General features: G+C 50.4%; 3 protein-coding genes and 2 non-coding genes across 6 annotated transcripts; 3 read left to right on the plus strand and 2 right to left on the minus strand.

The window, feature by feature from the left end:
• The first annotated feature begins 764 nt into the window (after positions 1 to 764).
• On the plus strand, positions 765 to 13,761 carry Spint1 (serine peptidase inhibitor, Kunitz type 1). Of its 2 annotated transcripts, none has more exons than XM_075961807.1 (11): positions 765 to 974; positions 1,131 to 1,679; positions 9,473 to 9,600; positions 9,804 to 9,942; positions 10,030 to 10,200; positions 10,331 to 10,357; positions 10,625 to 10,750; positions 10,869 to 10,919; positions 12,251 to 12,421; positions 12,594 to 12,641; positions 13,007 to 13,761. In XM_075961807.1, the coding sequence occupies exons 2-11, from the start codon at positions 1,217 to 1,219 to the stop codon at positions 13,216 to 13,218; spliced, it is 1,536 nt and encodes a 511-aa protein (XP_075817922.1). In that variant the 5' UTR covers positions 765 to 974; positions 1,131 to 1,216; the 3' UTR covers positions 13,219 to 13,761. The 2 variants fall into 2 exon arrangements, with proteins under 2 accessions (XP_075817922.1, XP_075817923.1); XM_075961808.1 differs by having other exon boundaries at positions 786 to 900.
• A 12,294-nt stretch (positions 13,762 to 26,055) lies between these two features.
• Positions 26,056 to 26,163, plus strand: LOC142845273 (U6 spliceosomal RNA). Its single transcript, XR_012909840.1, has one exon. It is a non-coding gene; the product is annotated as a U6 spliceosomal RNA (small nuclear RNA).
• A 3,584-nt stretch (positions 26,164 to 29,747) lies between these two features.
• On the minus strand, positions 29,748 to 31,779 carry Rhov (ras homolog family member V). The gene is made up of 3 exons (XM_075961809.1): positions 31,470 to 31,779; positions 31,225 to 31,283; positions 29,748 to 31,027 (listed from the first exon to the last, which is right to left on the minus strand). The coding sequence occupies exons 1-3, from the start codon at positions 31,675 to 31,677 to the stop codon at positions 30,584 to 30,586; spliced, it is 711 nt and encodes a 236-aa protein (XP_075817924.1). The 5' UTR covers positions 31,678 to 31,779; the 3' UTR covers positions 29,748 to 30,583.
• Positions 31,780 to 48,715: 16,936 nt separating this feature from the next.
• LOC142845268 (U6 spliceosomal RNA) lies at positions 48,716 to 48,817 on the minus strand. Its single transcript, XR_012909837.1, has one exon. It is a non-coding gene; the product is annotated as a U6 spliceosomal RNA (small nuclear RNA).
• Positions 48,818 to 50,981: 2,164 nt separating this feature from the next.
• Positions 50,982 to 61,159, plus strand: Vps18 (VPS18 core subunit of CORVET and HOPS complexes). Its single transcript, XM_075961816.1, has 5 exons — positions 50,982 to 51,396; positions 52,600 to 52,741; positions 55,377 to 55,468; positions 55,585 to 57,455; positions 59,683 to 61,159. Exons 1-5 carry the CDS (start codon positions 51,306 to 51,308, stop codon positions 60,406 to 60,408), a joined length of 2,922 nt encoding a protein of 973 aa, XP_075817931.1. The 5' UTR covers positions 50,982 to 51,305; the 3' UTR covers positions 60,409 to 61,159.
• The last annotated feature ends 8,040 nt before the right edge of the window (positions 61,160 to 69,199 follow it).

A 69,199-nucleotide genomic window follows, 5' to 3' on the forward strand; every position in this document is an offset into this window, starting at 1 on the left:
TTATGGGGAAGAGAGTGGTCAACTACTCACTGGGAGTTCCCCTTCTCGGGATAGGAGAATAAACCTGAAATTCAGGGAATGGGGCCGCGTACCAACAAAAGGTGAAGAGTTCAAAAGGAAATGCCAACACAAAACGAAGGAGAGGCTCAAACAAAAGGGAACGAACTCCTGTGGATGAAAACGGGAAAGCCAGGATACCAGGAACCACCTGTTCCTCAACTACGCCAGAAGGGAGGGCTGTCTGGAGCTGCACCTCCGCAGCACGCATCCCTGAGGCTGATTTTCACGAACGCAACCTACCCAGCTTCGGGGTTCTCTTTCTAGTGGGTAACTGGAAATGATGTCCTGAGGGCAGGCCACAGGCAGCGAAATCGTTTGCATCGGTTTCCCCAACTTTTCTCTTCCAACCCCTTCCCAAACGCCTCCAGCAAAGGGCAGGGAATGCAAGCTCTAACCGGAAAGGGAGGCCGGAGGCTGCCGCACCCTCGCCACCTCGCAGTGGCGTCGCGGCCCAGTTTGGGCTTTCGGGATGCACCTCTGATCTTCTGGGACCCTACGAGTGGCTGGACTCCGTGGAGCCAGTGTAGAGCCGCCTCCAGGGCATGTGGGCCTCACCCACGCCATCGGGCGTCCGGACACCATCGGTGCAGCGGCTGGGTCTGGGGTGGTGGAGTCGCCAGGCGGGTCCAGCCGGAAGTTCTGCTGGGCAGGGCGGTGGGGGAGCGCAACCGATGTAGGCGGGGCCGGCGGCACAAGGGTTAATGTCCGTCCCGCCCCGGCCACTCTGACTCAGTTTCACCAGAAACTAGAGGGGGAGGAGGCTGCAGATCTTCCGCACACCCTGAGCGGGACGGAAGCCGGGCGGGATCTTCGGCGGCCCCACCCCGTTCACCTGCGCAGGTAGCCCGGGCGGACTGTAGGCGGAGGCCCAGCAGGCTCGGAGCATGTTTGGTGGCCGTCCGTGCTGTGTCTGGGTACGCGAGCTCCCGAGCAGTACCCATCTGGACGTCGGCGATCGGGTCCACGGATTGTGCGTGGGCGGATCGGCCAGCGTGCGCCTTCTCGCTCCCAGTGCTCCGCGCCCCTACCCGAGCTGATCAGGTGTGTCTCCTCTGTCTCCTCCCCTTCAGGTCACAAGCACCCTCGGAACCCGGAGGCCCGCACTGTGAAGGTGACCCCCGCCCTGGGGAGGAGGGCGACGGCCCCTAGGAGCACGATGGCGGGCCGCCACCTGACCCTGGCGCAGGCCAGCATCTCTACGGTCGGCGTGTGGCTCCTTTGCTCGCTTGGGCTCCAGGGCACTGAAAGTGCGCTGCCGTCCGCGCCCCCTGAACTTCCCGGGGGACCCGCCTGCTTGACCCGCTTTACCAGCGGGGTGCCGGCTTTCGTGCTCGACACCGAAGCTTCGGTCAGCAACGGGGCCACCTTCCTGGGCTCCCCGACGGTGCGCCGGGGCTGGGACTGCGTGCGTGCCTGCTGCGCCACCCAGACCTGCAATCTGGCGCTGGTGGAGCTGCAGCCAGACGGCGGCGAGGACGCCATCTCTGCCTGCTTCCTCATGAACTGCCTGTACGAGCAGAACTTCGTGTGCAAGTTCGCCCCGAAGGAGGGCTTCATCAACTACCTTACGCAGGAGCTTTACCACTCCTACCGCGAGCTGCGGACCCGGGGCTTTGGAGGTGAGGAAGGTTGCCGGCCTGAAGGGATGGGCAGGTAATGGAGTCTTGGCTAAGAGAGCAATAAACAGGAGTGAAGGAAGAGAGGCCTTCAGCAACTACCTTTGAATAGCCGGTATTTAGTAAACAAAGGGGAGGGTGAGTGGAGCGGGGCCGCGTCTCCGAGCCCAGGTTCTGGCTCCTGAACTCAGGATGTTGATTATAGATGGGCTGAAGGCCTGGCCCGGGCTGAGCCGACGGGAGAAATGAGATGACTCTCTAGGTTTCCCTGCTTCTGTCCCTGATAGGCTTAGTCAAGGAATGCTGATGAGGCCCAATGACTAGGAAGGCACCCTGGGCAAGCATTGCCCTAAGCACTTTGCGGCCTTGACAACTGAGCCTGACCAGAGAGTCTCCTCCAGTGGCTGGACAAGGGACAGTTTAGTGTCTCTGCCCTGTCGCAGGTGGACCAATGACGCGGCCAGGCCCCAGACAGTACAGAACAAACTCAGGCAAGGTTGTCCTGAGGGAGAGAGACAGTGTTGTGGGTACAGTGCCCTTGAAGCTCCCCGTGAGGGGTGAGAAGGATTGCTGGATGAGTCAACCTGCCGGTATGTGTATCTGGTAGGTGAGGGATGTCAGCTGCCCTGGCAGGTGTGTGTGCCTGTCCACGTGAGCCAAGCAGGGCTGGCCTTGCTTAGGATGGGTAGCCTGGCTGTCTGTTCGCCTTGTTTACTTCCAAGGATGAAGGCTAAGTGGGGAACAAGGATCCTCTTCTTTTGTCTTAGGATGCACTGAACAGTCTGCTGTGTACAGGGCTGTAGCAGCCTGCTTCACCCTTCTCTCCTCCTCTTCTTAGTGCCAAGTGGGGGTTTTGGACAGGAGGGGGGTCACAAGGCATTACTTCTGCTACTCTACACATTTTCCTCATTGTGCAAATTCTCATCTCTATGTCCAGTCTCTGGAAGAGGTGCTCTTAGTATCTGCTTTTTAGAGTACGAAACTGAGCCTCCTGTGTTCTTTACCCATAGCTGGCGTAGTGGTGCACACCTTTAATCCCAGCACTCTGGAGACAGAAGCAGGTGGATCCCTTACTCTGAAGCCAGTCTGGTCTGCAGAGTGAGTTTTAGGACAACCAAGGCTACACAGAGAAACCCTGTCTTGAGAAACAAAGAAAGGAAGGAAGGAAAGAAAAAAGTCATTTGCTCAAGTTAACATCCCTAAATAGTAAGCCTAGGCCTCAGCTCAGGCGTCTACTCCAGAAGTCCTGTTGTGCTTTGCATGGGACTTTGTAGTAGGACCTAGCCCTCAGGTCTTTCCACCCTGCAGCTAAGAACCCAAGTGAGAACTACAGGGGACAGGGCCAGTACAGCAGGACCCTTCCCCCTCTGGCCTTTTTTCTGAGCTAGTCCTATTGCAGACTCAGGGTCTGCTCTTCTCTCTAACCTTCCAGCAGCCCTTCTTGGTCTCTTGGGACAACTGAGGTGGGGTTCTGGAAAGCAGGGGATGCTATCCATGGGCTAGGCTGGCCCGTGGAGTCTCGCTAGGTCAGGGCTGAAGCCTGTTCTACAAGGAAGTGCATTAGTGTGGGTGGTGATGGCTCCTATTGGTTGTGGTGCCTTTTCTGTTCTGACAGAGGCTTGCAGGAACCCTGGATCCTAGGATCTTTCGGAAACCCCCAGTAATAGGATAGGATAGGATGGGGCTTCCCTAAGACATGTAAGGAACTGGGTTAGGCCATTCTAGGTCATCTCGGTGCTACAGTACTCTGGGACGCAGGGGAAGCAAGTGTGTTGGTGGCTCCACTGTCTGCCAAGTCTACCTGGTAAAGAGAGAGAGAGAGAGAGAGAGAGAGAGAGAGAGAGAGAGAGAGAGGATGTGTCAGGACACCTGGGTCACTGATACCTGTGTGGGTTGAAGGAATCCTTCCGAGGTTCCGAGGAGGGATGGCTTTGATCTTTTTTTCTCAGGCTATGGCCAAGCCAGGCCAGATTCCATCCAGTTCAGTAACTTGTCTACCCTTTGTACATGCACTGACACCCCCGCCCCACACCCCCCTTCACTCAGGAGGCGGAGTCTGCATTTCCTGAATCCATCCTGAGAGGCCTGGTTTTATGGCCACTCCAGCCCTTTGCTCTCTGGAGGAAGAAGGGAGTGGCAGGCAGGGGAGAGCGTTTGCCCCTTGGTCTTGGGGCTCGGAGAGAGCTGATAGGCAGGGGTGGAGGGGGCAGCTCCTCATTCAGCCTAGGGTCTGATGCATCACTAAGTGGGGCTAGGGGAGTGGATGGGTGTATTTTGTCTGTCTGTTCCCCGTTACTACAGCTGCTAGTTCTTCTCAGTGAGAACAGTTCCTCCTGGCCTGGGTTTATCCCTCAGGGTCTGGTGATGACAACCAAGCCCTTAGCCAGGGTTGTTTCCAGGTAACCACTTTCTGTTTCTCTTTGGCCTTGTTGCTCCCCTAGCTTTTTGTGTCCCTCATGTCCCCCACTTTCTAATTGCCCTATTTTCCTTTACCCTAAATCCATCCTTGAGCCTCATGCATGTTAAGCAAGGCTTCCACCACCAAGCTTCAACCTTGGCCCTTTTTGTAAAACTTTGAGATGAGTCTCATCAGGCCAGCATTGAACTGGCTCTGTAGCCCAGGCATTTCTTGAACTTACATCCTTCTGCCCCTGTCTTCCCAGTAGCTGCAACTACAGACCCGTGACACTAGGCCCAGCCAACGCTGCCTTCTTTTCCTTACATCCCTGGAACCCAGTTCCCATTTTCTCAGATTGTAGGTCTCGGTACTGTTTGGCATGGGTCCCTGTAAAACCTTGTCTCTCCCATTCATTACCCTGTCATGAAGTTTTCTCATCTCTGTGACTCAGCCCTCTACAGCTGTCCTTATCACTTTGCTCTTTGAACACTTTTATACTCTACGTAACCCTCTGAAGTGCCACCCTTGACACACTTCTATTTAACTTATACGTGTGTGCAAAAGCTTGCCAGATCACGTTGACAGTCGTGAAGAGTTGGAAACAACTTTGGTGTATGTCAGCATATCTTTTAACTGGATACTGTGATGCTGTTTTAATAATCATAAAACCAGGTCTCGAACTCACAGAGATCCGCCTGCCTCTGCCTCCCAAGGACTGAACTGAAGGCATGCGCCACCACCGCCCAACTGTAATAATAAAACCAGGCTGGCAAGATGGCCCAGTGGGTAAAGGTGCTTGCCACCAAGCCTGGCAACTTGAGTTTGATTGCCAGGGCCCACTCAGTAGAGGGAGGGAATTGACCCCCATAGGTTGTCCTCCGACCTCCACACACGTGCCTTGGCATGGCCACGCCCACACACATACGTGTTCTAAACAAACAGACAAATAAGTGTAAGATAATAATAAGCCCTGAGGCAGTGTGGTTTAGGAAGGAAGTGAATTTAAATACTTTCCCTCAGTCTGACAGGCTGTGACTTTCACGCATGAGAGCCAGCCTGGGCTACACAGTAACTTTCAGGCCAGCCAGGTTACATTTCGAGACCCTGTCTAAATCAAAGAAAAAAAAAATACTATCTTTTGATAGACTCTCTTTCCCCCACCCCTTCTCCACGCTAATGGAAACATATGCCTTTAAGGAACCCTGGGTTTTGTTTTGGGGCTTTTTGTGTTTGTTTTTTGATATTTATTTCTGTTTGTTGGGGTGATGTCTACTCGTGGGGGTCAGAGGGTAATGTCCAGGATTCTGTTCTTGCCACTGTGTCGGTCCTGGAATCAAACCTAGGTCAGGCTTGGTGGCAGATACCTTCCTCTGCTTGAGCCATCTTAATGGTTCAGAAGTGGCATTTTAGATAGAATGTGAGCAACGGAGGAAGATGGACCTGGGTTCAAACCCCACGTCTAACATTTAAAGCTGAGTCATGGGGCTAGAGTTCAGTTCCCGACACCCATGTTGGATGAAAACTGAGCCGTGTCCCTCGGTGCCAACTTTCTCATCCAATCGGAGCGACAGTACAGGCATAGCCGGGTGCTTACGAGGGTGAGTAGCCTAAATGTTAAATATTTTAGGCTTTCTGTGCCATACTCACATAGTGGGTGAGTGACCGCTCTAACGTGGCAGTGGGAAAGCACCCATTGGCAACATAGAACACAGGGGCAAGGCGGTGTTCCACCTACAGAACAGATCTCAGCCCCCTCTGCCGGGGAGCATGCCCAGCCTTTGCGACCACTCAGCTATACTCCTGCCCCACAGACGCTAGTCTGTGTAATTTCCACATCTCACAAAAGATGGTTTTCTTCTTCCTCCCCCTGTTTGTTCATTTAAACCTAGGACAGAGGGGTGGCCTGAATTCCCTGCTCACCCATGCTAACCCCTGACAGAGCCTGCTGTGGTGTCCGGCACACACTTACCGCATCCCCCAGATTAGCAGCTTTGTTAGGTAGTGTATCTCCAAGTCCGTCTCTAGCCCTTGCCTCTCTGGAACATCACTCATCTCCCACTGCCTGTTCATTCTGGGCACACGCATGTGCGTGTGTGTAACTTGCCTCAAATCCAGTTTTTCTGTGAATGAACCACAAGTTCTTTCTTTAATCCAGTTTCTTTTCTGCTTAGACTGGGTCTTCCTTCCCCTTTTCCAGAGCCTTTCCTGAGAAGGCGGAAGTGTCTGCCCACAGGTGTTTCTCTAATTGTTCTTTACTTTCCTTGGCTGCCCCTGTGGCTTAGACCCCTGTTGTTACATCTTTTCTGAACCTCTTGCCCTGGTCCCTTGCCAGCTCCATCGAAACTCTTCCAAACAGATAAAAGCTGATGCCCAGAGTAAGATTACCCTAGCCCCTCCCACAGGACTCTTGGACCTCTTCCTTGCATACAGAAGTCAAGGGCTAGGGTAGCCGGGCTTCCATAGCTCCACGCCACTGCTTACAGCCACTGTCTGCTTTCTTCCCATGCCAGTATTTGTTTATGTTTGAATGTCCTGGTGTCGCCAAGCACCTGGCATCCAGCAAACTCTGAGGTTAGTCTCAGGCTGGCCACTTCCTTACTGTCCACAGAAGTAGACTTGGGATGTCCTGATTTCTTCTCAGTTTATTCCTGTCTTTACTTCATAGTGTATGTGTGTGTATGTGTGCATGTGTGTGTGCATGCGTGCACATGCACAAGTGTACGTGCATGCGGAGGCAGAGATGGACATCAGGTACCTTTCTCAATTAGTCTACTTTCTTGTGTTGTTTGCTTTGCTTTTTGAGACGACAGGGTCTCACTTTGTAGTCCAGGCTGGCCTGTATAAACTGTCAGAGATTCACCTGTCTCTGCCTCAGGAGTGCTGGGATTTAGGGCAATCCCAGTGCCTGCCCAGCTCCATCTCATCTTTTGAGACAGGGTCTTTTTAGGGACTGCAGTGCACTGATTCTGCCGTGGCCATCGACTCCAGCGATCCCGTTGTCTCTGCCTCTAGTGCTGGGATTACACTGGTGGAAAAGCCACTGGGCCTCGCTTTTCCCATGGGTGTTATGGATTCGAACTTAGAACCTCCTGCTCGCATGGCAGACGCTTTACTAACTGAGCCATCTGTCCAGCACAGTTTGTGTTTTCTGTCCTAACTCCAAACACCCCAAATAAAGGCCTCACTGTGCTCTGAGCAATTTCCTAAATTGGGGATTTGTGACTTTCTCATGTGGATTCTTTCACAAACATCCCCAGTTCTTCCCCATGATCAAGTTTAAAAAACAAAACAGAGGCTAAAAAACCTGTCTTCCCTTGTGTTGCAAGCTTCCCTTTGTCTGGTGGCCGGCCCTCTGCTGCCTGCTCCTCCTTCACAATACTTCATGATTGCTTATTTAAGACGTGTGATTGGCTTTTTTTTTTTTAATTTTGCATAGCCAGGTGTGGTGATGGCACACACCCTTAATCCCAGCACACAGGAAATAGAGTCAGTCTTTTTCTGTGAACTCAAGGCTGGGCTACGTAGTGAGTTCTAGGCTTGTCAGGGATACGCGGTGAGACAAACAAAAATCCGTGTGTCTCCAAGGCCAGTGGTTCGGTTTTTTGGGTTTTGGTGTGTGCCTAGCTTGTGTGTGAAGTGTGTAGTGGATGTGTGTGTGGACGCTGGGGACAACCTCAGGTGTCATTCCTCCGGGACCATCCATCTTTTATTCTTTGTCTGAGAACGGATCTCTTGCTGGTCTGGAACTCACTGAGTAGGCTGGGCTGGCCGGACAGTGAGCCCCAAAGAGCCTTCTGTCTCTGTCTCCCTAGCACTGAGATTGTAAGTCCATGCCATTTCACCTGGCTTTCTGGGGACTGAATTCAAGTCCACGTGCCTGAAAAGAGACATTTTAGTAATAGAGTATGCTCCCCAGTTCTTTTTATTGTTGTTTTTTTGTTTTGTTTTGCTTTTTTTGTTGTGGTTGTTTTTTGGTTTTTTTTATTTGTTTGTTTGTTTTTCAAGACAGGGTTTCTCTGTATAGCTTTGGAGACTGCCCTGGAACTCTGTAGACCAGGCTGGTCTCAAACTCACAGAGATCTGCCTCCTCTTCCTCCCAAGTGCTGGGATTAAAGGCGTGCGCCACCATCTCCCAGCCTCTGTTGTTTTTGTTTGTTTGTTTGTTTGTTTTTGGCAGCGCCCTAACTCTAATCTTGTCGGGTGAAACCCAGGGCCTTTCTCACGCTAGTCAAGAGCTCAGCACTTTTCCACTTCTGTTTCTTACAATGACAGTCATCCTGGATAATCTCCCAGAAATCCTTTACATCATTACCTATGCCAAGACCCTTTCTAAATAAGGCCATATTCATGGCTTCTGGAGGTTTCTGTAGGTGCAAGGACCCATTTTTGACAGGAATCCAGCTCTGTGCTTATCTCTCTGATATGACCCCTGACACTCAGGTGAAGGAAACTACCAGCCCAAGCTATCAGGTCTAGGAAGGGTGTGGCCCCTGGAAGTCCCTTATAGCTGATGGCAGAAACTCCCTATCCCATGATCCCTCGCCCTGGAGCACCCAGGCAGTCTGTTTCCCCTCGCACTCTGCTGATGTCTCTGTCCACACTGGCTCCCCATACTGAGGAGTGGCGAGGAGTGAGCTTTTTTCCTGTGCTTGTCATGTGTGAGTGAGTGTATGTCGGTGTGCCCATGGCGCCCATGGAGGGCATCAGAAAACCTGCAACTGGAGTTCTTGGTGGTTTTAACCACCATTCTGGTTATCCCCACTTCCCAAGCACCCGTTTGTTTATTTGTTTGTTTGTTTGTTTTTCAAAACGTGATCTTATGCATCCTAGGCTGGGTTCAGACTTGCTGTGTATTCTAGACAACCTTCTCGTCCTCCTGCCTCCACCTCCTGAGTGCTGGGATTACAGGCATGCACCACCACTCCTGGTTGGATTAGCACTAGGAAATCTAACCCAGGTGTTTGTCAGTGCTAGGCAAGCATAGGTAGCAGTCTACCAATGGGAGCTGTATTTGCAGCCCTAGAGGAATGGTTGGTGACTTCGTCATCACACCTTTTCATATTTGGCTTTTAAAGAAACTGTTACTTTTTAAAGCAGTCAACAGAGTTACCTGCTTATTGTAGAAACTAAGAACAGACTGATCCCCCCACCACCCAATACATACACACACGGGCTTTTTTCCTGAATGAGAGCAGACGGTATATAGTACTCAATTATTTTCTTCAGTCAATGTACTACTCATACTGTGACTCCATGGAGAGCGAGGTACTGGCTTTGTTGCACACTCTCCTCCCTGTGCCCTGTGCAGGCTACCGAGTCCTAGGTTAGCCAATACCGCTATTTGCCAAGAAAGCCTTAGTCTGCCCACTGACAGTTGATTTTCTTCCTTTTCTCTCAGGGTCCCAGATCCCTCGAACCTGGGTGGGCATAGACTTGAAGGTACAGCTGCAGAAACCCCTGGTGCTGAGAGATCCAGACACAACAAACTGGCGCCTGCTACAGGGTGACAGCGATGTCAGAGTAGAGGTGAGACACTGGGCTGAATCCCTGGCCCTCCCCACAGCCTCCTGGGACGCCTTCCTGGGCGGTAGGCCAACTGCTGGCTCATTTTGTGTTGGCTAGAGAAAAGATCAGGGTGCATTTGACACCAAGTCTGTGCTCTTGGGGGGCAGGTATATGGCTGGGAGGACCTGGGCTTGTCCAAGCTTGATGACCAGTCTTGTGTATAGAGAAACAGTCCGGATGAAGTGGAGCTGTGGGGGCTAAAGGAAGGAACCTACCTCTTCCAACTGACACAAACTGGCTCAGACCAGCCAGAGGACACCGCCAACCTCACCATCACCGTGCTAACCGCCAAGCAGACAGAAGGTGACTGGGAGGGGGCACGAGGTTCCTGGAGAGCCCCTCGGCCCCAATAACCCTTCAGCCCTGATTCATGAGCTCTCCTGCATCTAGATTACTGCCTCGCCTCCTACAAGGTGGGCCGCTGCCGGGGCTCCTTCCCGCGCTGGTACTATGACCCCACAGAGCAAATCTGCAAGAGTTTCACATATGGAGGTTGCCTGGGCAACAAGAACAATTACCTTCGGGAAGAAGAGTGCATGCTAGCCTGCAAGGATGTGCAAGGTGGGTGTGTCGCTGAGAGGCAGCTTTGGAGCTCAGGTGATGCTGCCCAGGGTGGGAAAGTGGGCTGGGGGTGTCCCCATCATCGTTAGTGTCTGACTGCGCCTCCTGTTATTTCTGTTTTCTCCCCCAGGAATCTCCCCCAAAAGGCACCATCCAGGTGGGTTTTACTTCCTTTTCTTTCTCTGTTTCCTCCCTGTGTCTTGGTCCTCAGCCCATACGACGACCATACCCCTAACTCCCACTACCCCAGTCACATACAAACACCTGACCCTCCCAGCCCAGCTGCTCCCCTTCAGGATCTGCCCAGTTTACGTATAGGAGGAGCTGGGCTTGATGAAGAATGGGCTTGTGACAGAGAGGGCCAGGTAGATGAGGGCCCCTTGGCACCTGCTCTGTGCCTGAGCATCATCTCACCCCCATCCAGTGTGCTCTGGCAGCTGCCACCCCTCCCAATTCCGCTGCAGCAATGGTTGCTGCATCGATGGTTTCCTGGAGTGTGACGACACCCCTGATTGTCCTGATGGCTCTGACGAGGCCACCTGTGAAAAATGTGAGCAGGGGAGCAGCAGGGGTGGGGCGCCGGAATGGTGATCCTAACAGCTCTCCCTTGTGCTGAGGGATGCCCAACCTCTGACCTTTCATCCCCCCCCCCCCCCCCCCCCCCGCAGACACCCGTGGCTTTGATGAGCTTCAGAGAATCGACTTCCGCAGTGACAGAGGTGAGCGCCTCCTGTTCCTCTGTGTCCCAGGGGTCTGCTGTGTGTGTCAGCTGCAGGCACACGGAGCCTCCCCAGCTCTCCCGTTGAGTCTCGCGTGGCTGTGGCTCGCTTTCCCGATACCGCTAGGCAATCCCTCTCTGATTACTTCCATTGCCGTAGCCTCGCTGAACACATCGCTAAGTCGTATGTGTTCGGGAAATTTCATAGCGCTGTCGTACGTGGGAAGCCACCATTGACAACGTGAAAACAATATTCAAAATGAGGGCCCTGGGGACTGAGGTTGGAGTCGGTAGCAGAGCCCCCACCTAGCTTCGCAAGGAACTGTTTGTGTCCCACCACCACTGGGGGAAGGGCGGAAACGAAGAAACCCCGTCTTGGCTTATGGGGGGGGGGGATCGGAAGTTCAAGGTCAACGTCTGCTAAATTCACGCAAAACTATTTTTGTTGCTACTTTATAACTGCAATCCTGTTACTTGTTACATCACTGAATCGTAATGTAAATATCTGTGTTTTCTGATGGTCTTAGTCGACCCCTGTGGAAGAGTAGCTCACCACTGCCCCCAACAGGCGTCGGGACCCGCAGGTTGAGAATCACAGATTAAGCTAGCTGTTCTTTCTTGCTTAATCCCTTTGGTGGTCGGAATCAGAGACCTTGACACAGAAGAGTTACACTGAAAAAGAAAATTTGGCGGAGGTGGGGGGGCTCGCATGGAGAGACAGTGCAGTGATTAGGAGCACTGGTTCATGCAGAAGACCTTGTTCCATTCCCGGCACCCTGATGGTGGCTCACAGCTGTCCATAACTCCAGTTCCGGGGCATCCAGCATCTTCTGGCATCCAGAGCACTGCATGCGTGAGGTGCACAGCCATTCATGCACACAAAACACCCACACGCATGGAATAAAAAGCAAAACAAAGCCATGGGGCCAACAGGATGGTTCACTGGGATAAAGGCACTTGCTACTAAACTTGATGACCTGAGTTTGACCCCTGGGACTCAGCGTATTGGAAGGGGAAAGCCAACCCCAGGAGTTGTCCTCTGATGTCCCCATGCACATGTGTGCCACGGCGCATGCACAAAAATAAATAAATAATGTGCCTGAGTATGCCTTTAAAATGTGGGTCCAAGTAGTAGTTCCCTTGGTGCCTAGGATTGTTGTCCAGAGTCATCTTCCTTGCTTGTGATGGTACTACAGATGGGCCTTTGGTGAAGCCACACTGCCTTCAGCCTGGGGGAGGGGAGGGCGAGTCGTCATCACGTGGGCCCTGCAAGGTGGCGGCATGGGTAGCTCCTTGGACTCACTTGTCCCTTTGCGTGCTCCTTTCCTGCAGGGTTCTGTGCAGAACTGCCAGACACTGGGCCCTGCCAAGAGAACATCCCTCGCTGGTATTACAACCCATTCAGCGAACACTGTGCCCGCTTCACCTATGGTGGTTGCTATGGCAACAAGAACAGCTTTGAGGAGGAGCAGCAGTGTCTTGAGTCCTGTCGTGGCATCTCCAGTGAGCGGAGTGGCAGTGGCAGGGTGAAGGGGACGATTTAGCTGGGCTGGGTGGATCGCTTCTCTACTAAGTGACTTCAGTGGCAGTGGGAGAGGGTGACGCAGGGCTGTGGCACTCCAACAGCTGAGTCTGAGGACTGGGCGCTGACCCGCTTCTCCATGTCCCTTTGCAGAGAAGGATGTGTTTGGTCTGCGGAGGGAAAGCTCCGTTCCCAGCGTAGGTAAGTAAGCCTTGCTGTCTTGTGTCACCAGCCTGGGATACTTGGGTGTGCCAGTTCAGGAACTGCCACACGCACCTGCTCTTGAATGTCTAAGCGTGTTGAGAGGGATCCTGAGGTTACCCAGAGTGCCCCGTTGAGTAGTGAGGTCTGGCATAGGTAAAGGAAGGAGAAACAGCAAATTGCCTGCTAATTGTCTTCCGTCAGAGCCGCTCTGGGCTTCTGGAAACAGCTTTCCTGAAGGTCTGCGTTGGGTGTTCTGCTTCTACACGTGACATCCAGGATCTTTGTCCGTCCGATAAACTGAGGGTGGGGGGTCAGAACCAGACAGACCTTTGGCGCGCCTCATTCTGCCCGTTCTCTCCCAGGTTCTGTGGAGGTGGCCATTGCTGTTCTCCTGGTCATCTCCATCATAGTGGTCGTAGCCATCCTGGGATATTTCTTCTTCAAGAGTAAGAGAAAGGGCTTCCGCAGTCACCGCCGCCGCCACCACCCGCCTCCCACACCAGCCAGCTCCACTGTTTCCACCACAGAGGACACAGAGCACCTGGTCTATAATCACACAACCCGGCCCCTCTGAGCCTGGGAGTCTTGCCAGTCTCACCAGGTCCTGCCTGCCAAGACAGAGGCTAGAACCTGGGAAAACTTGGGGACCAGACATTTCCTGCCTGCTTCCTGGGCTCACTAGCTCTGTCTCAGAAGCCAGGTCTCTGGGCGTCTCAGAGGATGCTCAGCTACACTCACTCGGGCCAGTTCTGGAGAAGGCCCAAGAGACTGGGAGGAGCAGAGCAGCCTTGAGCCAGGAGTACTGTACATAGAAGGACCTGTTTGCCCTGGAGCCAGAGGAAGTTGGTGTTTTTTGTGTCCTGTTCAGAGATGCCCGTCCCCATCCAATGATGCCAGGACCTGGAGTGGCATCAGAAGCTGGAGGCTGCAAATCTGCCTTCCACGGCTGGCCTTGCGCTCGTCACAGTCCAGCACTGAAGGATGATGTCCCTGTGTAGTTCGTGCTTTGGGGGGGACCAGGGTCATAGTTCAGTGGTAGAACGTGTACCCTGAGTTCTCTCCACGGCACCACAAAATGACATTAAATTAAAAAATAAAGGGTTGTGTTTTTGTTGAGTTCCTCCCTCCCATTGCCCACATCCCCACCCCTTAGTTGCTTCCAGTGCAGAGATATAAAGCCCATGAGCTGTCTCCTCAGCCTGGCTTTGTGGGGTTGCTGGGGGGTGGGGGATTGAACTGTCCTGTCCAACCAGTTCAGCCTTTGGCCACCCTGTTCCGCAGGTTTTCCCACCTCTCCAGAAACTACTCTGGCCCCTCAGGGTGGAGCAGTGTCACCTTTGACCACCAGCGTGGAGGACCGTGGGAGAAGGGTGGTGCCCCTCACTCAGGTGTCCTTACTCAGGTGGGGTGAGGCTCAACTGGTTGGGGCCTTGAACCCCGGCCATCACTTCATGTTACCAGACACATACCATCAGTTACCTCCCTGCTCACCTGAGAGCCCTTGGCTCCTTCACAGGAATGCAGTCCCTCCCCCAGGCTCCAAGCTCCTGCCTAGTACCCACTAGATGAGGTACACCACTCCAGCTCACCCCCATCCAGGGCACAAACAGTATCTGGCTTCGTCCAACAGATTGCAGTGAGCTGTATGCCAGGCCCTGCCAGTCCTACACAGCTGATATTGTCAGGGTCGGCCCCGCTGCAATGCTACGCGCCGGCTCTGTACACAGCCCTCTGGTGAGTGCTAAGGGCGTTCACAAGCCAGGGGGTTGACAGCAATGCCTTGAGTTACCCAGAGGCTGGTGTGTTAGGACTGGACCGGAACCCTGGCAGGACGCCCGAAGTTCTTATGTTCCTGGAGAGGTTGGGGACTAGTTAGAAAGCTCAGCCTACACAGACATAGATGCGAGGGGCGTCCCGCAGTTCCCATGTTCCTGGAGAGGTTGGGGACTAGAGTAAGCAAGCTCAGCCTACACAGACATAGATGCGAGGGTCTCCCCAGCTGATATAGCGCCACCAGGAGAGCCCACCCTTTGGCGTCTCTCATTGTACCCGCTGTGCCGTCCTGGACTACCTCCCCGTTTTCATCGCTCAGCTAAACACAGAACCTTCGAGCAGTGGCCCAGGTGGCTGGCACTCCCTGCTCCACACCCTGGGTTTGCCAACAGGACCCCAAGCACACGGCATCCCTTTGTTTATCTGTCTGTCTCCTCGCTAGGTGGTGAGCTCCCAGGGTCACAGGTGGCGTCTGAGTCATCACTGTCTCCAGCATGTCATGTTCCCTCTGTGACCTCAGCTAATGGTAGTCACTCAGGGAAGGTTGAGTACATGCCAGGGGTGGGGTTCACTCCTTGTTTCGTTGGCACAGAGTTTCCCCACCTAACCCCCTATTCTGCCAGCCTTTGAGGTTCAAGATAGACATGTTCCCTCTTTGATTCTTTGTAAAGCAATTACAGGGCTGATAATTAATGACCCAAAGGTTACCCCAATTGCTAGGAGACTGATCAACACAGTGAGTGCCTAGCAAGTGTTGGTCTGTCACGGTGTGGGTGGTGAGGATGGTAGGCAAAACACCTTCACTATTACACAGGCTGCCGCAGCTAGGTGTAATCTCACAGGGGCCGCTAGGGGGCGTGCTTACCATTTGCTCCTCAAACCTGCTCCTTATCTCGGGAACTCTGCTCTCGGTTTCATCCTCCCCTGAATAGTGCTTTGTCATGTCTTCCTGACTCTGCGCTTGGCACGGGCAGTTGCCCGTAAGCAGTTAGTTGTCCGTGCCTCAGGTGCTGCTCTCCCTCCAAAAAGCACCTTTCACCCATGCAGCGTTTAGTTCAAAAATCTTCCATAAACTATCCAGCTAAGCTCACTGCAGCCCTCACTCAAGCTCCAGGTAGCTCTGTTGTACATGCAGGTGAACCATGCCTGTCCTATGTTTGCTCTAATATGTTTGGAAATCCTCAGGGCAGTGCCCCATGCTAGGTTCAGTTCTGTATACTAAGTATCCAGTTGTGAAGGCTCAAAAGACAGAGATTGACTGAGACAGCTCCGGTGTGGCGTGTGGCATGCTTGCCCAGCATGCGGAGCCCTTGATTTGATTCCCAGCCTGGGGAAAAAAGGAGAAGACGGTGAGATGGTTCGGCGGGCAAAAGTGACATTCCCACCAGACTGTGACTGTATTTGATCCCGAGACCCCAAAGTGGGAGAAGAGCCAGGCATGGTGGCATACCTTCCAGACAGGTGGTCTACGTGTGTGTTCCAGTCTAACCAGGGTGACATACATTTAATTAAAAAAAAAAGTGGAGGAAGAGAATCATCTCCTGCAGGCAATCCTCTGATCGCCACAGACTCCCTGACACTCTCATGCCCACGCGCACACCACACACACAGTAATAAGGCAGCTCTCATGCCCACGCTCATATCACACATACAATAATTAATAAGAAGATAATGCTGAGATTTATTTTTTAATTAAGAGTAAGTGTATATGTCCAAAGATTGGAGGCATTTCAGGACAGCCAGAACTACACAGAATATCCCCCTCAAAAGAGAAAAAAGAAAAGAAAGAAAGAAAAATAAAAATATTTTTAAATAAATAAATAAAGATGAGCCTGGACAAAATAACAAAAGTCTGTCTCCAAAAAGGGAAATTCAGTCAAGGAGGTTTTATGGAATAGGCATTAAGTAGAAGAGAAAAGATCCTAAAGAGATGTTTGGGTTTAGCTTGGTTTGGTTTTAATTCTCGTTGTGCTTGTGCACAAACGTGTGTCTGTAGAGGGCCAGAGAACAGCCGTGGGTTTCACTCTTCAGGCGCTGTGCACTCATTTGAAACTGGCTCTCTCTCTGGTCAGGAGCTCACCAATGAGGTGATGCTGGCAGGTCAGTGAGCCCTAGGATTCCACTTGTCTCCCCAGTGCTAGGCATATAAGCTATGCACCTCTATGCCGGTTGTTCTTACACGGGTCCTGGGGGGCAAGTTCAGTTCCTCCAGCCTGTATGGCAAGCACTTTATAGACTGAGCTATTTCTCTGGCCCTGTTTTGGCTTTTCTTAAGGCAGCGTTCTCATTCTGAAGCACCATCTGCGGCAGGATGTGGTGGCGCACACCTTTGAATTCAGTGCTAGGGAGGCAGAGACAGGTTGATCTCTGTGAGTTTGAGACCAGCCTGCTTTACAGAGTGAGTTCCAGGACAGCCTGGGCTATGTAACAGAGAAAGCCTGACCATTAAAAAAAAGAATAAATAAAATAAAATTTAAAAAGGAAGGAAGAAGAAACAGTTTGGGCTACAGAGGGAGTTCAAGTCTGCCTGAATAGCTAGGTGAGACCCCCATCTCAAAGCAAAAGGTAAAAAGGGTCTGAGAACAGATGTAGGCCAGTGGGAAGCACTTGCCTAGCGGGTTAAAGACCCTAGAGTCAGTCCCCAGCTCCCCCATAAATAAATAATAATATTAAATAATGCGCTGTTTTGTTTTTGTTAGCTATCACAAATCAGAGTCCCCCAGAAACAGGGAACCTCGTTTGAGGTTGTCTCCTATCTCCATCAGCATGGTCCCTAGACATGTCTGTGGGGGCATTTTCTTGTTTAATGATTGATGGGGGAGGAAGGCTTAACCCACTGTGGGCAGAGCCATCCCAGGGCAGGTGCCTGGGGCATGTAGGGAAAGTAGCGGAGCGAGCCAGCCAGTGACTTCCTCCATGGTTCCTGCCTCTGTTCCTGCTTGCATTCCTGCCCTCAGTGACAGACTGTGACCGGGTGTGTAAGTTGGTCCTGTGTTAGATCACAGCAACAGAGAGCAAAATAGGACAAATGGCAACTGTCATGTGTTACAACACAGATGAACTTTGAGATTAGGTTAAGTGGGGGAAAAAACAGAATTTTTTTATAGGCATATTGTGTGACTCCAATCGTATGTGGCATCTTAGAATATTTGAAATCACAGAGCTGCAGAGCACAGGTGTGGTTGTCAGGAAGGTGGGGAGAGATTTGATGGGTATACTGTTTCAGTTTTGTGAGGTGGAAAGAATTCTAGGAATGGACAATGTAGCTGCAGAACTGTATGATTCCACTTAATACCCCTGAACTAGACCCCTAGGGAAAATTAAAGCCAGGTAGGAAGGTGTATCCCTAAATCCCAGCATTCAGGAGGTAAAAGCAGAAAGACTGTGAATTTGAGGGCATCCTGGGCTGCACATAAAGACCCTGCCTCAAAAAAACAAAGTTTTATGCCCTTTGAATTTTATCATAATAAAAATAATTGGAAAGGTGAGCAGGTGCATTTGAATGTGTGTGTGTGTGTATGTATGTATGTGTGTGTGTGCATGTGTGTGTTTGTGTATGTGTGTGTGTGTTGGTCTGGGGAGTTCCAACCATAACAAAATCACAGGAGTTTGTGGACGGGGACCCCACTACTAAGCACTTGAGGATTGAGCAGGGAAAGGAGCAGGCCAGACTTTAAGGAGTGGATAGAGGCCACGTCTCAGGAGGACACACAAGGAGAGGGAAGAGGCAAAACCAAGTCAGTCGGTCAAGATAGCCTATGTGAAGGGCAATGCTGTGAAGGCTAGCTGAAGTAGCATGTTGGCAGCCTGCTAGTGCTGTCCCCAAGCAGTTAAGTTTGTTAAATACTTGTCAATGTTACAGACTCAGGAAATTTCATTAAACACTTAAACACATTCGTTCTAGCTTCTTGGGGGGATCTAGTAACCGGAGCCTAAGCTTTCAGCTTTAACCTTCATAATTTCCTCTTCTCACCCACCCTGCCTCCTCCACACTGAGGACTGAGCTCCAGAAGTCGCTGGTCCTAGAAGTCTGAAGTCCGGTATTGCTGTCTGGTGTGGCAGTGCCTGCTACGCCAGCACATCAGCACCCGAGAGGTGGAGGCAGAGGAACCAGGAGTTCAAGGTCAGCTTCAGCTACACTTCAAGTTTGAGGTCAACCTGGGTTACGTGAGATCCTATCTGAAAACAAAACAAAACAACTAAATAAATCAATTAAAATTTAAAACCTTGTCATCCCCCCCCCCCCAAGCCAGTCATACCACTAAAACAAACAGCCCTGAATGAGGACTGGTTTTGCCTTGTTGCACAAGACCACTCCTGTCCCCAACCAAGCACTTCCCTGAGGAGGGGCTGTCAGTAACCACAAGGAAGTCTTGACCCCAGAAGGAGTGACTCGAGCCAGGGGGTAGGGGTGGAAGGCAGTGAGGGGGGTGTCTAATCCTCCACAAGTTCTGAGAGCTGCAGCCTCCCAACCTGCAGCAGCCCTGGGGGGTTGTATCGGTGGAGGCCACCGAGAGAAAGACCAGGAAAGAAAGTAGCTCCTTGTTTTAAAAGACAAACAGAAAACCTGAAAACCAGGTACTCGAATGTCCACAAAGTACCTCTCCCCGATGCGATGATAGAAAGTGTCTGTTCCACTTGCTTCTCTGACACTCTCATTTTACTGGTTTTCTTCCTTTTCTTTCATGTGTGTGTGTGCTGTGCCTGCATATATGTCTTTGCGCCATGTGCATGCCCGCTGATCTCTAAGGCCAGACGAGTGCATTGAATTCCCTGGGACTGGAGTTACAGGCAGATGTGAGCTACCAAGTGGGTGCAGGAATCAAATCCAGGTCCTCTAGAAGAGAATCCAGTGCTTTTACCTATTGAGCCATCTCTTCAGTCTCTGTCGTTTGAGACAGGGTCTGAGCCTTGGGTGTGTGTAGGTAGGTAGCCCAGGATGGCCTGGAGCTAACTGCATAGATCAGGCCATCCTCAAATGGAGACACCTGCGTGCCTCTGACTTCTGTGAGTTCTGGGATTAAAGGCATTTACCACCACACCCAGCTGTAAATTCCCCGGGTGTTAAATTTCTGCACTCAAGTAATCTTCCTGCCTCAGCAGCCTTCTGAGTTACTGGTCCTGTAACATAGGTACACACCGCTATACCTGGATTCAGCTGGCATTTTCAAAATCATCTACAGCCGGGCGATGGTGGTGCACGCCTTTAATCCCAGCACTCGGGAGGCAGAGGCAGGCGGATCTCTGTGAATTCGAGACCAGCCTGGTCTACAGAGCTAGTTCCGGGACAGGCTCCAAAGCCACAGAGAAACCCTGTTTCGAAAAGCCAAAAAAAAAAAAAAAAAAAAAAAAAAAACAAAATCATCTACAATAAATAGATATTACTTTTGTGTCATGGGAGGAGTGAGATAGGGTCTCACGTAGCTCAGGCTGGCCTAAATCTTACCGCGTAGCTGAGTCTGGCCTTGAACTCCAGATCCTCCTGCCCCTGTCTTCCAAGAGCTTGATTATAGGAATACACCACTACACCTGGCTAAAATCAATTACTTTTGTAATAAGCAAAAGTTTTCAGATAAATAAGAAACAAATCAGGATAGAGAGAATGTAGAGATTGAAGAGAACCTGGAGCTGGGTCTAACATCAGGGACCTGTTATCCATTCCTCGGGAGGCTGAGGCAGTGGAGTAGCAAACTCAAGGCCAGCCTGAGCTACAGAAGGAAAGGCTGAATTGCTGGAGGCCTCAGGAAGGGAACCACTCCAAGACTTGATTCTGGGCTGTGCAGAATAAGCCCCGAGTCTTCAGATGGTTGGCCGTGTGGCAGTGCCACCAACAGAAATGGATGAGTGGGGTTGTGGTTTCAGCAAAGCCAGACTGAACTCTCGGGCAGACCGTCAGCAAATGGAGATGTGTTTCTTTGATTTTACCATCAGCTACTTCCTTCCACCCAGCCTTCCAGGGGAATGATTCGAGGAAGCTCAACAGGGTTTGTAAATTATGAGGTAGCTTGGGTATGGAGTAAAAACAAGACAAAATGAACAAACAAAAAACCAGAAGGTACATAAAACAGGGTTAGGAGAGGGGCAAAACCACCAGAGTTTTTGTGTCTGTGGGCCACACAGAGAAGCTGAGTAACTCTGCTATGGTACCACCGAGGCCCACTCTGGACTTGGCAGAGGCAGTGGAAGCCTTTAGGGGGTGGTCAGGGTGAAACCCAGGAGTAGGAGAGGCAACTGAGAAAAATCAGATAGCTGGGTAGAAGGGAGGAGAAGGACAAGGTGGTCAGAGGGCACCAGGAAGCATGATTGGCAGGAGCCATAACCAAAGACTAAGGAATCAGAGACTTCAAACCCTACCAGCTGGGGGCAAGGAGGTCACTGTCTGTCACAGATGGTTGGAAGAGGGACGGGGAGGAGTCGTGGCTGGAGGCTGTCTTTGGGGACCAAGAGGGTGAGAGAAGTCCTTGCCATGGCTGCAGGAGGCGAAGGAAAGGCCTGGGATGGATGTCAGGATGAGCAAGCATCAGGTTGAGGGCAGCAGGGTAGAGGTGCAGTCAGAGCCTGCAGGCAGAAGGAAGAGGCGAGGAGGCGGCCTGGTTAGTCCAGACTCACTTGGGTTGTGTTCCCTGAGACCTCTCTCTGACCCATGTGACTTCTTCCACACGGACCCCTTCGCAAATAATTTATGATTTTGGGGTTGGTCACATCAACCATGTGGTCTGCGTGTGACCCCAACAGTGAAAGAAATACAGGAGAAAAGAAGGTAAGTTTAGATGACAAAAATATTCCTGCCCACATTAGGGACATTAGCAAACAATTACAGGTCCCAGGATCCTCTCCTGTCTCAGTCCAGAACCACGAGGCTGTCATCACTGAGGAGCTAAAGCCCAGAGAAGGACAATGGCAGGCTGAGGATCACACAGCCAGTGTTTGGGAAACAGGCTGGAAAGTCAGTGTTCCAACCGAAGCCCCAAAGTCGGCTCTGTGGCGGTTTCATCTTTAGACAACGGGGTTCAGCTTTGGTTTCTGTCCTTTCTCTGGAAGTGAGACAAAGAAATCAAGAGCCAAGAAGCTGTCAGGGCTGGTCCCAGGCCCCAGGAGGCTGGGAACCAAAACTCCACACCCATGTAAACACAGAGCCGCTCTGATACCTCTTACCTGGCACTGACTAGCTTCCTCCAAATCAGTTCTCGGCTATTATCTTGCTTATCCCCACTGGTCCCCTGGGAGCCAGGGAGGGGCAGAGAGTGTTAGCCCCACTTCATAACTGCTAGAAACTCAGACAACAGCGAAGGCAGTAATTTGCCCAAAGTCACCCAGCAAGTAAGGATGGGGCTGGAACTAGAGATCAGATCTCCTTGGCTGTGTGTGTGTGTGTGTGTGTGTGCGCGCGCTCGTGTGTGCATGTGCGCGCCCGTGTGTGTGTGTGTGTGTGTGTGTGTGTGCATATGCGTGTGTGTGTGTTATTGGTGAGGGTAAGGATCAGCAAAGAATGTAGCCTGTTGATGGAAAAGGGGTGGGTGGCTTGTGCACTTGGTTTCCAGAATGAGGGACCTCCTGTTGTACAAGGACAACAGAGTCACCACTGCTGGAGGGACAGCTGCTACTGGGAACACCATGTTAGCTGATTCAGGCTGAAGAAGAAGGCAGGCAGGAAGAGTGGAGTCTAATCACAGGGAGCACAGCCTGAAGGAGAAAGCAATAACGGGCAGGTGTCCCTGTGTGGGGTCCAGCTACCTGCTTTCCAGTTCCAACAGGCCCCCGGGAATTCCTAAGCCCACACAGGACCCACCTTCCTGATGCCCCTCAGTGCTGGGGTCCTGATGGAGGACAGGAATCTAGACGCCTGGGGAGATAGGCATACTGTTGCAGGTGAGGAAGGGTCAGAGAGGCATGGAGATGGTGATGACGGAGTCCATCTTCGGGGGGGGGGTGACAGGTAGGCTATTGTGCACTCAGACTGTTATCTAGGGCCCTGTAGTCTGAAAATAAGTCCCACGGTCACCTTAGTTGTTGGCCCATCCTTCAGCCTCAGTTTGAAAAGTCAGCCCTAGAAGTATTCCAGCAGCAGAGCCGAGAGCTCAGTGATACCATCTGCGTCCTCACCCTCTCCCCAGCTCTGTCTCCCTTCCCTCTACTCCCCAGTTCAGGACTCCCAGACTCTTAGCTGGAACCCTGGCCTGTTCAGCTTTGCTCTCAAGAAACCCATTTCTGCCGGGCGGTGGTGGCGCACACCTTTAATCCCAGCACTCGAGAGGCAGAGGCAGGCAGATCTCTGTGAGTTCGAGGCCAGCCTGGTCTACAAGAGCTAGTTCCAGGACAGGCACCAAAAGTCACAGAGAGCCAGGCAATGGTGGAGCACACCTTTAATCCCAGCACTCGGGAGGCAGAGGCAGGCGGATCTCTGTGAGTTCGAGACCAGCCTGGTCTACAAGAGCTAGTTCCAGGACAGGCTCCAAAGCCACAGAGAAACCCTGTCTCGAAGAAACCAAAAAACCAAAAAGAAAAAAAGTCACAGAGAAACTCTGCCTCAAAAAACCAAAAAGAAGAAGAAGAAGAAGAAGAAGAAGAAGAAGAAGAAGAAGAAGAAGAAGAAGAAGAAGAAGAAGAAACCCATTTCTTTTTTTTCCTATCTCCCCGCGCCCCCCCTCCACTTCTTTTTGAGACAGGGTCTCTCTATGCAGGTTGTCCTGGAACTAGTTATAAAGACCAAATTGGCCTCAGACTCATAGAGATTCTTCGATCTCTTCCTCCCAGGTGCTGGGATTAAAGTTGTGTTTCACTCTGCCCAGTTTGAGACCCATTTCCTAGAGCAGACCCTTCAATCCCCCATGCAGAACTCCAAGAAGAGGTTTGGATTCAAGTTCAGGAGACCCAGAGCAGGCACCTGACAGACATAAGGTTGCCTAAGTATTGCTGCATACGGGGACAGAAAGCAACAGTGCTTAGACTCAGGAAGTCACTCCCCAAGGTTCACACTGACTCATGAGGCCCCTCTACTGTAGCCTGCTCACCTCGCCAGGGATCTGGCCCAAGCCCAAGGAGGGCACTGCTGGCGCAGCCCTGCTAAGAGCTGGGTTTCCTGGCAGCCAGGCACAGTGGGCAGGTCTGACCTGTGCAATACGATCTGTGGTTACAGCCTGGGGCCAGGGCTGGTTGCAAAAGGGGCTGGTGCTCCTGACGCGGTCTGCTCTCGGTCTCACGGTCTCACTCCTAAGCTGGTTCCCAGGAGAATGGAGAGAGCAGGGAGGGTGCGTCACCTCTGCTCTGGGCACCATTCTGCTCTTAGGCAGTAGTAAGGGCATAGCTCCTTTGGGTGGACATGGACTCTCATGCGCACCAGTCCAGGCTGAGCAAGCACACCCAGCACAAAGAGGCTCACGGAAGTCAACACAGATAGAACTGGGCTCCGGCACAGAGACGCAGGCCCCCGAAAAGCAGACAGCACAGATGCTTAGACACGAGCACAGAGAGCCTCGTGCTCAGATGCAGTTCTACACAGCACACACTCCTGAGAACATACATGACGTAAACACAGACATGTACACTTTAGGCAAAGATGGCCACCAGGGTTGGAGAGATGGCTCGGCTGATTTTCAGAGGGTCCCAGCACCAAGCACACGGCAGCTCAGACATGTCACTAACTCCAGTTCTAGGGGATCTGACATATCCTTCAGGTCTTGGAGGGCACCAGGCACATCAGATAGGCATGCAGATGAAATATTCATACTTAAAAAATAATCTAAATAATTGAAAAAGATGGCCATCCACATTTACACAGATATTCGTGTATGGAATTACTCAGACTTTCGCATTGAAAAAAGAATGTCCAAATACGCAGCAAAAGCGGCCACACGGAGTAAGGCGCACGTGTGAAACTGGATACCCACCTGTTGCCCTTCAGTATTTACTGAATACTGATGACCCATACTCAGCCTCCAACAGAGATACCCTCCCTCCCCCACACATATAAACTCAGGCTTCCACAGGATTCACTTCAGATGTACTGGGACCCAGTCACCAAGCCAAAGATGGAGGACATGTTTTTCTTACATCAATAACCCTCTCAACCTAAAAAGGAGAACACAAAACAAACAAAGAAAAATCCCAGCACAGCTTACACTAGGAGAGGACGACAACCTGAATGTCCCTACTGAAGTCAGGGTCGTGTGGAGGTCAGAAGACTACTAGCTGGCTCCCGTTGGAGCTCTCCTACCATGCGGGTCCTAGAGACTGAAAAAGAACCTGTCCTAAGAATAGAAACGTGAGCCGGGCGGTGGTGGCGCACACCTTTAATCCCAGCACTTGGGAGGCAGAGGCAGGCGGATCTCTGTGAGTTCGAGGCCAGCCTGGTTACAAGAGCTAGTTCCAGGACAGGAACCAAAAGCTACGGAGAAACCCTGTCTCAAAAAATCAAAAAAAAAAAAAAAAGAATAGAAACGTGAGGAGAAAGGGGAGTGGTGTGCGGGAAGGTAGGTGGGAAGAGAGAGCTCCGTGTTAGATCCCTGTGCAGCACACAAGGTCCAGGTTCAGTCCAAGTACAGCCAAGGAAGAAAGGGATGGTGGAAGTTATCTTCTGGAGGCAGAAGCAAGAGGCTCTCGTGTTCCAGGCCGACCTGGCCTATATAATGAAAATAAATAGGTAAATAATAAGTAAAGAAGTAAGTAAGTAAATAGATGGTCGGTAGGCAGAGTGCTTTCTTGGCACACACTGGAATTCACAATCCTTGCCCAGCCATCATCAGAGAAGTTTCTTCTTGCGGTAGTCAGTAACTAACACAGTGACCCTTACAGGCCCATGTACATGAATGAGGAACCTAAAACCAAACCCTTCATTAGACCCTTCCCCTCAGGGCTCAGAGGGCTCAGAGGAAGAGGAGGCAGAAAGATCGTGAGAGCCAGCAGGGATGGAGGACACCAAGGAAGCGGTGTCTTCGAGTTGCAATAGAACTGACACATGAGATCCCACCGAGAGACTCACGGTTCCTGTACTGAAAGAACTGGACAAGCGTTCCCATCCCTAACCAAAAAGCTATCTCCAGCTGACAACTGCTTACAAAGGAAAATGGGTTTCTGTAGGGAGTCTCACTGTGTATACTAACCGCACTTGAGGGCAGGCCCCAGCCCAGCGGTAGATGGCCAACACAAACAAACTCAATGGCATTTTTGTAGACTTTTTGTCTCACATTGCACTGTTTGGGCATTTTCTGTCTTATTGGCCTTTTGCTTATAAATCATGGTTACTGGTTTTGTGCTTTTATGGGTTTTGTTTTTGTGAGTATGTGTGTATCGTGTGTTTTTCTTTTGTTGTTGTTGTTTGTTTGCCTGTTTGTTTTCTAAAGAAAGAAAGGGAATGGAGTTGGGTGAGTGGGGAAGATCTGGGAGGAGTTGGGGGAGGGGAAACCATGATCAGAATATATTGAATGAAAAAAATTTTAATTAAAAAAAAAAGATGGTGTTCTTTTTTTTTTCTTTTTCTTTTTTTGGTTTTTCGAGACAGGGTTTCACTGTAGTTTTAGAGCCTGACCTGGAACTAGCTCTTGTAGACCAGGCTGGCCTCGAACTCACAGAGATCCGCCTGCCTCTGCCTCCTGAGTGCTGAGATTAAAGGCGGGCTACACCACCACCCGACTTAAAGATGGTATTCTTTTCAGCAGTGCATATACTAACATTGGAACGACACAATACAGAGATTAGCTTGGTCCCTGTGAAGGATGACATTCTAATCTGTGAAACAATCCTTGTTTTTCTCTTTCTTTCTCTTTCTTTTTTTAAAAAAGGCTAGGGCTGCTACACAGAGAAACTCTATCTAGAAAAACCAACCCCCCACCCCCCAAAAAAGAACTGGGTGGTGGCGCATGCTTTTAACCCCAGAATTTAGGAGGCAGAGGCAGCTGAACCTCTGTGAATTCCAGGCCAGTCTGGTCTACAAAATGAGTTTCAGGACACAGAGAAACCCTGTTTCAAAAATTAAAACAAAAAACCAAAACAAACAACAACAACAATAAAATAGGGGCTGGCTCTCTTGTAGCACAGAAATGGTTCAGTTGTAACTACAGCTCCAGAGGGATCAAATGCCTCTGGCTTCCAAGGGCACATACAACACACACACACACACACACACACACACACACACACGCACACACACGCACGCACGCACCATGACTGGCTCCATACATTTTCTTCAGTAGTGTATCCACTGCTCTGTGTATGTAGTACATGCTCCTGAAGACAACCCTAATGAATTCCTTGGGTCACACACACACACAAACACACACACGCATGTGCGCGCGTGCACTCACACATGAAAATAGAAGAGGGGCCCATTAGGGGTAGGAGGGGGACAAGAAAGGACAATGTATTTGTGTGTGTGTATTTGTGTGTGTGTTAAATACAGTAAAAAATCTATGTGTACGTCATGCAAATGTCATAATGAGCCAGGCAGTGATAGCACACGCCTTTAATCCTAACACTTGGGTGGCAGAGGCAGGCGAATCTTGAATTCTAGACCAGTCTGGTCTACAGAGTGAGTTTCAGGACAGCCAAGGTTACAGAGAGAGACCCTGTCTTGAAAGACAAACAAACCAACAAAATATAAAAGAAACAAACAAAAGTCATAATGAAACCAATTATTGTGTATGGTTAATACATACTGACAAAACATTAAAAGTTAAAATAAGCAAATAAATAAAAAAATAGAAAAATCTCTGAGACTCTGTCTTAAAACATTTACATTGACGTGGACATTCTGTTTACATACATTTACACACATATATGTACATACATTTGTATGTAGCACATGATTTTATCCAAGTAAAAATAACTATTCCTGTAAGTGTAGATTTCTGCAGAATGAGTGCTTGCCTAGGTTAAGCAAAGCCCTGATTTTTATCCTCAGGACTGAAAACAACAAGAACAGCAACAACAAACTGTCCCAGGAAGTAGAGAAAGGCCATACTACATAGAGAGACGGAATAAGAGGGCACTAGAGGGATTTGGCGCTGGAAATCCTTCTGCACAATCCTGGTCCCAATCCCGAGTTTCTGGGTCTCAGTGACACACACTTGGAGCTGAACGTAATCCTGATGATCTAAACAGTTAAGGGACAATGGTACATGCTGCCCAAGCCCACAGAGTCTAAGTGGGGGTCTCCTTGGAGAGTGTGGGGGGCTCTTCGGTGTGTCTTCCATGTGTGAGCCGCAGTGAAGACACTACAACATCCCCACACTTTCTGGAGGAGGAAGGCACTGGAAGATGGCCAGAGGAGAAACAGTATGTTTTCTAAACTAGACCTTGTAAATTGCAAGTCAAACCTTGGAGTCAAAAGCAGGAGATAATAGGGATCCCTGAGACAAACGCTGTTAGGTTTGGGGAGGCCTTATGGACCCAAGTGAAGAGCTAGGGGTTCACTGAGAGCAGTAAGAAGTGATTTCAGTGTTGAGCCAGGGAGGTGCCAGTGGGAGGCATGCGGAGTGAGTCAACGGAGATCCTGACCAGGTTCAGTGGCTGTCATGAGAGGAAGCATGAGGAGGGAGGCTGTAGCTTCAGTGACTCAGAGATGCTGGTACCATGAGAGAAACCAGAAATTGTGTGTGCGGCGGTGGCGCCAAGGTCACTCAATCAGTCTTCTTTGCCCCACTGTCCCAAGGCCCCTTGGAATGGTTTGAGAACTGTCAAGAGTCCTGAGTATTTCATTTTGCAAGTGTGGAAACTGAGGTACAAAAAGGATAAATGAGCTGGGTGATAGGGCATGCTCTTACTCCCAGCACTTGGGAAACAGAGGTGGTGGGGGCTGGGGGATCTCGGTGAAGTGAGGTCCTGTCTGAGAGAAGAGAAAGAAAGGAAGGAAGGAAGGAAGGAAAAAAGGAAGGAAGAAGGGAGGGAGGGAAGGAGAGAGAGAGAGAAAGGAGAAGAAGAAAAAAGAGATTATTTGCCTGTGGTGGTGAGTGTCAGGACTTGAACGTTTGAACTGGAATCTGGGTCTCTCTCTCTGTCCTAGAAAGGAGCGTGCCAGGTTAGGTTAGGGAAACAGCTGACCATGGATCATAATGTATCTATCATAACGTAGCTCATCACCTCCACCTAAGGAGATAAGAAAACAAAAGAAGGTGGTTGGTGCTCTAGGAGATAGGAAGCAATCTTGGCTAAAACTAAACTTGGGATTATCTAGGCCTCACTTGGCTAGTATTTCTGTCCTTCAGTGTTTCTCTCTCTCTCTCTCTCTCTCTCTCTCTCTCTCTCTCTCTCTCTCTCTCACACACACACACACACACACACACACACCTGTAGCTTCCTGGAAAGGAACCTGAACCCCAATGGATTCGGACAGGTATGCGTGCTCACCTGGTCCATCCAGCAGGTGCCTAGCAGGTGAGCCCCCATGGATTCGGATGGGTATGCGTGCTCACCTGGTCCATCCAGCAGGTGCCTAGCAGGTGAGCCCCCATAGATTCGGATAGGTATGGGTGCTCACCTGGCCCAGCAGGTGTCTAACAGGTGTCACAGGTGTACCTCAGAAAGACTTCTAAAGAATGCCACCCATACATCCAACTCTATGCTGCTCCCCTAACCCCTTAGTGATACTATCTCACTTGACATACTACCTTTTTGTCTACAGACCATGGTGTCCTTAAGGCAGAATAAGCTTTGTTTTCCTCAAAAATGCTCTTTAAAGTCCCTCCCGTTCCAATCCTTGGATTCCTATTCCCCTCCAAGCCTCTGCCGGCGAACCCTCATGGGCACAGGATTCCTGGACCAAACCTCTAGTCACATTGTCCACAGCCAGCAACCCTGACCTGCAATAATCCCTTATGTGTCAAGGCTGAAGACTGGTCCAACCAACCCAAGGCTACAAGCTTTGGCCAGTGGTGGAGGTTTAAAGCTATATAGGTTGTCCTTCGTATTTAAGCTGGGATAACATTCCCCAGCCAGACCCCGAGTCCTGAAATCTTCTCAGAGGATGGGAGGATGGGCCTGAGATTGTCCTGGAGCCCCAGTGCTGAGCATCACACTCCAGAAAGGAGGGGGAGCGGGGAGGGCCCCACCTACCTGGTGAGGTCATGGGAAAGCAGCTCTGGCGCTGACACCTGGGGAAACCCGTTTCCAGGCTGCTTCCCACGCTAGCTCTCCTGGGAACCAACTAAGCCAAGCCCCAAGCAGGGAGCCCCACACCTGTTCCCCCTAGTCCAGTTCCCATCACATTGTCCCATCTGATCCAGCCCCCACCCTTCAACCCAGCCTCAGTTCCCAACCCATCTGCCAGGCTGCTGGGCCTTGAGAAAGGTTACGAAGGGGCATTGGGCATGATCCAGGAAACCACGGAGACAGCAGCTTCAGAAACAGAAGGTTTTATTCGCAGATTGCATTGCTCACCTTCTAAGCTATGACCTTGGGGAAAGGGACAACCCCTGCCCCTTCCTCCTTCAGGCTCTCATTTGCAGCTCCTCCCCCTCCCTTCGCTGGGCCTGGACTCTCACTTCCTGCCCCTTTGCTGGCCCAGCCAGTTTGGGCAGTGCCTAGGGAGTCCAGAGACCCAGTTCTTCCCCGGGAACAGCCCAGCCTCCCTGGCCTTGGGGCCTGAGGGCAGCCCAGGTGTCAGCCCTCTCCACAGCTGTCTGCCCTGCTCTTTCTTTAGGCCCAGTCCTCTAGTCCGTCTCCAGTCCTCCACTTCAAGGCTCACGTTCTGTTTCCCGTCTCAATCTCTCACTGGCGTGAGACTCAAACTCTCACTTCCTACTCCATCTCAAACCTCTCCAAATCAAGACCCACCATCTTCCAACCCTCCAAGATGCCTCACTTTGTCACACCTGTGCTAGGAGAGGGTGAGGGCATCCACAATAGGCCTGCATTCAGCGGCCCCACGGTAAAAAAAAAAAAAAGGGAATTACATCCCAAGCTGCTCAGAAACCGGCACTGATGCGATTATCCCATGAATATCAAAGTGCTGGGATTTTCCTGCGAGTCTTGACCAATGCAATCCAAATCAGAGTCAGCCCCTTGCACAGGACAGGGCTCACCCCATTTTATCAGAGTGTGCAGCTAGAGGCCCACATTCCCAGCGTTCAATAGAGAACTGAGTCCCGGGAGCTGGCCAGGACCTGCTAGTACCCGATGTCCCAGGGTCCGGAAGTCTCCAGCCACCTGCCTACCACTTGCACTACCATGACTGCTCAAACAAAGCAGAAGAACTTCTTCCAGCGGCAGCGAGAGAGCGTGCGCACACCTTTTGCGTTCAGTTTCTTCTCTAGGCGGGCTTTGTGTTCAATGGCACTGAGAATGGCCGAGTCAAACACCTCCTTCAAGTTCTTCTGTGTCAAGGCTGAACACTCAAGGTAGCAGCAGGCCCGGATTTTCTCCGCCAGACCCTGGGCCTGGGGTTGGGGTATTGGGCCCTCCCGGCCTCCCTGGTCCAGTTGAATTAGTACATTGACATCGTCCCTCAGATCAGCCTGAGTGCCCACCAGCAACACAGGTGCTTGGGGGTTGTGAGTGCGGATCTCCGGCAGCCATTTTTCTGTGATGTTTTGGAAGGAGCTGGGCTGCACCACACTGAAGCAAGCCAGAAAGACATCAGTATCTGGGTAGCAGAGGGAGCGAAGCCGGTCAAAGTCCTCCTAGGGGGTAGCAAGGCCAGTCGTTAGCAAGATCATTCCCTTCACATTGGAACAGAAGTCTGCTTCTCACTTAGGGGGTGGAGACCTAAGACTCCTAAAGCCCAAAGCCTGTTCCATTCCTACTCCATGCAGGTATCCTCCCAGCCTCCAACCCTCTCTAACCCCTCACCCAACGAAGGCTACACCCAGCTTCTCACCTGCCCTGCGGTATCCCAGAGCTCGATTCGCACAGGGGCTCCATCTACCAGGACTTGCACTGCAGAGGTGGGGAGGGGAAAGCATGAGTTAGGCACAGCATCCTCGTCCTTCTAGGCAGGCCTCACCAGCGCCACCTCCGGGCCTGCTCTGGGGGGGGGGGGTCTTCGGTGCCCTCCCGCCAGCAAGCCGGCCCTAAACTACAACCCCTCCCCAGCCTCAGGGGCCCCGGGGCAGTAGAACATACCAGAGAAGGTGTCCAGTGCCGTGGGCCGGTAGCGCGTGGGGTACCCATTGCAGGTATAGCTGACGATGAGACTGCTCTTGCCCACCGCGCCATCGCCCACTAGCACGCATTTGATGCCCAGCTCCGGAGGTGCGCTGCGCCGCCGCGGAGGAGGGGTCGAGGCTGGGAGAGGCGGTGGCTCGGCGTCGCTCAGCTCCCGTGGCGGCATGGCCCGCTCCCGGGGTAGCAAAGGGGCCAGCCCGGACCAGGCTCCGCGGCGCTCAGGGAAGCAGGTTCCGCAGGCGGTCGGCGACAGTCTGTCCAAGCTGGGCACGCCCGCTAGAGACTAGCAGAGGGTATATATGTTGGGCCCCGCCCACCTCATCTGCATGTCCCAAGTGGCCCGGACCCCGCCCACCGACCTGGACCTCCCTCTGCAGAACACTCAGCGATTGCCAAGCTTCCAGAGAAGAAAGGGATATGAAAACCTGGCCATCGTGAAGGTACAAGGACAAAGATCCGGCATATGATATTTGGCAGATTCATGATTTATTGTTAATAGGAAGACACTACAGAATCCATAATGTAGCATGTTCAAAATAAACACATCACATTAAATCTTTTTTTAAGTAAAAAAAAAAGCTTTTATACATACGTTGGTATGTGTATTAAGCATCAGTACAGTAATTTTACTAATAAAGTATTCTTTTAACCTACTGGGAGTGAGCCTGAGATTGTAGCCCAGAGTGCCTGCCTAGCATGGGTAAAGCCCTAGGTCTGATTCCCCAGTACCACCGGCCTGGTGGTGCAGTCCTCTAATCCCAGCACCCTGGGGGCGGAGGAAGAAGGATTAGAACTTCAAGGCCATCTTCTGTTGCACAGAGACAGATGGAGACCAGGCCAGGCTACAATGAGACCCTTTCTGAAATAAACAATCTGGCATGGTTGGTTGCTGCCCCATGGCTTTATTCCCAGCAGCAGGGAGGCAGACACAGAAGCAGAAGGATTTCTGTGTGTTTGAGGCCAGCTTGGTATACATAGTTAAGTTCTAGACAGTCATGACTACATAGTGAAACCCTGTCTCAAAACAAACTGACAAAAATATAATATGCATATATTATAGGGAATGGTGATGTAATCTGGGTAAAGAGTGCTTGCCTAGCATAAATGTGGCCCTCTGTTTAATGTCTAGCACATTTAAAAAAATACACAGGGCTGGAGAGATGGCTCAGTGGTCAATGAACTTCTTCTGCTTCTTTGTTTGTTTGTTTTTGTTTTGTTTTGTTTTTGTTTTTTAAGACAGGGTTTTTCTGTAACTTTGGAGCCTGTCCTGGAACCCACTCTGAAGACCAGGCTGGCCTCAAATTCACAGAAATCCACCTGCCTTTGCCTCCCGAGTGCTGGGATTAAAGGTGTGCGCCACCACCGCCACTTCTACACACAACAGCCATTCAAAACAAAGTTGTGAAGCTTCACATTCGATTTTATATTTTCACTATCAAATATACTTTTGAATACTTTTTAAAGATATAACATATATAGGTGTTTTGTCTGCGTGTCTGTCTGTCTATATGCCACATGCATACAGCGCCCGTGGAGCCAGTGGAGGATGTCGATGCCCTGGAACTGGAGTACAGATGGTTGCTAGCAGCCATAAAGGTGCTCAGAACCAAACTCACATCCTTCACAAGTGCGGCAAGTGCTCTTAGCTGCTCGGGCATGTCTTTAGCACCCCCTGTGTACATTTGAGCATTTGTAAAGTTCCCAAAATAACTACTGTTATTCTTTTTAAATAAAGAGTTTATTTTTTATTTGTAGTGTGTGTCTGTACACGGATATGTGCACATGAGTACAGTCCCTGAGGAGACCAAAAGAGGACCTCAGAGTCCCTGAAGCTGGGCTTACACACATTATGAAGCTGCCTAAGCGGGTGCTGGGAACTGAACTCGGTCCTCTAAAAGGGCAGCATGCACCTTTAACTATTGAGCCATCTCTCCAGCCCAGTCTAATGTTATCTTTAGCATGAAAGCACACTATAATTACCTGCTTGCAGCTGCTGTTCCTGGGCCACCTACAGTCCTCGCCCTGAAAGGAACTCACAGACTCTAACAAGACTTGCCAGGTAAGGTCACCCAGAGAGCAAGTGAGAGAGTAGCCTGATACTAATTTAGTCTCTATGGAAGTCACAGCAAGTGACATTAGGCCCGGTACCTTCCTCTGCTTCCCTAGGCAGTCTTTTATCTCAGTCTGCACAAAGATCACCGAGACGCTTTCACACAAGCAGGCAGACATTCATGAGTTTGGGCAAAGGACAAGACTGCAAAGCGGATAGGAGGTGATACTAAAGAGACACCCAGTATACTAGTTCAGAGTTCCACAAATCTAGCCTGATGTGGCATTCATCTGCAACCCCAGCACTCGGGAGGCTGAGGCAGCAGGACTGCCATTAACATAGACAGTCTAGTTTACATGATGGGTGCCAGGGCATCCAAGACTACCCAAGACCCTATCACTAAATACAAACAAACAAAAATCTTGATGTGATGGGGCTGGAGAGATGACTCAGAGGTTGAGAGTATTGCCTGCTCTTCCAAAGGTCCTGAGTTCAATTCCCAGCAACCACATGGTGGCTCACAACCATCTGTAATGAGGTCTGGTGCCCTCTTCTGGCTTGCAGGCATACACACAGACAGAATATTGTATACATAATAAAAATAAATAAATATTTTAAAAAAATCTTGATGTGAAATGGCTAAAAAATTGCTGACTTGACCGCGCTTGGAAAACTGTAGGTGTCCCAGTAGCCACTTTTATATCCCAATGTCTACCTCCTCATTCCCTTTATCTACATGTCTAAAGATGTTAATGATCCTAATTGTTGCCTCACCCCCCCCCCAAATCCTCAGACGCATCCCCATAGGTTTATTTAGAGTTACTGAAAGGTGTCGTAAGTGTCATCATTCTCTTACATCACCCGAGAAAGTCCAAAAGCCGTTCATTTTGTCCTAGAAAGAGAGGGGACTTTAGACTCAGTCTCCCCTGTTCTTCAGCTCATAAGCTGACTCCTACAGAATCAATCACTTCACCACTCTTAGTACTAGTATTTATCTCCGAAAGCCCTTCTGGTAATAGCTGTCTGTGATTCAGGAATCCTAGGGATGCTGCATAGGTGTCCAGGACAAAACTACTCAATACGAGGGTAGACACACCCACTCTCCTCTCTCTCCCTTTGGAATACTCTTTTCTTTAACCTGGGTTTTAATAATAACTTTATTGGGCTGGCGATACAGCTGAGTTTGTACAGTGGAATCACACATGAGATCCTGGGTTTCATTCCCAGCATGATATAAATCTGGAGTAAAGTACACTCCTGTAATCCTGGTGCTTAAAAAGTAATGACAGCAGGCATGGTGGCACACACCTTTAATCTCAGCACTTGGGAATCAAAGGCAGGCTGATCTCTATGAGGTTAAGGCCAGCGCGGTCTACTTATTGAGTCCCAGGTCAGCCAGGGCTACGTAGTGTGACTCTATTTCAAAAATAATAAAAGATGTAGTGTTAGGATCATCAGAAGCTCAAGGTCTCCTTGGCGACACAGCAGGTTCAAGGTCAGCTGGGATATATGAGACCCGGTCTCAAAGGGGAAACTAAAGCTTTATTAAAGGTTTAGTACTTTTCAATCCTTTCTGAAGACATACACAGGTGGGACAAACATGGGACATGTCTGCTGGGCTTGAGGAAATGTCCTGCCCTGGTCTGAGGCTGGCCGTTCTTCAATGGTCTCGTGGGTGGAGACACTTTCTGACCAAGGTCCCTCTGTCTAAGCTGGTTTAGGTACAGTCTTGTCAGCAAGAGGGGGAGGGAGGAGACAACCTGGGAGCTGGTGAGTCACCTATTTCTCAGCTAAGGACTTGTAATTCTGGCTGCGACTTCTGGGAAAGTCCTCTTCTAGGTGCCGGGGTTGCAACTTCTTCCTGCCTGCCTGCCATGTCTGCCCCAACTTCCAGACATATCTGCTAGGGTTACAACTTGGCACCAACATTATGTGCTGGGTAAATCTACTCTAGGATGGGGGCAGGAAACAGACGTGAGGAGCCTGAGGCATTGTGGAGAGCAAGAGCTAAACAAACAAATATGACAGGAAAAATGGAAGCAGTTCATAGAGAGAAAAGTCAAGTGGTCCAAACTGAACTATGTGAACAAGGTAAAGCAATATAATCTATCATAACACAAATAATTATAAATCCATACCCACAAAAGCTTTATATATAAATAAGATGAGGATAAGAATTTCAAAGAGCTGGGCAGTGGTGGCACACACCTTCAATCCCAGCACTCAGGAGGCAGAGGCAGCTTGTGAGGTTGAGGCCAGAATGCTCCCAGAATGTTCAGTATAGTTGCATGGGACTCTCTCTAGACCTGTAAAAATGCTATTGTTTGTCCTGACTGACAACAATCAGAAGAACTGAAGTGAGGTGTGTGTGTGTGTGTGTGTGTGTATCTTCCTCTTTTGTGGCTGAGTATGTTGAAGTTCAGAAGATGAGTTGTAGAATTAGAAGACATCAAAGAAACTGACAGTCTGTCCCCAACCAACAAGCCACAATCCATACTAACGTGTAGAATATTGTCAGGCATTTTTGTTTATTCCTTATCCTATTTAAATATATTTATTTCTTTAGATTTATTTATTTTATGTAGACCCAAGCTCTGTTCCCAACATCCACATGGCGGCTCACGAGTCTCCCCACAACTCCAGCTCCAGGGGATCGGCACCTTCCTCTGACCTCTGACCTCTGATCCAGGCGATCGGCACCTTCCTCTGACCTCTGACCTCTGATCCAGGGGATCGGCACCTTCCTCTGACCTCTGAGGTGCCAGGCACACATCTAGTGCACCTCTGTAGCGCACGCAAAACACTATATGCATAAAATAACAATAAAAAACAAAAGGAAAAGCCAGTGGTGGTGCTGGTGCATGCCTTTAGTCCCAGAGGTAGAGGAAAGCTGATCTCTGTGAGTTCAAGGCGAGCCTGGTCCACAAAGTGAGTTCCAGGACAGTCAGAGCTGTTACACAGAGCCTGTCTAGAAAAACAGAACAAAGAAACAAAAACAAAACAAAAAAGAGCAAAAATAAAGACAAGAGTAAGCCAAAAGAAACTCATACTGCACTCAAGGCTGCTGTCAAGAGTGAGTGCAGAGAGGCCTGGCAGTGGTGGCGCACACCTTTAATCCCAGCACTTGGGAGGCAGAGGCAGGTGGATCTCTGTGAGTTAGTGGCCAGCCTGGTCTACAAGAGCAAGTTCCAGGACAGGCTCCAAAGCCACAGAGAAATCCTGTCTTTAAAAACAAACAAACAAAAAATAACAAACAAAAACAAAACAAAAAAAACCCCAACAACAACAAAAAAGAGTGAGCCCAGAGATCAGGAAATTTTTAAATAAAGAGAAGATGAAAGAAAAAAAATCTTATGGGCTGTTGAAATGGTTCAGCATGTAAAGATGCCAGCTACCAAACCTGAATACCTGAGTTCAATCCCTGGGACCCACATGGTGGAAGTAGAAAACTGATTCCCGCAAGCTGTCCTCCTTCTCTGATCTCCAGATGCCTGCTGCCAAAAGGCACAAGCACTCACACACTAATAAATTAGTAAGTACATCTAATAAAAATAAAAAATTAAATTAAAAAGAAAAAATGAAATATATATATATATATATATATATATATATATATATATATATATATATATCTTACTTGCCAGACTTTAACGATGATAATGACAGTATTACAATAATCATTCGACTCCGACACACTTTCTAAATTTTCCCGGTTAATTGGAGTGAGAGAGCGTTTGGGGGTTATATTCGGTGGTCTTGGTTGAATTGCCTCGTGGCATCACTGGCTAGCCCTCTAGCTGCCAAGGTCCCCCACATCCTCCGTTTTATCCATTGGCGCTCAGCTCTGGGCTTCTATCATGTCCTTGCCCTTCCCGTTTTTCACCCAGCCAATCCCAAGTGAGAATATCTGCCCCCAATCTCTAAGTGTCCTCAGGCCCTGACCAACACTGCTGAGTGTTTGCTAAGAGCTGTCACTTAAAAACAATCATCCAGAGCCAGGCGTGGCGGCACACGCTTTTAATCCCAGCTTGGGAGGCACAGGTAGGAGGAGCTCGGTGAGTTCGAGTTCAGCGTGGTCTACAGAGTGAGCTACACAGAGAGGCTGTCTCAAAAAGAGCAAAATAAGCGCGCGCGCGCGCACACACACACACACACACACACACACACACACACACACCAAACCAAAAAAAAATCAACAACAAAACAACAGCAACCAGAAACCATCCTTCCTGACGGCTCTGGAAGATGGTGGAGGAGCAGGTTTTAGTTCCCTAGCAACAAGGCCAGTCTGCAGAGGCCCACTGGTCATGTGCAGAGCAGCATCGACATTTCCAGAACTTTCTACAGAAGTAACTGGACAGAAACCCTGGCATTCCTCACCCAAGACGCATTCCCGTGGCCTGTGTGTGGCCAGCGGCCACACTGGACCAGGCAAGGCCAGGCTGCCCTGGAATGTTCCATGGGGTCCCTCCCTCCCCTGACAAGAAAAACAACAACAAAAACCCTGGTAGTGGTCCCTGCCACCCTCAGGTTATGCAGCTGAAGCCTGTCAAAAAGTGGCTCACCTCGGGCGTCGAGCTCATGGCACCACTGGAAGTATCTGAACCAGGTGATGACCACAACGGGAAGGAAAGCGGAAGGAAGAGACAGTGAACCGGAAGAAGCCCTCGCCCCCTCGAGGAGAACTCGGGCGAGAAAACCTGTTGGTTCACGAAGGTCCTCAAGATGAATGGTGCGAGCCCAATAAAGACTGTATGTGCGTAAAAACAGCCTCATCCAAAAGGACTCCCTTTAATTTTTGTTGTTATTGCTTTGTTTCTCGAGCAGGGTTTCTCTGTGTTACAGTCCTAGCTGTCCTGGGAACTCGCTCTGTAGACCAAGATGGCCTCGAACTCACAGAGATCCGCCTGCCTCTGCCTCCCTACTGCTGAGGTTGAAGGCATACGCCATCACCACCCAGTGAAATCCCTTTGACTGAGGTCCCTATTATACTTATTTCTAGCGATTGATAAAGCTATTTCTCAATTTAATGAGTAGGCTACACATTGTAGCCCAGAACTGTCTGGAGCTTTCTATGTAACCCAGGTCAACAGCGAATTTATCTCCCTGCTTCAGCCCCCTGAGTGTTGGGCACAGACATGGGTGGAGCCACCACCGAGCTCTCAGCCCTTTCTTTCCAAGTGTCTGGCTCCTTCCCTTCAGGATTCTGTATCACAATACTCACCTCCTACTTACCTTCTGGGCTTGCTTTGTTCCTCTCTAGTGCACCTAAGGTTCTTAAGACAACAGATCTGTCACTCTCCCACTCAAAAGCCAGCAGCAGAGAGTGAGAGCAAATGCTGGTCTCAGCTTGATATCACACACCCTCAGGATGGAATAATAAAATGACGGAGAGGGATTGTTTATGTATTTATTTATATTTATTTATTGGGTTTTTTGTTTTGTTTTGTTTTTGATACAGGGTTTCTTTGTGTAGCCATGGCTGTCCTGAAAGTCACTCTGTAGACCAAGCTGGCCTCAAAGTTAGAGATCTGCCCCTCCCAAGTGCTGGGATTAAATGCATGCACTACTACGGCACTTGGAGGAGAGGAATTTTAAAAACTGGGAATTGTTGTGTATTCCTATAATCCCAGAAATGGGAATATAGAGGCAGGAGATCAGGAGTTCAAGTCTCGCTTCAGTCACTTATGTAGTTAAAGGCCAATCTTGGTTACATGATGAGTTCCAGGTCATTGTAAATTCCTGTCTCAAAACAAAATGAAAGAAAAGAAGAAAAAATGAGAAAGGAAGAAATGGAAAGAAAGAAAGAAAGAAAGAAAGAAAGAAAGAAAAAGGAAGGAAGGAGAGGGCCTGGAGAGACAGTTCAGTGGTTAAGAAAATTGACTGTTCTTCCAGAGGACCTGGGTTCAATTCCCAGCACCCACATGGCAGCCCACGACTGTCTGTAATCCCAATCCAGGGGATCTGACACCTCACACAGACATACATGTAGGCAAAACACCAATATAAAATAAAATAAAAATAAATTATTTACAAAGAGAAAGAAAGAGGCGGGCACAGTGAGGTGAGTCAGTGGTTAAGAGAGCTCTCCTGGAGAAAGCTAGGGTTCAGTTCCGGGCATCTACGTGTGCAATGAAAAGCATCAGCTCGGGACCCTCAAGACCACTTCTTAGCATAAGGGAAATTTATTTTCCTTACAGGGACAGAGAGCAGGGATAAGGGACTAAGACAGGAGATAGAGAAAGAGGGAGATGGGGAAAGGAACAACAAAAAAGGGGAGCAGGAGTATTTGTTACCAAGGGGCAAAGGACTGCCTCTGGATAAAGAGGGACAGACGTGGCCCATGGGACAGAAGACTGTCTCTGGATAGAAGGAACAGACGTGGCCCATAGGACAGAGGACTGTCTCTGGATAGAGAGGGGACAGACGTGGCACAGAGGAAAATGGCAGTTTATAAAGGTAAAACAGGAAAGCCTGTGTTAGGATGAGGTGTTTAATTTTAACTGGACATGCTAATTAGGTGAGCCAAAGGGATTGCTGGATTTCAATACTTTAATAGCTGGACCTTGGTAGTCAGCTTCGGGAGCAGGGATTGGCCAAATAAGGGGATAGACCTTGCAGGCTAGCTTTAGGAATGTAATCTAATGGTTTTTATCAAGGCAGAAGAGATGGGGAAAGAGGGCAAAGCCACATGCTCATGTGGGCTAGTGTCCCTTCAACACGTATGTTCACAGTCATGTGTAACTCTAGCTCCGGGGAATCAGCCCTCTTCTGGCCTCTACTAGCATTGGACATGCTTGTGGTATATATATGTCTGTGCAGGTAAACACTCACATGCATTAGAAAGAAAAGAAAGGTGGGGTAGGGTGGGGGTGCTGTGAGGTGGTTCAGTAGGTAAAGGCACTTGCCACAGAGACCGATAACGAACTTTGGACCCTGGAAATCACATCAAGGCGGAAGGAGAAAACTGACTGGACAAAATTGTCCTCTGACATCTACATTACATGTGTGGTGGTACACCTGTGCCTGCACTCACAGACATGTATTGTGGTACACCTGTGCCTGCACACACACAGATGTATTGTGGTACACCTGTGCCTGCACACACACACATGTATTGTGGTACACCTGTGCCTGCACTCACAGACATGTATTGTGGTACACCTGTGCCTGCACACACACAGATGTATTGTGGTACACCTGTGCCTGCACACACACACACACATGTATTGTGGTACACCTGTGCCTGCACACACACACACACACACGTATTGTGGTACACCCGTGCCTGCACACACACACATGTATTGTGGTACACCTGTACCTGCACCCACACACACATGTACTGTGGTACACCTGTGCCTTCACACACACACACACACACACATGTATTGTGGTACACCTGTGCCTGCACACACACATGTACTGTGGTACACCTGTGCCTGCACTCACAGACATGTATTGTGGTACACCTGTGCCTGCACACACACACACACATGTATTGTGGTACACCTGTGCCTGCACTCACAGACATGTATTGTGGTACACCTGTGCCTGCACACACACATATATTGTGGTACACCTGTGCCTGCACACACACACATGTATTGTGGTACACCTGTGCCTGCACTCACAGACATGTATTGTGGTACACCTGTGCCTGCACACACACACATGTATTGTGGTACACCTGTGCCTGCACACACACACACACATGTATTGTGGTACACCTGTGCCTGCACACACACATATATTGTGGTACACCTGTGCCTGCACACACACACATGTATTGTGGTACACCTGTGCCTGCACTCACAGACATGTATTGTGGTACACCTGTGCCTGCACACACACATATATTGTGGTACACCTGTGCCTGCACACACACACATGTATTGTGGTACACCTGTGCCTGCACACGCACACATGTATTGTGGTACACCTGTGCCTGCACTCACAGACATGTATTGTGGTACACCTGTGCCTGCACACACACACATGTATTGTGGTACACCTGTGCCTGCACACACACACACACATGTATTGTGGTACACCTGTGCCTGCACACACACATATATTGTGGTACACCTGTGCCTGCACACACACACATGTATTGTGGTACACCTGTGCCTGCACACACACACATGTATTGTGGTACACCTGTGCCTGCACACACACACATGTATTGTGGTACACCTGTGCCTGCACACACACACATGTATTGTGGTACACCTGTGCCTGCACACACACACATGTATTGTGGTACACCTGTGCCTGCACACACACATGTATTGTGGTACACCTGTGCCTGCACACACACACATGTATTGTGGTACACCTGTGCCTGCACACACACACATGTATTGTGGTACAGCGTACCGGCACCCACACACACAACATGTCCACAACCACAATAATAAAAATTTTAAACTAAAAAATTAAAAATTGAAAGGTAGAAAGATGGAAAATAAGAGAAAGGCGTGGGGGCGGGGGGTCAATGAGATGGCTCAGAGGGTGAGGGTACTCGCTCCCAAGTCTGAAAACCTGTGTTTGGTCCTCAGAACACACAGTAGAGGGAGAGAATTGATTCCCACAAATTGTCCTTTGATCTCCATACATCTATGTGCCTACACATATACACACAAAAATAAGTAAATAAAAATGTAATTTAATTTTTTTAAATGTACCAAGTCTAGTGGTGCACACCTTTAATCTCAGCACTGCGGACACAGAAGCAGGTGGATCTCTGTGAGCTCCAGGCCACTCGGTCTAAATGAAAAAGAGCTGGAATCAGCAAATCCGAGGCCAGCCTGGTCTATATGAGACCTCAGAAAATTAAAAAAATTCACTGGGCAGTGATGGTGCGTGCCTTTAATCCCATCACTTAGGAGGCAGAGGTAGGTGGATCTCTGTGAGTTCAAGGCCAGCCTGGTCTATAGATAGTGTTCCAGGACAGTCAAAGCTACACAGAGAAACCCTGTCTCGAAAAAACAAAAATAAATAAATAAATAATTAAAAATTTAAAAATGAAACAAACGTGGAGCACTTTAAACTACATGGGTGGACCACATCTTTTTTGTTTGTTTTTAGTTTTGTTTTTGTTTTTTTGAGACAGGGTTTCTCTGTGTAACAGTCCTAGCTGTCCTGAAACTAGTTCTGTAGACCAGGCTGGCCTCGAACTCACAGAGATCTGCTTGCTTCTGCCTCCTGAGTGCAAGGTTAAAGGCAGGCGCCACCACTGCCCGGCCACACCTTTATCGAGGGCTGTAATTGCAGGCGTGTGTCACTATAGCTGTCTCTGAACATTTTACTTTTAAAATAATTACACACATACTGCACAGTGGCACACGCCCTTAATCACAACACTCGGAAGACGGAAGCAAGTCGATCACCGTTTGACGACAGCCTGGTCTACATACTGAGTTCCAGGAAAGACAAACCTACAGAATAGACCTTGTCTCCAAAATCTTATGTTTTGTATGTGAGGGTATATGTACATGTGTATGTCCATGGGCGGGGGAGGGGTATACATGTGCCATGGAACACATATGAAGGTCAGAGGACAACTGAAAAGAGGGGGTTAATTCCTTCTACCATGTGGGGCCTGGGGATTAGACTCAGGGTGTCAGGTTTGGTGGCAAACACCATTGCATACTGAGTTATCTCATCTGTTCAGTTTTTTTAAAGAATGAGTTATTTTATTTTATGTGTATGAGTGTTTAGTTTGCTTGGATGTATGTGCACCACCTGTGTTCCTGGTTCTACAGACGCAGAAGAGAGCGTTGGGTCTCCTAAAACTGGAGTTACAGATGGTTATGGACCACCACGTGGCCTCTGGGACTTAAACCCTGGTCCTGTGCAAGAGCAACAAGTGAGCCATCTGAGCCATCTCTCCAGCCCCTCACTTCTTAAAAAATAGTTTTTGTTGGTTTCCTTATTTATTTAGATTTATTCTTACTTATGTGTCTGTGTGGGTCCCCCTGAAGCTGGAGTTAGAGGCAGTCGTGAGCCACTCCGCATGGGTGTTGAGAACCAAACGTGGATCTTCTGCAAGAGCAGAACGCACCCTTACCCACTGAGCTGTCTCCCCAGCTTCTGAATGTTTTGCTTTTACAGATAAAGCAGTGATCTGAAATTGTTCTACATCAGAACACAGAGGAAATGCACCATGTCCACAATGACTGGGTTTTGTCCTTACTGCTGAATGGCAGGATTATGAGCAGTTGTCCGAACGTACCGCCTAGCCACTGGTTTAGAGGTCACTCCATGTTTCCTGGGAGCCCACCTCATGCCGCTATTAACCTGAAGCCACTTGAGAGCGGGGACGCTCTGGAGCGCTTCCTTCGCAGACCAGCTGCATCCCACAGGGTAGGAGTTTACTAGCTATGATGTAATGCAGGAATGGTGATGGCTTGCCAGATGGTGATAAGACCAGCAGACAGTCACGGCTTTTATACCACAGGCATTTGGCCAAACAGCCAAGCCGCGCGCGACACAGCCAAATCTGTCATTGCTTCTTCCTTCACAACTGGCTCCGCTGGCCTAACGCCTTCTCTGGAACCATGGCCAGTTATCACTTGGAATCTGGTCAAATCTCTGGGGTTTACACTAAATCAAATGTTCTCATTTGATGGCAATGGTGAGGAAGAAGCTGAGAAATGTGTGTGTGTTGTACATGGATGCACGTGGGTGTATGCAGACACGCACGCAGGTGTGTGTGCACCTGTGTGGGGGTCTGAGGTCAACCTTGAGTATCTTCTATTACTGTTAACCTTGTTTCTTTGAAACAAAGACTCTCACTAACCCTGGAGCTCACTGATTCGTCTAGGATGCCTGGGCAGTGAGCTGCAGGGATTTGCGTGTCTATCCCGCCAGTAGCCCTGGAGTTACAGATGCATGCTGCAGGGTCCATGCATGCTGCAGGGTCCATGCATGCTGCAGGATCTAGGCACACCGCAGGGTCCAGCTTTTGCATATTTTACCAACTGAGTGGTATCTCCAGCCTGAAAAGAGGTCCATGACCTAGTTTGCTTTCTATTGCTATGGTAAACACCACAGTCAGATGCAGTTGGAGGAGGAAAGGATTTATCTGGCTTATTTTTCCATGTCACAGTTCATCACCATGGGAATCCAGGGCAGAAACTCAACACAGGAACCTGGAGGAAAGAACTGAACAGGGACCATGGAGGAGCACTGATATGGGATTTCCCCTCTGTGAGCTATGAATACATTTTATTACCATTGGTTAATAAAGAAGCTGTTTCAGCCTATAGCAGGACAGAATATAGCCAGACTGGAAGAAATACAGAGAGAAAGTGGGTGGAGTCAGAGAGATGCCATGAAGTTGCCAAAGGAGAAAGATGCCAGAATGCCAGAACCTTACCGGCAAGCCAGAGCCTCGTGGTGATACACAGATTAAAAGAAATGAGTTAATTAAAGATGTAAGAGTTAGTTAATAAGAAGCCTGAGCTAACCAGGTCTTGGTGGCGCATGCCTTTAATCCCAGCACTCGGGAGGCAGAGGCAGGAGGATCTCTGGAAGTTCAAGGCCAGCCTGGTCTACAAGAGTTAGTTCCAGGACAGGCACCAAAGCTACAGAGAAACCCTGTCTTGAAAAACCAAAAAAAAAAAAAAAGGAAACCTGAGCTAATAGGCCAAACAGTACTGTAATTAATACAGTTTCTGTGTGGTTATTCGGGTCTGGGTGTCCGGGAACGAAAGAGCAGTCTCTGGTCACGGAGCACTGCGTATTGGCTCATCCCCATGACTGGTCCAGTTTGCTTTTTTTTTCTTTCTCAGACAAGATCTCACTATGTATCTCTGACTGGCCTGGAACTTGCTATGTAGGCCAGGCTGGCCTCGAACTCACAGAGACCCACCTACCTTTGCCTCCCAAGTGTTGGGACTAAAGGCATGTGTAGACAGATTTTTCTTTGTGCCTCTAGCTCACAAAAAAACAACATGGAGACTTATTTTTAATTATGAAAGCTTGACCTTAGCTTAGGCTTGTTTCTAACTAGCTCTGATAACATAAATTAACCCATTTCTATTCATCTATGTGTTGACACATAGCCCATGGCTTTTACCTCTCCTCCCGCACGTCCTGCTTCCTCTGTATCCGACTATTGACTCCCCCTTCTTCTTCCCAGAGCTCTCTGTCTGGAAGTCCCACCTATACCTCCATCCTATACCAGTAACAGTGACATATCTTTTCAAAGTATAATCAAAAGTATTTCATAATAGGCATATAGCATTATGCCTGGTTCTACAGACAAATCTAGTGAGAGCAATTCCTCAGCTGAGGTTCCCTCTTCCCACCTAAACTTCATCAGTCTGACTGAACCTTGAGTGGTGTGAATGAGGAAGATGAAGGCTTGGGAACGGTCTAAGGACAGGTGACCTCGGAGCAAGACTCTACCCAGAGAAGCTTCCAGCTTGTGAAAAGGAAAAGCTCATGGAATTTTCTGCTTCTAAAAAGCAACAGCAAACTAAGGCCGCTGGAAATGGGATCCAGAACCAGCGGCAGAACACGGCAGTGTTGCTCACGTGGCTCTGGCTTTAGAATCACGAGGGATAAAAGAGAAAAGGGGTTGTGGAATATCCCTCCACAGTCAGGGAGAGCTGTGGAGGCCAAGTAGGTAGCAGGGTTACATACATATTAGCCCTGAGAGGCTGTTTCAGGAAGCTGTGAAAAGGAGGCCTGGATTGTACTGAAGGCTCCAAGATGTTGGGGACACGGGAGCTGCAAGAGGCCTGCTAGGGAGTACTGTGCTAGGGAGTAGAGTCAGCCCAAGAGACAGAACTATGCTGTAGGTAGCAGGGCCAGAAGGGTGGAGCCGTCTAAGCCTTTTGACAGTGGACACGGAACTACAGAATCTGGAGCTTGCCCTGCTGGGTTTCAGTCTTGCTTTGGTCTAGTATCCTTCATTTGCCCTGCTTCCTCCCTTTTTTGAACGATGACGCCTATTCTCTGCCATTGTATGTTCAAAGTATCTGTAAGAGGATATTGAGAGAGTATCCCCTTAACTAGGCATGGTTCATACCTATAACCACAACACTCTGAGGAAAAGCTAGAAGATCGGGAGTTCAAAGTCAACCCTCACTACGTACCCAGTTCAAGGACAGCCCAATTCAACCTCTCCCTCCACCAGTGCCTTCTCCCTAAAGTGAGCTTTAGGGTGAGCTCACTTACTGGGAGCGTTTAGAATGGGGTCCACACATATGCCATATGCTCTATGAGAGTGGACGCTTACGGTAACATTCTCTCGGTCAGGGCTGGCTTTCTCGGATGAAGGCTCAGCCTCAGAATGAGCGAGCAGGTTTGTCTTCTGTTGATCCTTGGGCCTAAAGGATGGTTTCAGCCAGTAAATGGGGGGAAGGCACTTGATACAAGCCGAATGACCTGAGGTGGATCCCTGGATTCCACATGGTGGAAGGAGAGAACCTGTCCCCATGAGCTGTCCTCCACGACTTCGAGCACACTGCTGCACATGCCCTGATCCACCCCCCTCCCGTGCACACAAAATGAATAAATGACACTAATTTTTAAAAATGTATTTAAGCTTATTGTGTAGGAATATTTTGCCCAGATGAATGTATGTTCACAAGGCATCAGATACCCTGGAACTAGAGTTACAGATGCTTATGAACCACCATATGGGTGCTGGGCTCAGGGCCCAGTTTCTCTGAAACAGCAACAAGTGCTCTTAACATCTTGGCCATCTCACTAGTCCCCTAATTTAAATTAAAAACAGCCGGGGGCTGGAGAGATGGCTCAGAGGTTAAGAGCACTGACTGTTCTTCCAGAGGTTCTGAGTTTAATTCCCAGAAACCACATGGTGGCTCACAACCATCTGTAATAAGATCTGGTGCCCTCTTCTGGCCTGCAGGGACACATGCAAGCAGAATGCTGAATACATAATTAATAAATAAATCTTAAAAAAATTAAAAAATGGCAATAAAAAAGTGATGATGAAGAGGGAGAAAGAAAAGTAAATTTAAGAAAAATAATAATAAGGCCTGAGGTTTGGCCTTGTGGTTCAGGCCCGCAGTGCTAGCATTCAGGAGGTCGAGAGAGGAGAATTGCCGTGAGTTTGAGGCTTGCTTCAGCTACAGTGTAAGACCCTGTCTCAAAAAACAGCAGCAAAAACAAATAAACTGGACATATGGCACATGCTTATATCACAGCCCTTAGCTAAGTGGAAGCATCAGGAATTCAAGGTCATCCTTGATGGATACCTGATAAGTTCCAGGCCATCCTGGGCTACGTGACGAGTTCTAAGTCAGCCCGAGACACATGAGACTCTGTCCCAAAAAGCAAAATATACAACATGTATATTTTTAAGGTAAAAAGGAATTGCAGGCTACACAAAGGTAATCAGTTCATCGTTTTGTTATCTTTTCTCCCCTGCTTGCTAATTAACAGTCTGACATTCGGCCCGTTTTGCTATTGACAGTTTCGTGTTTTCAGTGCTGGGCTTCACACAGGTGAGGCCTCTACCCTTTCAGGCATGTCCAAGGGAACTTTTTGTTTGCTTGTTTGTTTTTGTGACAGTGTCTTGCATGTAGCCCTGGCTGGCCTAGAACTTACAATGTAGACCAGGCTGGCCTTGAACTCACAGAGCTCTGCCTGCCTCTGCTTTATGTTTAAACTGAGATGTCTCCCTGAACCTGGAGCTCACTCTGCCTGATGGCCTGGACAGCAGGCGCTGGGGAGCCACCCGTCTGGTCTCAGGGTGCTGAGATTTCAGATCGTGCAGAGCCTGCCGTGTCAATCACTCTGCCTCAGCCTCCTGAGTGCTGGGGTCAGGGGCGTCACCATACCTGACCAGACACTTGCTTTAACATGGCTGCTGTGGGAACCCTTCCTCAGCAAGCACATCACCCTCTGGACTACCTTGGCAGCCCTCCCTGTTTTTAAATAAGGGTTCTCGTAGCCCAGGCTGACCTCTACTTTGTTATGTAGTCAAGGATGAACAGAGCTTCTGTTCTCTTTTTAAAATTCTCCTTTCTTGCTGGGCGGTGATGGGGCACACCTTTAATCCCAGCACTCGGGAGGCAGAGGCAGGTGGATCTCTGTGAGCTGGAGGCCAGCCTGGTCTACAGAGGGAGTTGCAGGACAGCCAGAATTGTTACACAGAGAAAGCCTTTCTTTTTAAAATGCGGAATGTTTCAGGAACTTTCAAATCATTCTTGCACAGGGACCATGTTAATCTTCTCTGTATTATTTCAATCTATTAGTATTTTATTTATTTAGTATTTATTTCAGTATTTTAGTGCTACCAAAACATACATGTTCTCTCTCTCTCTCTCTCTCTCTCTCTCTCTCTCTCTCTCTCTCTCTCTCTTGCTTGCTTGCTCTCACTCTCTGTGTCTTCTAAATTTTGACCTTGAGCTTCTAACTCCACCTCTGACTGCTGGGACTACCACCACACCTAGCTTTATGCCGCGTCAAGGGTCTAATCTCCTGAAGCTAAACAAGCCCTCTACCAAGTAAGACCCCCCCCAACTCATTTAAATCTAAAACTATTCCGAATAGAAAATCTAAGGCCGAGGATGTGTTTCATGGTGCAGCGCTTACACGGACTTGTCAAGTGTCGGGGTTGACCCTTTTGGCCTGGATCTGAATTTTAACAGTCTGATATCGGATATTAGTAATGCTGTCTAAACAAGCACAGAGCAATTATAAAATATCCGATTGTACTCACCACGCTATTAAGAGATTTTGTTTTCATTTTATAAATGTAGGAAGCTGGGCAGTGGTGGTGCATGCCTTTAATCCCAGCACTTGGGAGGCAGAGGCAGGCAGATCTCTGTGAGTTTGAATCCAGCCTGGTCTACAGAGTGAGTTCCAGGACAGGCTTCAAAGCTATAGAGAAACCCTGTCTCGAAAAATCAAAATAAATAAATAAATAAATATAAATAAATAAAATGTAGGAACATATGTGAGAGAGTTCAATTATGCAACTGCTAATAAGCATTCATTAGTGAGCTATTGGTGACTGCCCTGGAGCAGGTTACTGGTGGTGTTGGGGCTTCTCTACAAGTGTTTTGAGCAGCTCTTAAGGTCGGTCACATGACCTCCACCCCCTCATTCAGCTCCTTCTCTGCCCCTTACCACTACCTGCCAGGTGTCTGGCTGTCCCCGCACCCTTCCCTCATCTGCTGCATCTGTCACTACATCTATAACGCGTTCCTCTGAGATGCTCTCCCATCTTACCATCAGCCCTCAGCCCACTCTCGTTCACACGGTCACTATTCAGGCTCAGGTCTCCCGTCCTGTTCAAACACCCCATCTTTCTAGTATCAACGCCTGATTATCCCCAACTACAATCTTCTTTTTTTTATTTTTTTTTTATTTTCGAGACAGGGTTTCTCCGTAGCTTTTGGTTCCTGTCCTGGAACTAGCTCTTGTAGACCAGGCTGGCCTCGAACTCACAGAGATCCGCCTGCCTCTGCCTCCCGAGTGCTGGGATTAAAGGCGTGCGCCACCACCGCCCGGTCCCAACTACAATCTTCAATGGTCCATACCACAGCTTCCGCAATCTGCCCACGGTCAGCCCCGTTTTCTCCACTCCCCTTCCCCTCACCCTCACCCCCAAGCATCACATGGTTTATAGATTTTGCTCTGGATTTTCCTGATGACTATATAGAATGCCCTTTTCTCTCCCTTTTCTGGTACTAGGGCATCAACCCAAAGCTTTCCAACATGCTAGACAAGTGCAGTCAACATCATTCAATTGGCCGGGTGCCTGGAAGCAGCCTGGCACCCCCAGCTGAGCTTCACTTTTCCTTGTGACTCTTGCTCCTCCCCGAACACCAAGGAGCCACTGTGAGACAGAGGTTACAACATCACCGGGCATATGGCTTTCCCAATAGCTCTACTGCTTTGCTAATTTCTTTCCTCCTGTTTTGTCTTCTGAGGGTCTCACCTTGTAGGCCAGATTATCCTCTTTAGTAATCCTCCTGCCTCAGTCTTCCTGGTGCTGGAGATTAAATTTTGTGTGGTTTTCTTTCTATGGTGATACAAAAAATCCAGGTCTTATGCACGTTGGACAACGGCTTTGCCACTAAGCCACACTTCTGACCTATCCAGCTACTTTCTGGAAGCTGGCGGGCCCCTGGGAGTGGAGGAAGGGAGGCTAGGACAGCACAGACAGCCTTTAAGTGACAATCTGAGGAAGCGAAACTTCAGAAACCTAAGATCCGCGAAAGCCTGCTGCTGGACGCCGCAGGGAAATCTCGAGCTGCCCCCTAGCGCCTGGATGCGGAACTGCAGCAGGGTTGGCCGCGAGGGCTCGAGTAGCTTCGGGCCCAGCGCTGGCTCCGCCCCCGCCGCCCCGAGTCTCCGACACGCCCCGCCGTGCAGGCTCCCGTGCACCCGGCTCCAGTTAATACTCGCTTCTGAGACTCCGGAAGCACGTCATAAGCACGCGTCACGGGCACGAGAGTCAGCTGAGCTGCCTGGGCGAGGTTGTGATCACCTAGGATCTGCTAAGGGGAGTGTATAATCTCTTGGGACTAGAGCTGGGGTGCAAAACTGCGCCAGATTCTAGTGGGGGCTCCTCAGTCTTATCGTTCTAAACAGTGAAATAGAAAAGGGCCTCAGAATTTTTAAAAGGTTCCCCGGATCTGTCAGACGCTGGGGAGTCACAGTTTGCAAAGCCAGGACGACAGGGGTCCCAGTTGTGACCCCCAGACCTAAGGACCTGGGAGTGGAGGAAGGGAAACTCTGGCTCCAATACTATGGCGTCCATCCTGGATGAGTATGAGGACTCACTGTCCCGCTCGGCCGTCTTGCAGACTGGTTGCCCTACTGTGGGCATCCCCCATTCTGGTAAGTAAGAGGCTGCCACTGCCCCTTTCAGTTTCGCTAGCATTTGCGGGGAGGCCGGCTCAAGAGCATGGGACGTGCGTTCAGGATCTACGCCCCAGGCGCTCTTCATCCCCCCTCTTGTCCGTTGTCGAAGTTTGAAAGAGCCACAGGAGCGGCCGCGTGATCTAGGCCCTACCACTACTTCTGAAGGTCCTTCAGAAGAGGGAACTGGGGCTCAGATGAGGAAGTACTTGCCTACCAGGCTACAGTTTGGTTTTTGAGAGAACTGAAAATAGGTTCGAGGCTTCTTCCCCTGGTGTCTGGTTCTGTGAGTGTGTGTTTTTTCCCACCAGACTTTTTCTCGGGGAAGCAGAGAGGGCGGGAATGAGCACAGAACTTGTGGAAGGAGGTTCAAGTTTAACGGGAATTTTGTCACTGGATAGGAACGGTGGAGATGAGTGGCCTTGGGTCAAGCTGGCTGCAGTGTAGAGCGTAGGTGTCATTTTTAAGGACAGGAGAGCTGAGTTGGCCCTGTGCTGTGATAATATTGCATCTGAGTAGCGAGAAAACAGCTGCAGTCTGTGCGCAGTGCTAATGGGGTCGAGTCCCCAGAACGCTCTACTTATGGAGACTCCCTGAGCCATGTTACTGTGTGGACTGGGAGGAAGGGGCAACTTTAGTTCTCTTGGAATTGGTGAGCTAAAGACCAGTAGGGGAGCATGCCCAAACCGTCCCTCATACCCCCCCCCCCCTTACCACTGGAATAAGCACACCATGATACAGCCTCATCTCAGCTGCAGAGAACCAGTCCCTGCTAAAGTCACAAGTGGAGAAGAGCCCAGGCCCTTACTGGGAAGACAACCAGAGAATGAATGTCGAGCCCTTCGTTAACTAAAATCCCGCGAGCAGGAATGTACTTGGGAAGTTAGCTGGGCAGTGGTGGCGCATGCCTTTTATCCCAGCACTCGGGAGGCAGAGTAGGCGGATCTCTGTGAGTTCCAGGCCAGTCTGGTTTACAGAGGGAGTTCCAGGACAGCCAGGACTGTTACACAGAGAAAAGAGAAACCCTGTCTTGAAAAACCAACCAACCAAACAAACAAACAAAAAACCCAACCCGAACTTGGGAAGTAGAAGAGTGTCAGGTAACTGTTGTTTCTTAGGGGTTCTGGGCTGCCCCGCCCCTTTCTCTGGACGTCAGTCTTTTTCTTCCCTCCCACCCTGCAGGGTTTGTAAACGCGCAGCTGGAGAAGGAAGCGCCCATCTTCACGAAGCAGCGCATAGACTTCACTCCAGTAGAGCGCATCACCAGCCTTGTGGTCTCCTGTAATCAGCTCTGCATGAGCCTGGGCAAGGATACGCTGCTCCGGTAATAGACAGACGTGGGGACTTTTACCTGACCGGGGTCCTCCTCTGCACTTGGAAAGTGAAACAGTACATAGTCAGGAGATACCCTATTCTTTCCCAGCGTGAACAGTTCTTATAACAACTAGTGATAGGGTACCTGGCATTTCTGAGGCCTGGGTTTGATTCCCAGCACTGGAAATAAAATGCTGTACATACGAAGGCCGAGGCTGGAGCTCCGTGGCTGAGTACTGGCCGAGTCCTTCATTAGATGCTCAGTGTAGCTGAGACCAGGTGTGGTGTGCACACCTGTAATCACATACTTGAGAGGTGGGAGGCAGGAGGAGCTGAAGTTCAAGGGCATCGTTGGCTACATAGTGAATTTGAAGCCAACCTGGGCTATGTGAGACCCTGTTTCAGACAGATTTCAGTGTGTGGCATGTGCCTGTAATCTCAGCACTAGGGAGGCTGACAAGGAGGATTGGGAGCTTGTTCTGGGCTGCTACGTGAGAACCTGTCTCAGAAAACCAAAGAATAAGCAGATAAACCCCTTATACGCTAATAAGAAGACAATTTAGAATAAAGGGGAGGGTAAACAATACCCTCAGGCAGTGCACCCAGAAAGAACTTCTGGGCTGGGGTCAGGCAGTAACTGCTTGCTTTGTAAACTTGAGAACCCATGGAAAAAAGCTGCACTTGGCAGTGTGTACATTTGCCCACACTCTGGAGTGGATCAGAGAGGTGAATGCTGGGAGCTTGCAAGCCAGCCCGTATGACCAAATTGGTGAGCTCCAGCTTCAGTGGGACACCCCGTCTCAAAAAATAAAGTGGACTGGACTTTGGTTCCCAGCACCCACACTGAGAATCTCACAGCTGCCTATAACTCTAGGTCTAGGGGGTCCAGTACCCTCTTCTGGCCTCTGTGAGTACTTCTGCACACACACATGATTAAATAAAATGAGTTTTGTTATACACTATATTTATTTGTTATAAACTATTCTGGGGAAGCTGGAGAGATGGCTCAGAGGTCCTGAGTTCAATTTCCAGCTTCCACATGGTGGCTCATGGATCTCTGTGAGTTTGAGGCCAACCTGGTCTACAAGAGCTAGTTCCAGGACAGGCTTCAAAGCTACAGAGAAACCCTATCTTAAAAAACCAAAAAAAAGAAAAAAAATTAAAACATCTGGACTGGCTTAACTAGGCCTGCTGCCAAGCCTCACCACCTTAGTTACATAACCTAGAGCATCAGATCCACATGGGAGAAGGAGAAAAATGGCTACTGCAAGTTGCCCTGTACCTTCATCTTATGCACCATGGCACGTGTGCACACATGCACACGCACACACAGACATGAACGTGTTCACACACAATTTAATTATTTTTATTAAAAAAAAAAAACTAGCCAGGCAGTGGTGGTGCACGCCTTTAATCCCAGTACTCAGGAGACAGAGGCAGGCAGATCTTTGAGGCCAGCCTGGTCTACAGAGCTAGTTCCAGGGCAGCCCAGGTACACAGAAAAACCTTGTCTCAGAACAAACTGGGCGATGGTGGTGCACGCCTTCGATTCCAGCACTCGGGAGGAAGAGGCAGGTGGATCTCCGTGAGTTCTGGCCTACAAAACGAGTTCCAGGACAGCTAGGCCTGTTACACAGAGAAACCCTGTCTCGAAAAAACAAAAAAATACAAAAATAAAAATAAATAAGTCTATAAGTTATATTCAGTCATAATTTGAATGAATATAAAAAAAGAAAAGTAGCCATTTGAAGGGGTACTGACTCAAGAATATTGATCACGGCATTACTTGTAGTAAGAAAAATGACCTGAGAACTAAATGCCCACAGATAAGGAAATAGTGGCTAAATTATAATTCGGCTATAAAGTGGGATGACATGCAATTATTAAAAACATTGAGGGCCAGAAACATAGCTAAGCCAGTAAAGGTGCTTCTTGCCAGCCCTTCCAACCTGACCCCAATCCTAGGACCTGTATCCTGGTGGAAGGCGAGAACTGGGTCCCACAGGTTGTCCTCTGACTTCCATTATACATGTGCACCTCCCCCCACAGTAAATAAATTAGTGCAATAAGAAAATTAAAAGCAATTTAAAAGAACAAAACCTTTAAGTCAGGAAGTGGCACACATCTTTAATCCCAGAACTTCAGAGGCAGAGGCAGGCGGATCTTTGTGAGTTCGAGGCCAGCCTGGCCTATAAAGTGAGTTCCAGGACAGTCAGAATTGTTAGAGGAAACCCTGTCTTGGGGGAAAAAAGAAAGAAAGCTTTATTTATTGGTTACTATAAACTTCATAAAGTATAAACTGAGAAAGTCAAGTTACAAATAGCAGCGTGAAGATGTTTTTGTAATAAAAGCTTTCAAGTCTGTGATATAAAAAGGAACTGCCCAGGTGCTGGAGGACAGCTCAGTGGTTAAGAGTGCTTACTGCTCATGCAGAGAGGACCTGGCTTAGATTCCAAACACCCACATGGCGGCTCAAGCTGTCTGTAACTCCAGTTCCAGGGGATCCAGCACCCTCTTCTGACTTCCACGGGTTCCTGTACACACTTCCATACATTCATGCACAACTTATATACACCAAATACATAATGTAAATGTAGAGGGGACTTCCCTGTTTGAGATTGACACTGTGACCCTTGACCTTACAGCATTGACCTGGGCAAGGCAAGTGAACCCAACCGTGTGGAACTGGGGCGCAAGGATGATGCCAAAGTTCACAAGATGTTCCTGGACCACACTGGTAGGTGGTGTCGGAGATCTGAGGGGGGCTCCTGAGAGCGTGCGTGCCTGGAGGGGTGGGATCTGACCAGGGAGGAAAACACAGTATCCACTCAGGTACTTTTCCATCCACTCCAGGCTCTCACCTGCTGGTTGCTCTGAGCAGCACCGAGGTCCTCTATATGAACCGGAATGGGCAGAAGGTCCGGCCATTGGCACGCTGGAAGGGGCAGTTGGTGGAAAGTGTAGGCTGGAACAAAGCCCTGGGCAATGAGAACAGCACTGGGCCCATCCTGGTCGGCACAGCCCAAGGACAGATCTTTGAAGCAGAGCTCTCCGCAAGTGAAGGTGGCCTTTTTGGCCCCGCCCCGGATCTCTACTTCCGGCCACTGTATGTGTTAAATGAAGAAGGGGGTCCTGCACCCGTGTGCTCCCTTGAGGCTGAGCGCGGCCCTGATGGGCGAGGCTTTGTCATCGCCACCACTCGGCAGCGCCTCTTCCAGTTCATAAGCCGCGCGGTAGACGATGCTGAAGCCCAGGGCTTCTCAGGCCTCTTTGCTGCCTATACGGACCACCCGCCCCCATTCCGTGAGTTTCCTAGCAATTTGGGGTATAGCGAGTTGGCTTTCTATACCCCCAAGTTACGCTCTGCGCCTCGTGCCTTCGCCTGGATGATGGGAGACGGTGTGCTATATGGCTCCCTGGACTGCGGGCGTCCTGATTCGCTGCTGAGTGAGGAGCGGGTGTGGGAATATCCAGCGGGGGTCGGGCCTGGGGCCAGTCCACCCCTAGCCATCGTCTTGACCCAGTTTCATTTTCTGCTGCTGCTGGCAGACCGGGTGGAGGCTGTGTGTACCCTGACAGGGCAGGTGGTACTTCGGGATCACTTCCTGGAGAAGTTTGGACCATTGAGGCACATGGTGAAGGACTCATCCACAGGTCACCTCTGGGCCTACACTGAGCGTGCGGTCTTCCGGTACCACGTGCAGCGCGAAGCCCGGGATGTCTGGCGCACGTACCTGGACATGAACCGTTTTGACCTGGCCAAAGAGTATTGTCGAGAGCGGCCAGACTGTCTGGACACAGTCCTGGCCCGAGAGGCCGATTTCTGCTTCCGCCAGCACCGCTACCTGGAGAGCGCCCGCTGTTATGCTCTGACCCAGAGCTACTTCGAGGAGATTGCCCTCAAGTTTTTGGAGGCCCATCAAGAAGAGGCACTGGCCGAGTTTCTACAGCGGAAACTGGCCGGCTTGAAGCCAACGGAGCGTACCCAGGCCACACTGCTAACCACTTGGCTGACGGAGCTCTACCTGAGCCGGCTTGGTGCCCTGCAGGGTGACCCGGATGCTCTGAATCTCTACCGGGATACCCGGGAGTGCTTCCGCACCTTTCTCAGTAGCCCTCGGCACAAGGAGTGGCTCTTTGCCAGCCGGGCCTCTATCCACGAGCTGCTCGCCAGTCATGGGGACACGGAGCATATGGTGTACTTCGCAGTGATCATGCAGGACTATGAACGGGTGGTGGCCTACCACTGCCAGCACGAGGCCTATGAGGAGGCCCTGGCTGTCCTTGCGGGCCACCGTGACCCCCAGCTCTTCTACAAATTCTCACCCATCCTCATCCGACATATACCCCGCCAGCTAGTGGATGCCTGGATTGAGATGGGCAGCCGCCTGGACGCCCGGCAGCTCATCCCTGCCCTGGTGAACTATAGCCAGGGTGGTGAGGCTCAGCAGGTGAGCCAGGCCATCCGCTATATGGAATTCTGCGTGAATGTCCTCGGGGAGACTGAGCAAGCCATTCACAACTACCTGCTGTCGCTGTATGCCCGTGGCCAGCCAGCCTCGCTGCTGGCCTACCTGGAGCAAGCTGGGGCCAGCCCGCACCGCGTGCATTATGACCTCAAGTACGCACTTCGACTCTGTGCCGAGCATGGTCACCACCGCGCTTGTGTTCACGTCTATAAGGTGCTGGAGCTGTATGAAGAAGCTGTGGACCTGGCCCTGCAGGTAAATCTTGTCCTCATCCAGGAGAGGGACCCAGAGAGGAGTAAGTTAGAGGCAGAAAGGCTGGGGGAGGTAAGGCTGATGCTTGCTGGCTTCTCAGCCAGAGAACTGCTGTAGTGTAGAAGTTAAAACTCAGACTGAAAGCTGAATTTGAGGTGTGTGTTTGTTGCCTGTAATCCCAACACTTGGGAGGTTAGGGCAGAAGAATCATGAGTTTGAGGCCAGTTTAGGCTACACAGTGAGAACCTGATTTTTTTGGGGTTTTTTTTTGGTTTTCGAGATAGGGTTTTTCTGTGTAGCCCTGGCTGCCATAGAACTCACTCTTGTAGACTAGTCTGGACTCAGACTCACAGAGATCCTCCTGCCTCTGCCTCTTGAATGCTGGGATTAAAGGTGTGCACCACCACCACTACTCAGCGCAGATTGGCATTTTGCCTGCATGTATGAGTGGGGGAACTATATCCCCTGGAACTGGAGTGTCATGTGGGTGCTAGGAATTGAATCTTGGTCCTCTGGAAGAGCAGCCAGTGCTCTTAACTGCTGAAGTCATCTCCCCAGACCCCATGTTGGAAAAGGAAGAAAGAACACATACTAGGACCTCAGGGTTTGAATTCTGACTTCATCATCTTGCTCTGTGATTTGGGGCTGGTATCTGAGCCCTGCCCTGCCTTAGATTACCCGTTAAATGGTGGTAACGAGCCAGCACACTGGATGGGCGGGTGAAAGCTCTTGCTATACAAACCTGATCACCTGAGTTCTACCCACAGAGCCCAGAGTGGAAGGAGAGAACTGACTGCCAAAGTTGTTCTCCGCCTGCACACATCTCCCTCCCGCCATAATTATGATAAAAGAAAAAATTATAAAAGTTTGTGAAGGTAATGTTAAGAGTATTTTTTGTTTTGTTTTGTTTTGTTTTTTGAGACAGACCTGTGTAGATAAGCCTGTAGCTACAAATCTGTGTAGCCCTGGCTGTTCTGTAACTTGCTCTATAGACCACAGTCTTGCCTTGAACTCAGATCCTCTTGCCTCTGCCTTTTGAATGCTGGGATTAAAGGCATGTTCCACCACCACCCGGCTAAAAGTATTTTTTACCTTATGATATGAGTTAGTATTGTGTGAATAAAGCATTCAGGAGCTGATTATAGTGGCTACACAGTGAGTTCTGGGCCAGCCTGGGCTACATAGTGAGCCACCGCTGTCTCAAGTAATAATAATAATCAGTAGGGGCTGGAGAGATGGTTCAGAGGTTAAGAGCAGTAGCTGCTCCTGCAGAGGACCTGGGTTTGGTTCCCAGCACCCATGTGGTTCCCAGCTACCTGTAACTCCAGTTCAGGAGGATCTGATGGCCTCTTCTGGCCAGCACAGGTACCAACAAGTAAATAAACTAAAATAAGCACTCATAAGCATGTTGTGCCCGATACACACATTAGCAGAGAAAAGATGCTAACTTACATCTTTCAAATCCTGAAAGATGGTTGTTGGTGTGTTTGTGCAGGTGCACGTGTGGACGCCCGGGGAGGGCATCTGCTGGCCTCGTCCATTGTTCTCTGCCTTATTCCTTCGAGGCAGGGTCTCTCAGGACCTAGGCATTCTGGGTTTTGGTAACACTGATAACCCTCAAACCCCATCCACCCTCGTACACATCCTACACTACCAGATATCCTCCACCCATCCTCCGCTCCCTCTAACTCTAGGGTTACAGGTCTGTGCAGGACCACGCCCAGCTTGTTATATGGTCGCTGGGATCTGAGCAGGGCCATCTTCCCAGAGTCTCACTCTGTAGGTGTCCTTAGGTACCCCAAACTGATCAGGAAATCACTGTGTAGCACAGGCTGGCCTCAAGCTGAGCCTTAACCCAGGATTTAGAACATTGCAGCAAGAGCTCAAATAGTTCCCCGTATGACTTGTTTTGATTTTTAAGACAGGGTCTCCCAGAGCTCAGGCTGGCTTCAAACTTGGCTGCATTCTGTTTCCACTTCCTGAGTGCCGGGGTGTGGGTATGCAACATTATCATCATTAAATTCACCAAAATTGGAGGCCTGCCACCAAAAATAGCCTCTCTGTAGCTGTGACAGGACAGACCAGTAGAGGTTTCTGTCGTACCTCTTGCTTCCCGGAGAGCAGAGCGTCCTGCCTGCGCCCTCTCCTCGTTTCTGTGGCCGTCTCTCTTTGCAGAAGTCTGATCCTAGATGGGGAGGGCTTGACCCTGACGCCCACGGTCTCTCCACAGGTGGATGTGGACCTGGCCAAGCAGTGTGCAGACCTGCCCGAGGAGGATGAGGAACTGCGCAAGAAGCTGTGGCTGAAGATCGCCCGGCACGTGGTGCAGGAGGAGGAGGATGTGCAGACAGCCATGGCCTGCTTGGCCAGCTGCCCCCTGCTCAAGATCGAGGACGTGCTGCCCTTCTTCCCTGACTTCGTCACCATCGACCACTTCAAGGAGGCCATCTGTAGCTCCCTGAAGGCCTACAACCACCACATCCAGGAGCTGCAGCGGGAGATGGAGGAGGCCACGGCCAGTGCCCAGCGGATCCGCCGAGACTTGCAGGAGCTGCGGGGACGCTATGGCACTGTGGAGCCTCAGGACAAGTGCTCCACCTGTGACTTCCCTCTGCTCAACCGACCCTTTTACTTGTTCCTCTGTGGCCACATGTTCCATGCCGACTGTCTCCTGCAGGCCGTGAGGCCCGGCCTTCCTGCCTACAAGCAGGCCAAGCTTGAGGAGCTACAGCGCAAGCTTGGGGCTGCCCCTCCTCCCACCAAAGGCTCGGCCAAGGCCAAAGAGGCCGAAGCTGGGGCTTCAGCTGGGGGACCCAGCCGGGAGCAACTCAAGGCTGACCTGGACGAACTGGTCGCTGCAGAGTGTGTGTACTGTGGGGAGCTGATGATCCGTTCCATTGACCGGCCCTTCATTGACCCCCAGCACTATGAGGAGGAACACCGCAGCTGGCTGTAGGGAGGGGTCCCCTTGTGGGAGGACAGGCAGGGATGCAGTTGCCAGACCCTCCGGAGAAGGCCTTACTTTGGTTGGTGTTCAGTCCTTGAGACTGCGGGGCCTGTGATTGTGGGGTTGTGGGATTCAGGCTGCTGCCCTGAGGTTTCAGACCTGCCTTAGAGCGGTTCCTCCCCCAGGCAGCCCGTGAGCCCTGGAGAGGTCACATGATCTGTCTAGCCCCCTATATCTGACGGCCCCTTGGTTCCTGCTCCACCCTGACGTGTTCACCTGGACTGAGCAGCCCGCCTTTCTGTGCCGCTCTGGCCTCTGGGCCTCCAGCCCTCCCTCTTCTGTTTGAACCAGGCGTCCCCGGGCACTGTGGAGGTGGTACTGAGGCCAAGCATGCTCGTGTGGGCACGTGCAGATACTGGTGTGACTGGGAGGGACTGGCGCTCCGCTGTGGGGTTGTCCCGAGCCTGAAGGCAAACCCAGGACCAGCGGACGTGGTACCAAGTGGAGAGCATTAAATCATCTGCTCTAAGTGGTGGCTCCGGACTCCATGGCTTCGTGTTGATGCCAGGAGGGGCTGGGGTGCCACAAGAGGGCCTCCTGCGATGAGTGTGGTGGCGCACACCTTTAATCCCAACCCTCCGGAGGCAGAAACAGGAGGATCTCTATGCGGTCAAGACCAGTCTGGTCTATACAATGAGTTCTAGGCCAGCCAAGGCTACAGTAGTATGACCCTGGCCCAAATAAAATTTTAAAAAAAGGACTTCCCCCGCTAGTCTTCGCATGTGGTCTTTCACTGGGGTGAGACGGGACAGTCTTTCCAGATTGTACTTGCTTCCTTGTTTCCCTCTATCCTTGTTTCCCTCTATCCTCTGACTGTAAGGCTCAGGGAGAGTTTACATCCTAAGCTTTTCTCCATTTGGCCAGCAGGTGGCGCTGCTGCTCTCAGAATTCACCCAATGCCAGCACCTTGGGACAATGACTTCTTGCATCGGTCATATTAATGCTTCCTCGGTTGTTCCCTTCCTAGTTGTAAGAATCTTCTAGAAGTCCCCACTGCCCGAGCACGATTCTCTGCCCTGAATTATTTTTCTGTGTTTTTTAATAGCATATGTTATATAATGTGGGTTCCTTGGGTCACAGTCACCTCCTCTCCCGTTGCTTTCTCTAATCCCCCCCACTCCCACTGATCCCTTCTTCTTCCCAACTAGTCCTCCCCTCTTCTACCCTTGTGTCTATGTTTGTGTGCAGGCATGCATACGTGTGGCTGTAGTGATAGCCTGTGTTCCCCTGTTTTTCGTTAGGGATGGTTACAGGAACACAGGCACCGAACCAGAGAATGAGAAAGTGCCTCCTCCTCCCCCGTCAGTCCTTGTCACCTGTTCTTCTAGACAGGATTTCACCGTACAGCCCTGGCTGCCCTGGAACTCACTCTGTAGACCAGGCTGGCCTCAAGCTCACCGAGATGCACCTGCCTCTGCCACCACCTCCCGGCTCCTGTGCTGATCTTGTGTGGGTGTGAGGTCAGCGGTCACAGCCGTTGTGGGTATAAGAGTGCAGCAGCTGTGTGGCGCCCAGAGGTAGTGTTCTGCACCACCCCTTCCTCCTGCTCTTCCTTCTGCCCCTACGGCAGTGTTCCCTGATCCTTGGACGGGGTGTAGCCTGTAGCTGGCTTGTACAGGGCCTTAAGTCCCCGTTCTCTCCAGTGACTCTTACACATTCTGTATTTTGTTTACTACTCTGACAGATTGGAGCTCTGCCAGCCTGGGCGTGGCTTTGCTATCTATAGCTACTATCAGGCTCCGTGGCATTTGATCTCTTCTCTCCTTATCTTGCTCCTGTGACTTTGTCTTTACTCAGCTCCTAAGCTTGTCTTCTAAGCTGGGGCCCGAAGCTGTGTCCTAGGATGTTCTGGAGTTAGGCTTCTGGAGACAGCCTTTGCCCCCTGCACAGGTGTTCATGGAGCATTGTCTGGCTTGATGGATGAACAGTAGTGTTCCTGTCCCTGACCCCTAGAACAACAGGGCCTCCTCTGGCCTCTGCCAGCCCAGTGACTTCCAAGGATCCTGTCTTCCAGGAGCAAGGGTGGGGGCTTTGCAGAGGGCATCCTAGTCCTATTGGCCTCTTCGAGGAGGACCTGGGAGAATTCTATCTCTTTCCCATGTGGCCTAGGCGCCTTCACACTTAGATAAAACAGGAGACAGCAGAGAGGTTCCCTGCTCACAGGATCAGGGGGCACTGAGAATAAAATCTTGGTTTCTCTACCCCCAAACGGATTGCTTACTGGTGGCTCAGACGAAACAGCTTGGAACTGCTGTCTTTGTACATAATGGGACCCTAATACATGTTAAACAAACACTGCCCTATTGCTCCCTTCTCCCAAAGGGTTTGGCTGAAGCAGCCTGGGACGTCCCTGCCCCTTCTGTCTTATCCTAAAGAGGCCCATCTGGTCCTAGGCTGCTTCCTCTTTCCTGGGAAAAGGCCCCAGTCTTCCCTGGCACTGACAGAACAGGGTTCCGGTGAGTCAGGGCAACGGGAAGCCACAGCTCTTAGATCCCTGGAAACCGAGCTAGGCTTGGAATGAAGAGTAGAGAGAAGGCCCTCGGGGCTCTGGCCCTAAGCCTGGGGAGGGGCCAAAGGGAGAGAGGAGGGAGCAGTTGTGTGGGCAGGGGCCAAGATGAATGAGCAGCTTCTGGAGCCATCACTGGAAATAGGAGGAGTGGCCACAGGCAGTGACGCTAGGGCCAGGGCAGGAGGCTTGTAAACAAGGAAGCCACCTGGGGGAGATGCTGGGCGGCCGCTAGTCCTGGGCAGCAGGTGCTTCCTGAGGCCCGCCCTTCACAGGGCCCTAGGGGCCGCCTCGTCCAGCTGCCCCCAGGCGCTAGGGGGCGCTGTGGACTGGCGTCTGGACCGCACGGCTGTCTACCAGAGCTCCTAAGGATTGTGGCTATTGGAGGGTGTGCCCACCCAGAGGCCTAGGCCCCCTGTGCAGCTGCCCTCCCTCCCGTCTCCAAAACACACTGGCCAAGGGCACTAGCCCAGGCACCGAGGGTGCAGAACTCAACCTGGCCAGCCTGGGTGTGAGCTCATTCCTCCGCGACTACCAATTCTCTGGTTCCTGCCCCTCCCCTATAAGGCTCAGGTCTCAGGCCAGGGCCTGGCACCAACTCTGTTGGTTGGGAGGGGGCTCCGAGGCCACCAACCTCCTGGCTGCCCTTGACGCTGCTTTCCCCGTCCCCTGGCGCCGGGGAAACAAAAGGTTAGGGGCCCAGAGGGACTTATCTGGCCCGACCACCACTGGGTGGGGGGAGGGGGCAAGAGGGGGCACACCTCCTCTCCACTCCCCCAGCACTACTGATTCTTCGAGACACTTTCACAGGCGGAAATTCCCAGAGGTCAGAGGAGGGAAACGGTTAATTCCTTTTATTCAATGGGCCCCCCCTCCACACCACCCTCTAACTTCCTCCCTCCACTTCCCGCCCCCCCCTGTGTGAACAGGAAGTGGAGAGGAAAAGGCTCTGAGCAGAGCAGCTGGGAGCAGGAGCCAGGGAGTGGGCAGCCGGCCTGGTGCCAGCCCTACCCCTCATGGTTGCTTGCTAGAGGAACAGAACAACTTGCAACCTCACTGGAACGTGGCAGCTGAGCTGGGGCAAAACCCAGCCTTCTAAGACCCTCTTCCCAACCTGCTGCCAGGCCAGAGGCTACTGTCCTGGGAGTGCAAGCCATCCTTTGCCCAAATCCCAGCTGCCCTGGCCACCATGGCTTCACCCGTGCTACTGGCCTGGGCATCCCAAGGCCGGAGGGCAGCAAGCAATTCATGCAGCCTCCAGTCCTGGCACTGGCTCTACCACTCAGCCCCTTGGCCCTGCCAGTCCTTTGAAGCTCAGTCCCAGCTTCCTGTTTGGGGCAGACGATGCCAGGGCCCCTCCCCCACCATTGTTTTGTAGAGACCATAGGTCCATCTGTTGCCCCCATGGTGGGGCCCCTAGGCAGTACCACACGGGAGCAGAACCACAAAAGACCCTGCTGGCAGCTTTGCTCCTTGGGAGCGAGGCTGTCCCTGCAGCAGGTTGAGGATAAACAAGCGTCAGAAGCAGCCTGGAGGGCTGTGAGACAGGAGGATGCCACTGAGTGGCTCTGATGCTCGGGCATCTCCAGCCCTCTGCTTCCTCCGACACCTGAGCATGGAGAGGATATGTAAGTCACCAGGAGAGGGGCACCATTCTGCTGCTCAGATTCCAAAAGGGGAGACTGGCGGAGAGGCAGTAGATTCCACTCCCCAGATGCCCGTTTCTGGGAGGCTTCCTTCACCAAATAAGCTTGCCTTTGCTCAGTGTTTTCCTCCAAGTGATCCTTTGAATTGAGCACTCAGTACCCGTACTGTGATGTCACAGGATGGTGAGTGGCCCCAGGTCAGTGGCCAGCAACTGATGCCCACAAAGAAAAGCCAGGGCAGAAAAAGGAAGAAGGGTACGAGTGTGACTCCCAGGACAGTGGTTGCTGTTCCTGGTTCCCAGGCTGCTGTGGTCAAAGGTCTGTTTGTGTTCCCCAGGCACATGGCAGGTGCCATATTATCTCAGCAGCTCACTCGTGCCCCTAACTCCCTACCATGGACCAGTCTCACAGTTCCAGGCTGTTGTTCCCCTCACCTCTCCATGGCTTCAAACCCAGAAATGGTCTAGCCCACCTCTTTTACCATATCCCCAACCCAGAACTCATCCTGATCCTGGCTCTCAGAAGCTTAGAACTGTGAAACCTTAGCCAGAGACCGTAGTGTTATGGGGACTCTACTTCAAAAGGGTTTTCTGCATCCATATAACACCTGAAATTGATCCGTTAGTATCCGGTGGAAGCCAGGATGGGGTGTCCATGCCTCCTATTCCTCTGGCGTGGCCTCTCCTTCCCAACTCTAGTCTGTATGGGTTTGGAAACCACTGAGCTGCCATTCCTAGCTCCCCACTGACAAAAGCTGAATCTAAGAGGAGAAATTGGTGGCTGGCAGGAGACTGGATCTAGGATCCTCGCCTTTCTCCATGAGATTCCATGTTTGTTATGGATTAGCTGTGTCCTGAGCCTTTTATAATGCTCCTCCTCCTTCCTTCTTCCTTTTTTCCTCCTTTCTTCCTTCCTCCTTCCTCCCTTCCTTCCTCCTTTTTCCTTCTTCCTTCCTTCCTCCTTCCTCTTTCCTTCCTCCCTCCCTTCCTTCCTCCTTCCTTCCTTTCTTCCTCTCTTCCTCCTTCCTTCTTTTCTTCCTCCTTTCTCCCTCCTTCCTTCCTCCTTTCTTCCTCCTCCCTCCTTCCTCCCTCCTTCCTTCCTCCTTTCTTTCTCCTCCCTCCTTCCTTCTTTCCTTTCTTCCTCCTTTCTTCCATCCTTTCCTTCCTTTCTTTTTGTTTGTTTTTGAGACAGGGTTTCTCTGTGTAGCCTTTGGCTGTCCTGGAACTTGCTCCATAGACCAGGCTGGCCTCCTCTGCCTCCCAAGTGCTGCGATTAAAGGCATGCACCACCACTGCCTTTTCTTAAATCTTTTTAAAATTACATTTATTTATTGTGTGTATGTATGTGTGTATTGTATGCACACGAGCGCGCACACACCTTGAAGCCTATGTGGAGGTCAGAGGACAATTTGTAGGAAGAAGTCAGTTCTCCCACCAAGTGAGTCCTGGGAATCAGATGCAGATCATCAGACTTGATGACGAGTATCTTTCCCCACGGAGCCATCTCACCATACTCATTCCATCACCAGCTGAAAAGGCTTGAGCAGAGAGATAGGGAGTGAGGGACCGACCGAGAGGTGATCTGGAAAGAGTGAGGGTAAGCTTCTCCCTGGGTTTGTCAGCCGTTGGCCTAGCCACACCCCCGGAACCATCTCTTCACCTGCAAGATGAAGATATAATAGACCTCCAAGAGCCGATGGGAAGCTTCCCTGGGCACGAAGCACATCTGGACAGTTAGTCCGGAGCTTGGTACCTTAGCAGTCCAGGGTGCCCCTTTTCTCGAGTCCACAGCAGCTCTTGCATCACAGACACTCTTATCCCAAAAGAGGCTCAATTGGGAAGGCCCTCAAGGCTTCTCGTAAAAGGGTGACTCTAGGAAAGAGAAATTCCAGAGCGGGATGAGGATTCTCTCAGGCATGCGGATGCAGCCCTGCAGTGGCATAGGAATGCTCCCAAGGGCAGCGGGGTCTTGGGTTCCTAGAGAAGCACAGGGGGCTGGGCAAGTATCACTCTGGCCACTGACCAGGCCCAGCCCCTCTGCCAGCCTGTGTGCTGTCGGCCCAGAACTTGCACAACAGGCTGTCTGACAGGCACTCCCCTGAGAGCTTCAGGAAGTCCCCCTTGTCCCTCTTTGATCTTTGACTCTTGGTTCTGCTATAGGCCGAATTCAAGATGTCCTCTCTTCTACCTTCTGTTTTTGGCCATGACCCTAAAGGCTGGAACTTGAGTTGTCCCCAAATCCCAATTTAGGGCACATCTTTTCCTGTGCTTTCCGGCATAATCCAGCTAGAACCTCCAATGGCGAAGCTCCCCACACCAGCCGATGAGGCCTTTTGGCGTAGACACTTGGCTGTTGCTTGCTTGCCGTGGATTCTCCTAACAGCAGGCATCTCCCTAAGTGTTCTGCCCACTTCGATCCTTATCCCAGACAAGACAGGAGCAGCAGACAGAGCCCCGTCCCTCCCTGTATCCTCTGAACTGTAAGGTCCCTTGATATGTTACATGTTAAACAGGGCTGCGTCTCTAGGCCCTTGGTTTCACAATCAAATAATTCCCTTTTGGTTTCCGAGTGGAATTTTTGCTTTTATTTTTTAGGGTTTCTTGGCTTTTTCCTAAAAGCAATCAGTCTAAATTTGTCATCACATATCCCCCATTTCCTTGCCTCGGGGCCTCCTTTCATCCCCAGGAATCTGGAAACCATATGTGTGGGCAGAAACCCCCCAGCATCCCCCAGCGCCCTGGCCCAGCCGGGCCCTCACAGAGCCAGCATGTTTGCGGGGTAAGAGCTGACCCTCCAAGCTGGGACTAGAAAGGGAGTTTCTCTTTGGACCTTCCCCGCGTAAACTGTGGATAATTCGTGTGGTCTAGTGGTTAGGGCTAGAACACATGGGTTCTGCCCCCAGCGATCTCGTTGACTAACGCCAGAAGTCTGGGAAAGTCCAGTTGTCACCTCGGGGACTCAGTTTCCCTGCTCACTTGGGAACTCACCGCTTCCCTACCTCGATCATCTCTTTACCTGCCTGGCTAGAAAAAAAAATCTTTATCCAGAATATCTCTTTACAGTCTAGGTCTTACCTACTGGGGGCGCCGAAGCAGAAAGATCACAAATTCAGGGTCTGTTTGGGCATGGAGTAAATTCAAGATCAACCTTGACTTCTTAGGGAGATCCTGTCTCAGAATTTTACAATCTGGAGGCAGGGACGGGGATAGGGGCAAGTAGTGGCAAAGCTACCAGCCTGTGCGAGGCCCTAGGTTCAATCCCCATGCCTCAAAAATAAATAAAGGAATAAATAAATAGAATTCATTAGCTTGTGGTGTGACAAGCTGCATGGCCTGGGACATGACTATATTGCTTCATCTTTTGAATGGAGTGAATTTACTTGCCATACCCTGTCCCACACTGCAGGGACTGAGCCCAGGGCCCTATCCTGAGGTGAGGGAGGCGCTATACCACTGAGCCACGCCCCCAGGCCCACTTAATCTTTCTGAACCTTGGTTTCCTTATCTATAAACTAGAGACTGTTATTATATCTGCCACTTGATTGAATAAGAAAAGAAAACATTCAGAAGGGCCTCGAGCTAAGCCTCCTGGAAAAGCCCAATAAGTGATTATTGTCAGTGTTAGTGACTAGTCAGAAGGTCGACAGGCAGGTGTGTGTTCTCCAGCCACTCCGACTTTCCTGCTAGATCTTCCCTGGGCCTCCCCCAGCTTTAGCGCCTCAAAGATGCAGACCTTGTCCTTGTGAATCAGGGCTCAGGCCTTGGCTGCTCTGTCCAGTCTCCAAGACGACCGGAGCCCCTCCCCTCCTTCCTTCCTCCAGAGCTTTCTGTTTACTGTAAACAGCTGGCCCAGCTCAACCGCAGCTGATCCGCCCAGGGCCAGGCAGACCCTCTCTGAACCAGGGCCTGGTTTGATGGATGAAGGTCTTATGCCCAGTGTGAGCTGGGCAAGCTCCACAGGCCTTAGAACAGGCCACCTCAGCTAGTAGGGAGGGAAGAGGGATGGAGTGGGGACCTGTCACCTCAGACCAGGCCTCGGAGACAAGAAACAGATGGGGTGTAATTGAAGAGGACCACTCCATTAGAGCTTGGTGGAAAGTCTCTGACTTGGCCTTAGGTTGACCTGGGTGCAAATTCTGTTTATTGACTTGTAAGCTGCAGAAAATAATACCTTCCTTGAGGGAAATGGTTGGCACATGGGCAGGTTGCTGATTATGCCTACGGCGCTGGCTCAGGACTTGGTTCACACTATGATACTGGCTGCATTGTTATGTCACTATCCAGAGTCTCTTCTACACAGGGCCCTTACACAAGTTCTGGCTACTCCTTGACCTGGCATGCCTCAGTTACACAAGCCTACACACAAGCACACACACACACACACACACACGAGAGAGAGAGAGAGAGAGAGAGAGAGAGAGAGAGAGAGAGAGAGAGAGAGAGGCGGAGAGATACAGGCAGAGAGAGACAGAGAAACATAGACATGTGTCCACAGCAAGAATATATTACATATCACATGCTGGGTATAAAAGGAAGTTCACGAGTGCCCACCATGGGTGACCCAAAAGGGCCTAGCTATTTCTTAAACC

This window comes from Microtus pennsylvanicus, chromosome 2 (assembly GCF_037038515.1).
Source record: "Microtus pennsylvanicus isolate mMicPen1 chromosome 2, mMicPen1.hap1, whole genome shotgun sequence".
Lineage (NCBI taxonomy): Eukaryota > Metazoa > Chordata > Mammalia > Rodentia > Cricetidae > Microtus > Microtus pennsylvanicus.

What these genes read in the sequence shown, in the direction of transcription:
- Spint1 (XM_075961807.1), top strand. Translation starts at nt 1,217, where the DNA reads ATGGCGGGCCGCCACCTGACCCTGGCGCAGGCCAGCATCTCTACGGTC. An exon ending in CGAGGCCACCTGTGAAAAAT is followed by an intron (nt 10,751 to 10,868) that starts GTGAGCAGGGGA and finishes CCCCCCCCGCAG; the next exon opens with ACACCCGTGGCTTTGATGAG. An exon ending in CGACTTCCGCAGTGACAGAG is followed by an intron (nt 10,920 to 12,250) that starts GTGAGCGCCTCC and finishes CCTTTCCTGCAG; the next exon opens with GGTTCTGTGCAGAACTGCCA.
- Rhov (XM_075961809.1), bottom strand. Translation starts at nt 31,677, where the DNA reads ATGCCGCCACGGGAGCTGAGCGACGCCGAGCCACCGCCTCTCCCAGCC. An exon ending in GGCACTGGACACCTTCTCTG is followed by an intron (nt 31,284 to 31,469) that starts GTATGTTCTACT and finishes CCACCTCTGCAG; the next exon opens with TGCAAGTCCTGGTAGATGGA. An exon ending in TCTGGGATACCGCAGGGCAG is followed by an intron (nt 31,028 to 31,224) that starts GTGAGAAGCTGG and finishes GCTACCCCCTAG; the next exon opens with GAGGACTTTGACCGGCTTCG.
- Vps18 (XM_075961816.1), top strand. Translation starts at nt 51,306, where the DNA reads ATGGCGTCCATCCTGGATGAGTATGAGGACTCACTGTCCCGCTCGGCC. An exon ending in GATGTTCCTGGACCACACTG is followed by an intron (nt 55,469 to 55,584) that starts GTAGGTGGTGTC and finishes CATCCACTCCAG; the next exon opens with GCTCTCACCTGCTGGTTGCT. An exon ending in CTGTGGACCTGGCCCTGCAG is followed by an intron (nt 57,456 to 59,682) that starts GTAAATCTTGTC and finishes GTCTCTCCACAG; the next exon opens with GTGGATGTGGACCTGGCCAA.